Below are 72,089 nucleotides of genomic sequence, written 5' to 3'. Positions count from 1 at the left end.
AACATTTCCTATCTAAACATTCACTATCTAAATTTGACTCTGTCTCCCTATCTAAACATTTCTCTATCTCCCTATCTCAGGGGTCTTCAAACTTGGCCCTCCAGCTGCTGTGGAACTACACATCCCAGCATGCACTGCCACCTTTTTGATGTAACAGCATGCTAAAACTATGTGCAGTGCATGCTGGGATGTGTAGTTCCACAGCATCTGGAGGGCCAAGTTTGAAGACCCTTGCCCTATCTAAACATTCCCTATCTAAACATTTTTCTGTCTTTCTATCTTCACTTTTCTCTTTGTTCCTATCTAAACATTTCTCTAGCTAATCATTTCACTCTCCCTTTCTATTCATTTTTCTATCTCTTCATCTTTACACTTCTTTCTCCCTCTAACTTTTTCTTTTTATATACAGTTCTCTATTTCATCATCTTTACATTTCTCTTTCTTTCTATGCATTTCATTATCTCTTTATCTTTATATGTGCTTGTCTCTTTATATTTACATTCTTTCTCTCTTTCTATGCATTTCTCTCTTTACATTTCCTCACCCATTTCTCTCTTTCTATGCATTTCTCTATCTCATCATTTTGATATTTTCTCTTTTAATCCATTTCTCTCTCTTTACCGTTACATTAATCTCTATTTTTATACAATTCTCTATCTCTTCATCTTTAACTGTCTATTCTTTCTCCGCCTTTCTTTATACATTTCTCTATCTTTCTATCTATACATTTCTCTGTTCGTCTTTACATTTCTCTCTCTTTATACATTTCTCTCTTTAGATTTCTCCCTCTTTCTATGTATTTCTCATCCTATATCTCCTTATATATGCATTTCTCTCTCTTCTTTACATTTCTCTTTCTTTCTGTGCATTTCTCTCTCTTCATCTTTACATTTCTTTCTCTATATATATGTCTCTATCTTTACATTTCTCTATCTCCTCGGCTTTACATTTCTCTCATTTTTCTTTGCATTTCTCTATCTCATCTTGATATTTCTCTCTTTTTATCCATTTCTCTCTCTTCATCTTCACATTAATCTCTATTTTTATACAATTCTCTATCTCTTCATCTTTAACTTTCTCTTTCTTTCTCTATACATTTCTTTATCTTTCTATCGATACATTTCTCTGTTCGTCTTTACTTTTCTCTCTTTAGATTTCTCGCTCTTTCTATGCATTTCTCTATCTATACATTTCTTTATCTCCTTATATAAGCATTTCTGTATCTCCATATGTAAACATTCCCTATCTAAACATTCCCTATCTAAACATTTCTCTATCTCCCTATCTAAACATTTCCTATCTACACATTTCTCTATATCCCTATCTAAACATTCCCTATCTAAACATTCCCTATCTAACCATTTATATTTCTCCCTATCTAAACATTCCCTATCTAAACATTTCTCTATCTCCCTATCTAAACATTCCCTATCTAAAGATTTCTATAGCTAATCATTTCTCTCTCCCTTTCTATTCATTTTTCTATCTCTTCATCTTTACACTTCTTTCTCCCTCTTTAACTTTTTCTCTCTTTATATATAGTTCTCTATCTCTTCATGTTTACATTTCTCTTCCTTTCTATGCATGTCCTTATCTCTTCATCTTTATATGTGTTTGTCTCTTTATATTGACATTCTCTCTCTTTCTGTGCATTTCTCTCTTTACTTTTCTTCTCATTTCTCTCTATGCATTTCTCTATCTCATCATCTTGATATTTCTCTCTTTTTATCGATTTCTCTCTCTTCATCTTTACATTAATCTCTATTTTTATACAATTCTTTATCTCTTTAGCTTTAACTTTCTCTGCCTTTATTTATACATTTCTCTATCTATTTATAGATTTCTCTGTTCGTCATTACATTTCTCTTTCTCTTTATACATTTCTCTCTTTAGATTTCTCGCTCTTTATGTATTTCTCTTTCTATATCTCCTTATATATGCATTTCTCTATCTCTTCTTCTTTACATTTCTCTTTTTCTGTGCATTTCTCTCTTCATGTTTACATTAATCTCTATTTTTATACAATTCTCTATCTCTTCATCTTTAACTTTCTCTTCTTTCTCTTCCTTTCTTTATACATTTCTCTTCCTTGCTTTTTATACATTTCTTTGTTCGTCTTTCCATTTCTCTTTCTCTTTATACATTTCTCTCTTTAGATTTCTCGCTTTTTCTATGTATTTATCTATACATTTCTATATCTCCTTATACATGCATTTCTCTATCTCTTTACATTTCTCTTTCTTTGTTTATTTCTCTCTCTTCATCTCTACATTTCTTTTTCTATATACATGTCTCTATTTACACTTCTCTATCTCTTCAGCTTTATATTTCTTTAATTCTCTTTGCATTTCTCTATCTCTTCAGCTTTACATTTCTCTCATTGTCTTTGCATTTCTGTATCTCTTCTCCTTTACATTTCTTTCTTTCTATGCATGTACTTATCTCTTCATCTTTATATGTGTTTTACTCTTTATATTTACATATCTCTATCTTTAAAGTTCTCTCTCTCTTTCTATGCATTTCCTTATCTCGTTGTCTTTGCATTTCTTATCTCTTCATATACATTTCTCTATCTTTACATTTCTCTGTTTCTTTCTATGCATTTCTCTTTACATTTCTTCACATTTGTCTTTTTCTATGCATTTCTCTATCTCTTCATCTTCAACTTTCTCTTCTTTCTCTGCCTTTCATTATACATTTCTCTATCTTTCTATCTATACATTGCTCTGTTCGTCTTTACATTTCTCTCTTTAGATTTCTCGCTCTTTCTATGTATTTCGCTATCTATACATTTCTATATCTCCTTATATATGCCTTTCTCTATCTAGATATCTAAACATTCCCTATCTAAACATTTTCTGTCTTTCTATCTTCACTTTTCTCTTTGTTCCTATCTAAACATTTCTGTAACTAATCATTTCTCTCTCCCTTTCTATTCATTTTTCTATCTCTTCATCTTTACACTTCTTTCTCTCTTTTTTTCTCTCTTTCCATACAGTTCTCTATCTCCTCATCTTTACATTTCTTTAATTCTCCTTGCATTTCTCTATCTCTTCAGCTTTACATTTCTCTCATTGTCGTTCCATTTCTCTCTCTCTGCTTCTTTACATTTCTCTTTCTTTCTGTGCATTCCTCTTTCTTCATCTTTACATTTCTTTCTCTATTTATATACATGTCTCTATCTTTACAGTTCTCTATCTCTTCATCTTTACATTTCTCTCTCTTTCTATGCATTCCTTATCTCATCGTCTTTGCATTTCTTTATCTCTTCATATACATTTCTCTATCTTTACTTTTCTCTTATCTGTTCATCTTTAAATTTTTCTTTCTTTCTATGCATTTCTCTCTTTCCATTTTTTCACATTTCTCTCTTTCTATGCATTTCTCTATCTCATCTTGATTTTTCTCTCTTTTTATCCATTTCTTTCTGTTCATCTCTACATTAATCTCTATTTCTACTTCAGGGTCCATAGGGGGTCCACAGGGTTGACCTTGGGGTTATAGCTGGAACAGGATCCATGGGCACCACACAGTTAAGCTTTTAGCTCCCAGGATGCACTTGGGTCCTCCTCTATACCCCGCCCCCGAGCCACAGGCACCTCAGTGTAAGCTGGTGCCCGGCCGGACTCGGTCACCGCGCAGGGGGGCTGCAGGAGCAGCCCCCAGAAGCTTTTTATTTTCTAATTGATTTTATTTATTTTAGTTTCTCTTTTTACTACAGACGTCAGCGAAGGGCTGTCTGTACAGACGCCCACGCTGCCGCTCTGATCCCCGACTGGCGCCGCGACGCCAGTACTGATCTGGGGATCGCGGCGGGAGGACAGAGTCCGTTCTAGCCGGACTCTGTCTACCTCCCAGGACTGCTGCCGGAGTCGCCGGGGATTCAGGTAAGCCGCGCGTCGCTGGCTAGCAGCGGCGCGCGGAATACCTTAAATGCAGTCCTTTAGCCTCCGGTCCTGGGGACAGACCGGAGGCTGCTGGCAGTGGCGGCGGGCCCCCCCCATAACCCGTGGGACCACCAGACCACCAGGGATAACCGGCAAGCGGGAAGCCAGTATCCCTGGGGTTAATGGCCAGCCAGGGGAGGAAGCCTTCCCTGTTCAGCGGCTCCTCAGCTCAGCGCGCTTTTCAGCCTGCATGTCTAGCGTCCCTGAGCTGCAGTTCACTCGGCCACTCCTCCTCTGAGGTCTCCAGCGGCCATTTTCCCAGTGGCAGCGCAGATCTCAGGGAGCACGCGGACCGGTCCCCCTGTGTACCTCTCCCCTGATTAAGGACAGCGTACACAGCACTATAGCCCTCCCAGACACTGAATCTGGGCAGGTTGATTGTAGTGTAAAGGTGCAGTGAGTATATCTTCCTGCATGGTATGTGACTTTTGCTAGTGCTGCCTGTCTGTGCTTATTTTCCGCTTACTGTCAGCTTATACCTATCCCTTTACTTCTCCTACAAGCCCTACAGGTGTGTGGGGGAGGGGCGTTTCTACTGACCTCACTTATATAGATCACGTATTTGTGAGGTCCGTCACATACAGTTGTGTGCTACTCAGTGCCATATTGTGGGCTGTTGTTCAGCACACCGGTGAGTGCGTTTTACTTCTACCCTGGTGCCAGATATATAATATATTCTGTCATGTCAGACGAGGAGGTTGAGCGCTCAGTGGCTCCGGTGTTGGCCTCCTGCGGACGCTGTTCTGCAGGAGTAGATAGGGAGGATTTGTCACAGGATGGCCTGGGTAGTCGATGCCAGGTGGCTCCTGGCCCATCCAGACCTTCTCTGGCGCAGGAACCACCGTGGGCGATGTTTTCTCAAGTGCTGGTGTCTATTGCGGACCGTCTGTCGGTCCCGACTGCTCTCCCTACTAGGGCGGTGCCCCAGCCGACCATCCCCCATTCCCCGGGTGTCCCGCAGTTATTGCGGAGTCCTCATGGGTCTCAATCAGTTGGTCCCTATGCGGGGTTGCCTATGTATATACAGGCTTCCCCTGTGCCGCAGCAGCCTGTGGTACCTTTTCAGGCCCCTATGGCGACGCCTCCACCATGGGTGGATGTGCTCTCCAACTCCGTGCAAAATTTGGCGGCCGCTTCCTCGGCTTTTCAGTCAATGTTGCAGACTGACATGCCTTCTAGGATTTCTAAACGCCCACTCATGACACGGGCTGATCAGGTATCGGACTCAGAGGGTTCCTCAGATGATGGGGAGGTCCCTGATGACACTGACTCGGACGCCTCGGTCCAGGAAATGGATACCAAGTCGTCCATTAATGTGCGAGCACTAGTTAGGGCGGTGCGAGCTATTCTTCTTATAGAGGATGAGGCACCGGTTCCTAAGTCGAAGTTTCCTAGTTTCAAAAAGACTAAGGTGGCTTCTGCGGTGTTTCCCCTGTCGGATCAGTTGACGGATCATATGGCGGTAGCTTGGCAGGCGCCCAGTAAGAGATTCCTTCCTCAGAAGCGGTTGGCTTCTAATTACCCCTTCCCTGAGGCACATTGTAAAAAATGGGAAACTCCACCGGCGGTGGATTCCCATGTCACCCGTTTAACTCGGGGCGCCACCTTACCATTACCGTCGATATCCTCGCTGAAGGATCCCACGGACAGGAAAGTTGAGACTTGCTTAAAGTCTATTTACTCCCTCTCCGGGGCGGTGGCCCGACCGTCCATGGCCATCTCCTGGGTGGCCAAGGCCATTGAGGGGTGGGCCAATGCATTGGAAGATACCTTCCCAGATGATGCTCCGGATGTCCAGCGGGCGTTGTTGGGACAAATGAGGGACGCTGCTTCTTACATTGGTGAAGCTTCGTTAGATGCTAGTCTGCTGACCTCGCGGGTATCGGCTGCAGCGGTGTCTGGCCGCCGATCCTTGTGGTTGCGGTCCTGGAGAGCGGACTCTGATTCAAAGAAGGGTCTGGAGGCCTTACCTTTCAATGGTGAATTACTATTTGGTCCGGACTTGGACAAAATAGTGGACACCCTGGCTAAATCCAAGTCGGCCTTCCTCCCTTCGGCGGCACTGCCTGCTAAGGTTCGGAGTTCGGCTTTTCGTTCCTTTCGGGTTCAGGGTAAGGCGAAAGGTCAGTCCTTCCCGAGACAGTCTGTGAGTAAGACTGCCTCTAAACCCAAGAAGCAAGTCTGGAGTGCTCGGCGCCCTTCTTCCAAGCAGGAAGATAAACCTGCGGCCTGATGGGACGGGCCTCCCTCTGGGGGACCTCAGAGTGGGAGGCAGACTTCTTCTATTTGCCCAGTGCTGGCACAATACCACCACGGATGCCTGGGTTCGAGAAGTGGTCTCCCAGGGGTACGCCCTGTCTTTTCGGCACAGACCACCCCACCAGTTTTTCTGCACAAGTCCTTCTCAGGACAGGACCAAGGCGTTACAGGTTCAGGAGGCTATAGAGTCCTTGCTGAAAGCAGGGGTCATTGTTCCCGTTCCTCTATCACAACGATGGATGGGGTATTATTCGTCTCTGTTTCTGGTGCAGAAACCCAATGGTTCTCATCGCCCTATCCTCAACTTGAAGTCTCTGAACAGATTCCTCAGAGTTCCCAAGTTCAGGATGGAAACGTTACGTTCCATCATTCTGGCGATGGAACCGGGGGATTACATGGTGTCCCTGGACATCCAGGACGCCTACCTCCATGTTCCGATAGCATCTTCACACCAGCGGTATCTGAGGTTCGCTATCCTTCAACACCACTATCAGTTCCGGGCGCTACCCTTTGGTCTCTCCACGGCACCGAGGGTGTTCACGAAGATTATGGCAGTCATGGCCGCACATCTTCGGAACCAGAATGTGCGGCTGCTGCCGTATCTGGATGACCTCCTGTTGCTGGCGAGCTTCCCAGAGGTACTGCTTCAACATCTCCACCTGACGATCGCTTGCCTGCAAGCACACGGGTGGTTGATAAATTGGAAAAAGTCCTCCCTGATTCCATCTCAGCGGATGGTTCATTTGGGAGCCCTGCTGGATTCGCGTCAGCAAAGGATCTTCCTGACTCCGGAGAAGGTCGCCTCCCTACAGCTGCGGATACAGAGTTGCCTGAGCCGTTGCCGCCTGTCGGTCCATTCGGCTATGAGAGTTCTGGGGTACATGGTGTCGACATTCGACATGGTGGAATTTGCCCAGTTCCATTCCCGGCCCCTGCAGGGGCTGATTCTATCAGAATGGAACGGGTTACCTCACCGGATCCGCTCTCAGATGCTGGTGTTGTCTCCGGACGTTCGGCAATCTTTGGCTTGGTGGTTTCAGACAGCTCATCTGGTCGAGGGGCGCCCATTTTGGATCCCGGACTGGGTCCTGCTCACGACGGATGCCAGTCTCCGGGGTTGGGGGGCAGTGACCGGCTCTTTGTCGCTTCAGGGTCGTTGGTCAGCGGAAGAAGCACTTCTCCCCATCAACATCCTGGAACTGCGGGCAGTATACAGGGCCCGGCAGTCGTCCGGCCCCGCTCTTCACGGAAGGGCGGTACAGGTGCAGTCCGACAACGCCACCACGGTGGCGTATATCAACCACCAAGGCGGAACTCGCAGTCAGGCAGCGATGTCGGAGGTGTCTCGTATCCTGACTTGGGCGGAGGGTCACATTCCGGCGATCTCGGCGGTCTTCATCCCCGGAGTGCTCAATTGGGAGGCGGACTTCCTCAGCCGTCACGACGTGCATCCCGGGGAATGGTCGCTTCACCCAGAGGTGTTTCAGCTACTCGTGGACAGGTGGGGACTGCCGGAGCTGGACTTGATGGCCTCCCGTCACAATCACAAGTTGCCCGTTTACGGGTCAAGGACAAGAGACGCAGGCGCAAGTCTGGTGGACGCGCTGTCGGTGAAATGGACGTTTCACCTGGCGTATCTGTTTCCTCCGCTATCCCTGCTTCCTCGGGTTCTGCGGAAATTCAAGCAGGACGGCGGCATGCTCGTGCTGGTAGCTCCGGCGTGGCCCAGACGTCCTTGGTTCTCCGATCTCAGGAGCCTCTCCATCGACGCTCCGTACCTTCTTCCTCAGCGTCGGGACCTGTTGTCTCAGGGGCCCTGCCTTTACCCGGATCTGGGTCGGCTGTCTTTGACGGCGTGGCTCTTGAGACAGCCGTCTTGAGGTCTCGGGGCTTCTCCGGTTCGGTTATTGGTACCATGCTCCGGGCACGCAAGCCTGCTTCAGCACGGATTTATCACAGAGTGTGGCACACTTACTTTCAGTGGTGTGAGTCCAGACATTATGATCCTCAGGTGTTCCGAGTTTCTAGGATCTTGGAATTTCTTCAGTCAGGATTGGATCTCGGCTTACGCCTTGCATCTCTGAAGGTTCATGTGTCCGCCTTGTCCGTGTGGTTTCAACGGCGGATTGCAATACTACCAGAAGTTCACACCTTTTTCCAGGGTGTTCTCAGGATCCAGCCTCCCTTTGTGCCTCCTGTGGCTCCTTGGGACTTGGCGGTGGTGCTACGGGTCCTGCAGGGTCCTCCGTTTGAGCCTCTTGAGGCGGTGGAGCTCAAGTGGCTGACATTTAAGACGGTTTTTCTCCTGGCAATTGCTTCGGCCAGGAGGGTGTCTGAATTGGGGGCGCTTTCCTGTCGCCCTCCTTTCCTGATTTTTCACCAGGACAGAGCGGTGCTCCGCACTCGTCCTGAGTTTTTGCCCAAAGTGGTCTCGAAGTTCCACATTAATCAGGAACTTGTTGTGCCAGCTTTTCAGTCCCCTGGTCTTTCAGCTGGTGAGACTTCCTTAGATGTGGTCCGGGCGCTTAGAATTTATGTAGACCGGACGGCTTCGGTTAGGAAGTCTGATTCCTTGTTTATCCTCTTTGGTTTTCACAAGAGGGGTTGGCCTGCCAACAAACAAACATTGGCTTCGTTCCGTTATTTGTGAGGCTTATGCACAAGAGGGTTTACCTGTGCCAGCCTCTGTTAAGGCTCATTCCACTCGTTCTGTGGGTCCCTCTTGGGCTGCTAGACGTGGCGCTTCTGCTGTTCAGCTGTGTAAGGCGGCTACTTGGTCTTCTATTCAAACGTTTTTGAGGTTCTATGCGTTTGACACCTTCGCCTCTCAGGATGCTTCCTTTGGGCGCCGGGTGCTCCTTTCAGCACAGGAGCGTCCCCGCCCTTAGTTGAACTGCTTTGGGACATCCCCAAGGTCAACCCTGTGGACCCCCTATGGACCCTGAAGTAGAAAACAAGAGATATGGTAAGAACTTACCTTTGTTATCTCTGTTTCTCCGAAGTCCATAGGGTCCACAGGGCGCCCGCCCTGACGCACCTGGCTTCAAATAGGCTGTGTGGCTGGTCACCGGTTTTCCGTCTCCTATTGCTGTGAGTATGGTTTCTTGTGTGTTCCAGTCTTCCTTCTCTCTGTTCCATATTCTCCTCCGGCCTAGGCTGCTTACCAACTGAGGTGCCTGTGGCTCGGGGGCGGGGTATAGAGGAGGACCCTAGTGCATCCTGGGAGCTAAAAGCTTAACTGTGTGGTGCCCATGGATCCTGTTCCAGCTATAACCCCAAGGTCAACCCTGTGGACCCTATGGACTTCGTAGAAACAGAGATAACAAAGGTAAGTTCTTACCATATCTCTTGTTTTTTATACAATTCTCTATCTCTTCATCTTTAACTTTCTCTTCTTTCTCTGCCTTTATTTATACATTTCTCTATCTTTCTATCTACACATTTCTCTGTTCATCTTTACATTTATCTCTCTCTTTATACATTTCTCTCTTTAGATTTCTCCCTATTTCTATGTATTTCTCGTCCTATATCTCCTTATATATGCATTTCTCTATCTCTTCTTCTTTACATTTCTCTTTCTTTCTGTGCATTTCTCTCTCTTCATCTTTACATTTTTCTATCTCTTCGGCTTTACATTTCTCTCATTTTCTTTGCATTTCTCTATCTCATCCTCTTGATATTTCTCTCTTTTTATCCATTTCTCTCTCTTCATCTTTACATTAATCTCTATTTTTATACAATTCTCTATCTCTTCATCTTTAACTTTGTCTTCTTTATCTTTCTTTCTCTATACATTTCTCTGTTCGTCTTTACTTTTCTCTCTTTAGATTTCTCGCTCTTTCTATGCATTTCTCTATCTATACATTTCTTTATCTCCTTATATAAGCATTTCTGTATCTCCATATGTAAACATTCCCTATCTAAACATTCCCTATCTAAACATTTATATTTCTCCCTATCTAAACATTCCCTATCTAAACATTCCCTATCTAAACATTTATCTTTCTCCCTATCTAAACATTCCCTATCTAAACATTCCCTATCTAAACATTTATATTTCTCCCTATCTAAACATTCCCTATCTAAATATTTCTCTAGCTAATCATTTCTCTCTCCCTTTCTATTCATTTTTCTATCTCTTCATCTTTACACTTCTGTCTCCTTTTTTTTCTCTCTTTATATATAGTTCTCTTTCTCTTCATCTTTACATTTCTCTTCCTTTCTATGCATGTCCTTATCTCTTCATCTTTATATGTGTTTGTCTCTTTATATTTACATTCTCTTTCTTTCTATACATTTCTCTCTTTACATTTCTTCACATTTCTCTCTATGCATTTCTCTATCTCATCATCTTGATATTTCTCTGTTATCGATTTCTCTCTCTTCATCTTTACATTAATCTCTATTTTTATACAATTCTTTATCTCTTTAGCTTTAACTTTCTCTGCCTTTATTTATACATTTCTCTATCTATTTATAGATTTCTCTGTTCGTCTTTACATTTCTCTTTCTCTATACATTTCTCTCTTTAGATTTCTCGCTCTTTCTATGTATTTCTCTTTCTATATCTCCTTATATATGCATTTCTCTATCTCTTCTTTACATTTCTCTTTTTCTGTGCGTTTCTCTCTCTTCATGTTTACATTAATCTCTATTTTTATACAATTCTCTATCTCTTCATCTTTAACTTTCTCTTCTTTCTCTTCCTTTCTTTATACATTTCTCTATCTTTCTTTCTATATATTTCTCTGTTCGTCTTTCCATTTCTCTTTCTCTCTTTCTATACAGTTCTCTATCTCCTCATCTTTACATTTCTTTAATTCTACTTGCATTTCTATATCTCTTCAGCTTTAAATTTTCTCATTGTCTTTGCATTTCTCTCTCTCTTCTTTACATTTCTCTTTCTTTCTGTGCATTCCTCTCTATTCGTCTTTCCATTTCTCTTTCTCTTTATACATTTTTTTCTCTCTTTTTAAATTTTTCTCTCTCTTTCTATACAGTTCTCTATCTCTTCATCTTTACATTTCTCTGTTTTTCTATGCATGACCTTATCTCTTCATCTTTAAATGTGTTTATCTCTTAATATTTGCATGTCTCTCTCTTTAAATTTCTCTCTCTCTTTCTATGCATTCCTTATCTCATCGTCTTTGCATTTCTTTATCTCTTTATATACATTTCTCTATCTTTACTTTTCTCTTATCTGGTCATCTTTACATTTCTCTTTCTCTTTCTATGCATTTCTCTCTTTACATTTGTTCACATTTCTCTCTTTCAATGCATTTCTCTATCTCATCATCTTGATATATCTCTCTCTTTTTATCCATTTCTCTCTCTTCATCTTTATATTAATCTCTTCATCTTTAACTTTCTCTGCCTTTATTTATACATTTCTCTTTCTCTTTTTTTACATTTCTCTCTTTTCTCTCCCTATCTAATCATTTCTCTGTCTCCCTATCTAAACATTTCATGTCTCCCTAACTAAACATTCCCTATCTAAACATTTCTCTATCTAAATATTTCCTATCTAGACATTTCTCTATCTCCCTTTCTAAACATTTCCTATCTAAACATTTCCTACCTAAACATTTCCTATCTACACATTTCTCTATCTGCCTATGTAAACATTTCCTATCTAAATATTCCCAATCTAAACATTTCCTATCTACACATTTTTCTGTCTTTCTATCTACACATTCCTCTATCTCCCTATCTAAACATTTCCTATCTAAACATTCCCTATCTAATCATTTCTCTGTCTCCCTATCTAAACATTCCATATGTAATTATTTCTCTGTCTCCCTATCTAAACATTTCATGTCTCCCTATCTAAACATTCCCTAACTAAACATTCCCTATCTAAATATTTCTCTATCTCCCTATCTAAACATTCCCTAACTGAACATTCCCTATCTAAACATTTCCTATCTAAACATTTCTCTATCTCCCTATGTAAACATTTCCTATCTAAATATTTCCTATCTAAACATTTTTCTGTCTTTCTATCTACACATTTCTCTGTGTTCCTATCTAAACATTTATCTAGCTAATCATTTCTCTCTCCCTTTCTATTATTTTTCTATCTCTTCATCTTTACACTTCTTGCTCCATCTTTAACTTTTTATCTCTATTTATATACAGTTCTCTATCTCTTCATCTTTACATTTCTCTTCCTTTCTATGCATGTCATTATCTCTTATATTTACATTCTCTCTCTTTCTATGCATTTCTCTCTTTACATTTCTCTCTTTCTGTGCATTTCTCTATCTCATCATCTTGATATTTTCTCTGTGTTTATCCATTTCTTTCTCTTTATCATTAATCTCTATTTTTATAGAATCCTCTATCTCTTCATCTTCAACTTTCTCTTCTTTCTTTGCCTCTCTTTATACATTTCTCTATCTTTGTATATACATTTCTCTGTTTGTCTTTACGTTTCTATCTTTAGATTTCTCTATGTATTTTTCTATCTATACATTTCTGTATCTCCTTATCTAAACATTCCCTATCTAAACATTTCTCTTCACATTTCTCTCTTTCAATGCATTTCTCTATCTCATCATCTTGATATTTCTCTCTCTTTTTATCCTTTTCTCTCTCTTCATCTTTACATTAATCTCTATTTTTATACAATTCTCTATCTCTTCATCTTTAACTTTCTCTTCTTTCTCTATACATTTCTCTATCTTTCTATCAATACATTTCTCTGTTCGTCTTTACATTTCTCTCTCTCTTTATACATTTCTCTCTTTAGATTTCTCGCTCTTTCTATGTATTTATCTATACATTTCATTATCTCCTTATATATGCATTTCTTTATCTCCATATATATATATACATTCCCTATCTAAATATTCCCTATCTAAACATTCTCTATCTCCCTATCTAAACTTTTCATATCTAAACATTCCCTATCTAAACATTTTTCTATCTTTCTATCTACACATTTCTCTTTCTTTCTTTCTATACATTTTTCTGTTCGCCTTTACATCTCTCTCTTTAGATTTCTAGCTCTTTCTATGTATTTCTCTATCTTTACATTTCTATCTCTCCTTATAAATGCATTTCTGTATCTCCATATCTAAACATGTCCTATCTTTATACATTTCTCTATCTTTACATTTTTGTCTCTCTTGATATACAGTTCTGTATCTTTTCATCTTTACATTTCTCTCATTCTCTTTCCATTTCTCTATCTCTTAATCTTTACACTTTTATTTTTCTCTCTCTCTCTCTCTACATTGTCTTCATTTTTCCATTTATCTCTCTTTCTATGCATTTCTCTATCTTTTCATCTTTACATTTTTTTCTTTTTATACATTTCTCTATCTCTTTACCTTTAATTTCTTATTCTTTTTCTATTCATTTCTCTATCTTTTTATCGTTGCATTACTCTCTATCTCTGTGCATTTCTCTCTTCATGCATTTCTTTATCGCTTCATCTTTACATTTCTTTCTTTCTATACATTTCTCTATCTTTACATTTCTTCACATTTCTCTCTCATTCTATGCATTTCTCTATCTCTTTATCTTTAACTTTCTCTATGCATTTATTTATATATTTCTCTATCTGTACATTTCTCTATTTATTCAACTTTACATTTCTCTTTTTAAATATTTCTCTTTAGATTTCTCACTCTTTCTATGTATTTCTCTATCTACACATTTTTCTATCTTCCTACCTATAAGTTTCTCTCTCCCTATCTAAACATTTCTCTGTCGTGTTATTTCTCTATCTCACTATCTAAACATTTATCTAAATATTTCTCTTGTCTAAATTTTAATTTTATATGCCATACTTGTATATTTGTGTGCATTTCTATACCTTTCTCTTGCTCTGCCTATACATTTTTCTCTCTCTCTAGCTATAAATTTCTCTCTAGCTATTCTCTAGCTTTATATTTCTCTTTCTCTAGCTATACTTTTCTCTATGTATACATTTTACTATCTTTCTATCTGTACATGTCATTTTAATTTTATATGCCATACTTGTATATTTGTGTGCATTTCTATACCTTTCTCTTGCTCTGCCTATACATTTTTCTCTCTCTCTAGCTATAAATTTCTCTCTAGCTATTCTCTAGCTTTATATTTCTCTTTCTCTAGCTATACTTTTCTCTATGTATACATTTTACTATCTTTCTATCTGTACATGTCATTTTCTTTGTATCCATACATTTTTCTGTTAAAACAATTCTATATCTCTTTATCTATAAATTTCTCTGTCTTACTTTGTCTTTAATCTGCTCAGGGACTTCCACCTCCGCAAGGATCTGACCAGCTCTTACAGGAGTTTTCCACTAAAAAAGATAGTGATTGAGCTCTATTGAAAAAGACTCAATTCACAAACTGGCATAAACAGTCTGAGGAAGCGGGTAGCGTGCCCGTGAAACATGTTTCTAAAGTTTACGCGTACCCTGTCTTGATGAATTGTATGTGATATGATTACTGTTTTTCCGTGTACTTTATGAAAAAAATCCTAATAAATATAAATCAGAGACACAAATAAGAGTTTTAGTTTTTAGAATCTGCACCTTGCTTCTCTGTTTTGTGTCTGGCAAGCTACCATAAGGAACTTCTGCCATTCATCAGGTTACTTTCCATATGTTTTCTGTTATGCAGGACTTTGCTTGTTTTTGCCTTGTTTCTATTCTGATCTCTGGGTATTAGCTGCATTTCCAAAGTGTATCTGCATTTCCCTGCCACTGTATCCTATCTCAATAAACACCCTTTTGAGTATAGGAGTATATTCTGTTACTTGTTGCTCAACTGCACCCAGGGGGTTCATAACAGGGAGTTGGCACTTAAAATGTTAACTTGGGTATAAAGCTCCTCCCCATCAACCATTCCTCTAGTTCAATTCACAAGACAATTTAGAAGACAAACAATTCCATGAGTACAAGGGAGCATCCAGTGTCACCTAGATGGACTTGGAGTAATGAATTTAATGTAACTTATCAAAAATCCTGTTTTCTCCTTCTTCCAATCGTAGGGACACTGCCTCTATAGGGGCCATTTCAAAGCTCAACCTAGGGGAGAGTATGCTCAGACCTGGCTGATTGCAAATTTTTTTGACCAAATCTAGCGTCTTTGGAAACAAAAGTGAAAGCAATAAAAAATTGTTAAAGGGGGAGTCAGAGGAACCAAGTGGCTGCCCGACACAGCTGCACAGCAGTGGCCTCATGCCACGCCACCCAAGTAGCCCCAGCAGGTGGTGTTCAGTGAGATTAAATCTGCACTGAAACCATATGCCCAGACCTAAGCCTGCTGAATGGTGGATGTCACAGGCCTGTTAAGACGTTATCCAATCTCTTTTCTTTACATCATTTAAAGAACACACTGTCCATTTTACAAATACTAACAGTGTTATCGAAATAATTTATCAGCTCTGTAACCACATACAAAAAAATTAGCCTACCCTGCTCAGAAAAAGAACCAATGTAGGAATGCTAATTTCTTGATTTAAAGTATACACAACATTAGGATGAAATTACCAGTGTGTAAAATTGCTCTATCATAAACACAAGAAATTCGACCTGCTGGACAGATCCCCTGATTCTGAAAGAGATTGAGATGATGCAATAGCTAGAAGGAAGAACACTAACTGGTGAATAAGATGGTTAAAATCATCCTCTTTCTACTCTGTTCTAGAACCAAATAGGGAATCAGAAAGTAGGTGTGGGTGACAAAGATTGGTGCTAACCAAAGAATCTATAGATGGTCTGGTTATAAACATAGCACTCTTATCTTTGTCAATATCCTTAATTTTCATGAATAACAGTGAGGTTCCTTCAAAATTTAGGGTTTTCTGATGCATAGACTTCAGCCTGACTTGATATTTTATATGCCCTACTAAGCTGTGTAGAAATAAGTATACTACTGGGCAGGGAGCCAGACCTAGAGAAAGGGCACTCTTGCATGCACCTGAAAAGGGGGCATGGCCACGAATAAAGGGGCATGTCTTTAGGATGCACCCCTTTACATCACTCTTGGGGCATACCCGGCACTTAAGGACATGCCGGGCTACCCCCAAGCTCTCGCTTCTCTGTGAATAGATGTCGGGTGCATGCGCCCAGCATCCAGTCACCAGCGGTGACTGCTGTACTGCTATTTTTCCCACCCGTGGGACACTGGGGCAGAAGGGGCAGGGCGCATTCTTCCCTTTTGAAATCAGGCAGGGCGTGGACGCGATAGAACAGCCTAGTGGGAACTCTACCAGGGCAGCAGGCTATTGGGCGCTTCAATGGAGATGGCCAATGCCCTGGGGGATCTGGTTTAGCAAGGGGAGGTAGGCTCTCCCTGTTAGCCTCTCCTCCGCTCCTTTGGCATGCTTCCTCACAGAAGCCTGCCATTGGGATACTCCTCTCTCCTCTCACACTGAGAGGCCATTTTAGCCTATGCTTGCTTTCGCTTGTCTCCAGAGTAGCTAAGGTCTTCTATTTTCCTTCTCCTCTACGGTCAGGTTATACTTTTAGCTCCTTCCTACCCATTGGGGTCTGGATTTTTGAGCAATTATTGCCTGTTTCTACTTCAGGGTCCATAGGGGGTCCTCAGGGTTGACCTTGGGTATAGGTTGGGAAGCAAATCCGGGCACCACGCAGTTAAAGCTTTTAGCTCCCAGGATGCACTTGGGTCCACTCTCCCTATAACCCCACCCCCAAGCCAGAGGCACCTCAGTTTAAGTTGGTGCCCGGCCGGAGTCGGGTCACCGTTTAGTGCAGTGGGGAGCTGATTAGCAGCCCCATAGCTTTATTTTTTCTAAAGGACAAAGTTTTTTTTATTTTTACTTTGGATTCTTCAGAGCGGCAGCGGCAGACTGTCCATAGGACGTCTAAGCTGCCGCTCCGTCACCCCGCTGGCGCTGAGACGCCAGTACAGATCTGGGGATCTCAGCGGGACCCCAGAGTCTGTACTAGCCGGACTCTGCGGGCGCCCAGGACTGCTGCCGGATCCACGGGGAGCAGGTAAGTCCTGTGCCTCCGGTCTCTGGGGACAGACTGGAGGCGCCGGCAGTGGCGGCGGGCCCCCCATATCCCGTGTGTCCACTAGACCACCAGGGACTTAGTGTTTGGTGCAGGGAGCCGGCGTCCCGGGGGTTAATAGCCGGCCAGGGGAGGCAGCCTTCCCTGTTACAGCAGTTCCTCCCCTCAGCTCAGCGCGCCTTTCAGTATCTATAGTCTGGCGTCGCTGAGCTGCTTCCTCCGCGGGCCACGCTTCTTCTGAGGTCTCCAGCGACCATTTCTTTGTGGTGCAGCAGAAATCTCCGGAGATGGCAGTTGGCCCAGTACCCCTGCGTACCTCACCATCAGGTCAGTGTACACAGCGCTGTAGCCTTCCCAGACACTGAATCTGGGCAAGTTGCATGCAGTGTAATAGTGCAGTATATTATATGACATGTTTATGTATATATGTGTATATCTGCATTGTATGTGACTTATGCTAGCGCTGACTGTACTTTATTCTCTCACCTGTCAGTGTGTATCTATCCCTTTTCCTTATCTGCCCTAATACAGCTGTACTTGGGGTGGTTCTGAGACCTCACATTTATATACTTGTTAATATTTGTGAGGTTTGTCACATACTGTTGCGTGCTGCACGTTGCCATATTTTGAGTGGAACTGTGTGTTGCATACGCTGAAAATGGGTCCCTGCAGCTAATTTTTAGTATCAGTCAGGACCAGTATAGCGCTGCTTGATCGCAAGGCTTGGTCAGATATGTCTGACCAGGAGATAGAGCGTTATACTGCACCCATTTTTACTATCCTGCAAGCCATGTGCTGCAGGTGTTAGTGCGGAGGATTTAACTCTTAAAGGGTTCTGTATGTGGCGTCATCGGGTGCCAGCCCCTTTCACGACCCCCTTGGGCGGTTTGTTTTCTCGGGATCCTCTTAATTGCGGATCGCCGGGCGGGCCCCATTGTTGTACCTCACTTGGGGTTACTTCACCATACTGCCCTTTTTCATCTCAGGGTATCTCGCAGTTTCTTGCACTCTTCCCCTGTGACACAGACTATCGCTCCCTGCTGGGGTTTTTCGAGTATATGAATTCTCCCTGGTGTCACAATAGTCTGTCATGCCCCTTGCAGGGATTACCACAACAGCCACCCTGGGTGGATGTCGTTTTTCTACGAAACGCAAATTGGCGTGGTTGACGCCCTGTGGTTACTTCCCAGTTGGCTCTGCCGTGAACTGGATACTGTTTTGGGCTCTTTCCCTCTTACACGGGGGGAAGCCTATTTCAAGTATTATTATCCCTGCTTTAGGGCTGGTGGCAGGTCCATTCTGGTTAGAGTGAATGTTGACCTGCACCTGTATCATACACCCTCAGTATTACGTGCCTTCTGGTTTCCTGTTGCTGACTAGCGGGGGGATCACATGGCGGGACTCTGGCTGTTGCCAGATATGAGGTATTACAACAGTGTTTGGCCTCCTGTCCCAAATTCCCTGAGGGTCATCACGAGCCCCTCCTGGGGTGGATGGGCGTGTTACTCGTCGGATTACAGACGTTACTACGCATCCCATTCCTGCGTGGTCGGATTCTTCTGATCCGTAGGTGGTAACTGTGCCTGAAATCAGTATATTCGCTTTCAGGGGTTGTTACCCATCCTACCATGGCTATAGCATGGTTAGTTAATACTATTGCATACTGAGCTGATGCATTTGTAATGTTTTTTCCCCTCCAACACGTCTGGGGTTCAAATGTATTTGGTCGCTCACGTAATATATGCAGTTGTCATAGGTGGACATGCCTATATTGGATACCAGTCTCCTAACTTTCAGAGTACCGGCTGCGACGGTATCCTCCGTAATACCCTATGGCTGCGCTCTGGGAATGCAGAGGTGCAGATACCATCTATAGGGTAGATCTTGTTGGGTCCTGACCTTGACAGTGGCAGTACAAATTTCCCACCTTCAGCTATGCCCACTACAGGGCCTCAGACTAAGTCTATTAAGTCTTTTTGTCATCTGGGTCAGCCTAAAGGTCTGTTTCTTCAACCGAGCAGGCCTGGACTGCTAGCCGATCCTGCTTCTGAACCTACGGATATATCGTCAGCCTACCACTGGGAGATGGCGATTTTCTCAGTTCGCCCGGTACTAGTGTCTAGTTGCCGCGGCTACGTGGGTAGGAGGGTACGCCCTCTCTTTGCTCAGGCGGCCTATTTCCATGCGATGGTACGCAGGCCCTTATTCGGACCCGAACAGGGCCTTATGAATCCAGAAAGCTATACAGTTGTTGCGGTAAGCGGAGCTAATTGGGCCATCCCCACTTTCTCAGCGAGGGACTGGTTGTTCTGCTTTCTTTCTGGTGCGGTGGCTGAATGGTCCTCTTTGGCCTATTCTCTGTCTCAATTCCCTGAACCAGTTCCTAAAGCTACCTGGGCTCAGGAGGCAATCCCTATGCTCCATCATACTATGTTTGGAACCTGGGGACTTTATGGTATCACTGGATATACAGGACGCGTGCCTACGGGTACTTACAGAGACCTTGCCTCAACATGGACTGAGGTTTGCTGTATCACAGCACTTACGGTTTTTCGGGCTCTGCCTGTTGGGACTGTTCTCAGCCCAACAGGGGTTTACCAGCGTTTTGGATTTTCTGACAGTTCTTCTGTTCAGTATATCCCAATGCTCCTGTACCTGGATGGCCTCCTGCTCTTAGCAGGATCACCGGGGTACTTTACAGCCGGGTCAGGTTGACTGTGGCTTCTTCAGGGTGCAGACGTTTAATCAATGGGGAAAAAGTCCTCCCTGCATACCTCTCTGGGTATTCTTCACCTAGGAGCCCTGCTGGATTCTCAGAATCTGAGAATTCTTCTGGCGTAAGATGGCATCTCCACTCTTCCATTAGGAGTACATGGATGTCTGCGCAGTCGACATATGTCTTTACACTCTGGGATGCATGGTCCACTATTCAGTGTCTGCCTTTGGAAGGGTGGAATGGGCTTAGTTCCATTCCAGGCCTTTCCATAATTGGCTTGTCTCCAGATGGAACAAGTTTTTTCTGTCTGATCACTGTTTTCGGGTGACTATGACCATCTCGTCCAGGATATTCTTTGCTAAGGACAGTGTCTGGTTCGCATCCATTTCAGTGCAGTTGGATGTCTGTCGATTCCACCCTGTCAATAAACTTGTTGGAACTTTAGCCTGTCTTGGGCCTTCACTCTGGCATAGCCCTTGTTTCCCGGTGAACCTGAAAAAGTTGAGTCCGACAGGGTCAGAACAGTGGCTTCCTTTTTAGCAATACTGTTCGTTGGGTGGCAATGTCAGGTATGTCAGACATTCGGACATTGTCTGAGGGTCTCCTCCCGACCATCTCGACAGTGTTCATTTCAGGTGCTCTCCATTGGGAAGCGGGAGTCCTCAGCCGTCACGACGTGCATCCCGGGGACTAGTCTCCTCCCCAAGAGAGGTTTCATCTCCTGGTGAGCAGGGGGGGGGCCCTCCTGAGGTGACACTCATGGCCTTCTGACTCTATCACACTATGGTGTTACAGTCCAACTCTGGGGATTCTGAAGCAACCTTCAGTGACTCTTTGTCGGTGAAGTGGTTCTTCCAATTTGCGTACCTGTGTTCTCCAGTCTCCATTCTTCCTCGAGGGAAGTGTTTCAATCGAGACGGAGATGCTTTCCTGCTGGTGGCTCCTGTTTGCCCCAGATGTCAGGGGTACTTGGTTTTTCGGAGTCTCTCCATTGATACTCCATTCCTGATGCTTCACTGCCCAGACCTGTTGTCTCAGGGTCCTGGGGTTTGCCTTGGACCAGGGTCGTTTGTCTTTGACTGCGTTTCTACAGTGGTCTTATGGCTTCCCTGGCTTTGTCATCGTTGGAATGATTAGAGCACATAGATCAGCTTTTGCTGGGACCTACCACAAACTGTGGCAGCCATAATTCTTATGGTATTATACCTGTCGATACGATCCTCTGGTGTCCAGGATTTCCAGATATTCTGGGCATTCCTTCCGGCTGGCTTGGGTTTCACCCTCGGCCTGGCCTTCCTGACAGTGCGGATCTCTACACTGTCAGTATGATTAAGATATGGAATTGCTCCGCTCTGGTATCCAGTTCATCCTTTGGAGTGTTTTCTGGATTATGCCTCCATTTGTCCTTTCTAGGGACTCCTTGGGAGTTAGTAGTGGTTCTTCGTTAACTCCGGGGAAAGTTAATGGAACCGCTGGTTGTTATAGCCATTACATGGTCTATTGCTTTTGCTTTCTCTCTTTCTCTCAGGGAGTTTATATCAACCAGGTGAGTGTCGGAATTGGGAGCGTTCTCATGTGGCTCCCTCTTCTGGAGGGCATCTTGTCAGGGTGTGAGTTGCTCTCACCCTGTGTTTCTTCTTAGTGATTTTTAGGTTCCATATTATTCTGGAACTTATGGTGCGGCCATTCAGTCCCCAGTCCTCTCGGCTGGTGTGGCCTCATTGACTGTGGTCCGGCCTCTGTGGATTTATGTGATCCGTTCAAGTTCCTGACGGAAATCGGACTCCTTATTGGTGGTCTGAGATTTCTGGTTTTAACAGGAAAGGATGGCCGGCCTATGGCCAAATGTTGGCTGGACGGCCTCGTATGTCTTCTTCAGGGGCCTACCCATGGGTAGGCATTTCTGTTGTTGATGCTTGTTTTTTCTCGGGCCATGTAACCCTCGTGGGTGGCTTGCTGTGGCGCCTTGGCTGTTTTGCCTTGCTAGGTGGCCACGTGGTCTTCTGTCCACACCTTTTTTAGGTTCTAGGCATTGGTTTCCTTTGCCTCTCAGGATGCTTCCTTTTTGCTGGCGGATTCTCCTCTCAGCACAGGAGCGTCCCCTCCCTTGGTTGAACTGCTTTGGGACATCCCCAAGGTCAACCCTGTGAACTCCCTATGGACCCTGAAGTAGAAAACAAGAGATATGGTAAGACCTTACCTTTGTTATCTGTTTCTACGAAGTCCATAGGGTCCACAGGGCGCCCGCCCTGACGCACCTGGCTTCAAATGGGCTGTGTGGCTGGTCACCGGTTTTCCGTCTCCCATTTCTGTGAGTATGTTTATCGAGTGTTCCAGTTTTCTCTCTCTTTTTCTCTCCTCCTCCGGCCTTTGGCTACTTACAAACTGAGGTGCCTCTGGCTTGGGGGTGGGGTTATAGGGAGAGTGGACCCAAGTGCATCCTGGGAGCTAAAAGCTTTAACTGCGTGGTGCCCGGATTTGGTTCCCAACCTATACCCAAGGTCAACCCTGTGGACCCTATGGACTTCGTAGAAACAGAGATAACAAAGGTAAGTTCTTACCATATCTCTTGTTTTTTTCTGGGTAGAGCGAACGTGCCTTCTGGGGACCTTGTTGGATTCCAGGGTCCAGCAGGTTTTTTTTCCACAGAGAAGCGTGAGGGACAGGATTCGCAGGTTTTTGCATCATCACCTGGTGTCAATACACTCTTGCATGCAGACCATGGTCCCCATTTTCGTCATGGTGGAGTATGCTCCATTTCACTCCTGGCCTCTTCAAATGGAAGTTCTGTCCTGGTGGAACAGACGCCTGGCGATCATTCTCTCTCGAAGTTTGGCTCTCCCTCTTGTGGTGGCTCCAGAGTTCCCACTTAGACAAAGGTTGCCAGTTTTGGATTCAGGAATGGGTCCTCCTCACCACCGATGCAAGTCTGTGTGGTTGGGGGTGGTAACTTGTCAGCAGACCTTTCAGGGTTGGTGGATGACTCAGGAGAGCTAGTTGCCGATCAACTTTCTGGAGCTTCTTGCGGTCTTCAAGGCTGTTTGCTTAATTATGCCGCACAGTCCGACAACATGACAGCCATCGCCTACATCAACCATCAGAGTGGCACTTAAAGTCGAGACGCCATGAAGGAGGTGAGTCGCATTCTCAGCTAGGCAGTGCATCTTCTTCTAGCTCGTCAGCAGTTTTCAATCCCGGGGTCCAGACTTGGGCATCCTGAGGGCCCTTCAGATCTATGTGGATAGGACCCAGGATTTTCATAGGATAGATTCCTTTTTGTCCTCTGCGACTTTCACAAACGGGGCTGGCAAGCTACAAAACAGACTTTGACCAGATGGCTCCATTTGACTATACATCATGCTTACGCTGTGGCAGACCTTCCTGCTGCGCCTGTGGTGTTGGCTCATTCCACTAGATCAGCTCACCAGGGCACCTTGGCTGAACAGCTTTGTAGGGCAGCCATGTGTTCTGCCACCCATAGATTCCTCAAGTTCTATTCATTGACACATTTAGCAAGGATGCAGCCTTTGGGCCAAGGGTCCCTAGCGCACCTCAGGAGCATCCATTCCCTTAAGGGGATAGTTTGGGGACATCCCACGGTTTAAGCCTGTGTCCCCTATGGCATGACGAAGAAAAAGATTTATGTTCTTACCTGGTTAAATCCTTTTCTTTGGAATCCATAGGGAACACAGGGTGCCCACCCTGATGCACCTGGCTTACAGGGTTTTTACTCTGTTTCCAGTTCACCTTTTAGCATTTCTGGGTTTTTGCACCTACTGTATGTGTGTGTCAGTCTTCTCCTCTTTCTCACTCCTGCCTTGCGCTTGCTAACTTAACTGGCTTGCCTGGGGCTTGGGGCAGGGTACAAAGGAGAAGGAGCTGGGGGAAAAAGCTTAACTAGTTGGTGCCTGGACTCCTACTACTCCAGTTTATAACCCATGTTCTAAGCCTGTGTCCCGAATGGATTTCGAAGAAAAGGATTTAACCAGGTAAGGACATAATACTCCTTTTTTTCTCTTTTAGTGTTCTGCTGGGCAGACTATATGCTACAGGAGTCTGTCTACTACATGTGCTGCCTCGGCAGCTACTACACTTTAATAGGCTGCCTCACTGAGGATTTTTCTCTACCATAGGCAAAGTGTCAGCGCGCCATATCCCAGACTTTACTCACGGTTCTGGCGGCGCTGGTATCCTATGAGGGAGAGAACGGGAGGTCCCAGTCACCCACTCCTACAGAGTCCGGCAAGCTCTCGCTCTCTGCAGCTGCTCGGGGCACGCTGTGGTGTGGTCCTCGCGGTTTGTCCCTCCAATTCTGGATAGTGGCTGCTGCTCCCATAGGGCCGTTCGGGACGCACAGCAGTAGTTTTAAAGGATCAGGCGTACCATGAGTTACGTCACATGGGTGCCAAATTCAAGCCTTTTCCTATATAAGGAGGTTCCTGAGGACACTAATGTGCCAGAGTATAGGCTCCCAAACCATACTCCAGCGTTCCCAGTGATTACTGTTGCTATTTCCCGACCTTGGCTTTGTTTGTGACCTGATTCCTCTCCTCCCTGGTACTCTGCTTGGTATTCTAGTTTTGACTTTGGCTATACTCCAGGACTTGCATACGTCTACTCTTCCAGGACTTGCATACGTCTGCTCCCTGGTACCATCTTGTTCATTTGGTTATGACCTGGATTGTTGACTACACGGTATGCCTCATCATACTCCACACCAATTCAGAGTACACCAGCACTGTATTAGGGAATCAAGTTTGAGGATGGTGACCTGCATGTCGGACGCAGCTATGTCCAAACCTCCTAGTGGGGGTCCCTGGTGAATACCGCCGGCATGTTAGATTCCATTCCTCAGTACTGGGTGTCGCCAATCCCAAAATACGGGCACAAAGCCAGCTGGATACCAGACTTTGGAGGAGTTGGATAGCAGCACCTTCCGCTCTATTGGGCGTGCTCCTGCCTGCAAGAACTGTCTGCCATCACAGTGTTTCTGCCTCTGAAGCCGCCATCATGTGAGGATAAGCGGTGCCTCAGGTCCCCCATCTCTACAGTGTGGCATAAGTCCGTTAGCCACCTCAAGACTGTCACCCTAGTTCTAGCATCAGGATCAGGCTTGTCCTCCTAGCCTTCCATACCTAGCAGGGGCTGTGGGATGATATTATTGTTGTGGGTGGACTGCATGCAGGCTTGTCTGGGTGAGCGCCAGTCTGTGACAGCCAAGCTGTTAGAGTCATTATAACATTGTTATTGTTGAGTCTGTATTGTTGCTGTTAGTGCATTTCTCATATCTGTGTTTATTGCTGCACTATTACATACTCCTGGCACCAAAGAGGGAGGGTTAGAGTAGGGAGAGGAGGAGGGTTAGCATACTGACCAACAAATGTCGCTATGTTAACCCTGTCAGGATCTCGACTGTTGGTATTTCACACCAATTCAATTCCCTGTGTGGGTATTGTTTTGAATATGGCTTCTTATTTTTCCCTTTCGCTATATGTCTAGGAAGGGTAGTACTGTAGGTTCACTTCCAAAGGAAGGCGGAGCTACTCAAAAGGTTTGTGCGTTGTCAAAATTTCTTAATGTACGGTCTGATTGAGGGATGATCTATGAGTCATGCATTGCGGAGATTTTGGTTAGCACAGTGCCTGCTAGTGGCTCCCCACCTGTGGATACTCTGGCTTGGGTGTCCATGTTGGAGGGGCCATGTCCAAATTGTCTCAACAACTGGCTGCATCTCGACAGTGGATGGGCACCCTATTTGCCATATCTGCAGGTGCGCCCTTGGATCCCATGCTAGTCGGAAGGGTATCTATTTCTGGTTTTTCCCTTTCCAGTTCTCAATGCTTTCCATTTAACAATCTATTGAACCTCCCTGGGCCTTGGGTTTGGTATGCTCGATACAGGGTTTAGCACACAGTTTCTCCTGCTTGGAGAAACTACTGCTTGGAGAAACTACTGGATACTTCTTCCAGACACTCTGGAATAACTCCTAAAGAGAGTAGTCATCAGAACACAGAGGGCCTGATTCAGAACCACTCGTAAGCGGCAGCTCGTTCGCTCTGAGCGATGTTTGCCCAACTGCGCATGCGTACGGATCGTTATACGCATGCGCGAACCAGTCAGTGCGGCCGAAATTAATGTGCTCGCAAAATAGCGAATGCCTGCTAATTTGAGTGACAGAAAGAGGCGTATGTGGGTGGTAACAGGGGAAGGTGTTTGAAAACGGGGAGTGGAGACCCGTTCGCAGGCGTGCTTAAAGGTCAAAACGGGCGTTTTATGGGTGTGCATATTTAAAACAGCAGCGTCATTGACCACGTCACTGGGTTTTTTTTTAAGCCAGAACTGCTCGCAAAATTGTGGTAGCAAAAACCAACCACAAGAATAGCGAGCAGTTCATACCCTGTTCGATGTACTCGATTAATCTAATAAATAGCGGACATGACGTAGGATGCGAGCGGCCAGGGGGCGTAGTTTCCCAAAAAACGACCGCAAGTTTTGTACGCTCGTTCAGACCTAGAGGCGTGAACAGACCGCAAACATCGAACGGTTCATTTGAATAGCCACCCCTATTTTCTGGACGAGCGAGCGCTAATTGCGTCTGGCTCTGAATCAGGCCCAGACTTCCAACTGTACTTCAGTCAGCAGAGGACTCCATTTTTGAGAATTGAATGATGAGAAATTTGACGATTCTGATCTCGAAGTCTCCTCTGTAACAGAGGAATATTATGCTGACACACAGGGCATGTCTCATTGGCAGCTCATATTTTAGAGGGGTGGTTAGGTGTCTATGTACCAATGTCTTATACTGAGCTATTTTAGAATTGCCCTGTACTGCCAACCACATTGTTTAAAATATCTAGGAAATCAATTTTTTCCTGTTTCTTACTGGTGGGGGGATAATGTGCAATCTGTTATATCAATGTAGTTTGTTGATATCCATATTGTAAAGAAGTTTTTTTAATTAGAGAATATGGTATTGAATACTGATAGCATACACTAAAACAACTAAAATTACCTAAGAGCCTGGATAGAGTGGGGGTAAGGCATTGAACTGGGATCTTTATGATGTAATAGATCATTTGGTGGAGAAAGAATATATCTATATATAGAAATGGAGTATTTTTTATTAGATATGTATTATTTAACTAAAGGTGCCAACACACATACCGACTATAATCTCGTTCCGACGATGTGTCCGATTTCCCTTGAAACTCTCCCGGCAGCTCTGCACACGATATGCTGTCCAATCTTCATCCAATCTTCATCCGATCTCCTGCAACCAGACTTTTCACAGTGCATTTGAGTCTAGATCGTCAGATCTGCCCTACAGCACGCCAGATCTGAAGATGCGATGTGCGTCCTGCTGGGGCTCGCATCGCATTGTGATCGTGAGTAGGGACTCAACGATTTGGTCAATTTTTACCCGATCTGTTGTTCCGATGTGTCAGAATCGGCCAGATCGGGGAAAAAATCGCTATGTGTGAGGGCAGCTTTAGAGTCTAGAGGAGGTGGATCAGGAGGTGGAATCCTAACAGGTGTAATTAATTAAGCACTAATAAGAAGGAACTCGTTTGGATATAAAAAGGGTCCATATGGAGAAGTACATCACTCTTTGAAAAAAGCCCCCAAATAGCGGTGCAAAACGCGTCAGATGGGGCATTGGACCATATTTGTTACCCTCAGATACCTGCTATCATCTCAGGAGACCCATAGAGACTTACACCACACAGCAAATTGGATGCTCTTACAACACTGAGGTTGAGGCGGGGATGCAGACACGATCTACAGGATTCTTCACATTTGCAAGGTAGTCGCAGCTACCCTGTTCCCCCCGTTGGAGAAGTTGCCTCCATCTACTACATTCACGACCAGCTTGAACGGTTACCACTAGCAACATACACAATTGTTGCCTGTTATCTCCCAGAAGATAATTGATTTCTCTCACTAGATCTCTACTTTGTTTCTCCTGAATGTTTGATTACATGTGATTCCGTCTGGAAACTTATCCATCGATTGGCCTTTACATGTTTTTAATGTGATATTTATTTATATATTATATATATATATATATATATATATATATATATATATGTGTTAGTGTATAATTTTATATATTAAATTTATTTATTGATTATACTTCATCTGGTTACAATACATCATTCAATTGTATTAATCTCATATTAGCGCTGTATCATACTATCTTTGTAGCATCTTTTCTGTTGAGTGTGACTACACTCATTTATTACAGCTGCTGTGGAAATAGTGCCCATTAAAGCACCTGTTGTGAAGATTTCTTCACACAATCTCATCTTCAGGTATGCCCCGGATCCTCAAGTTATGATGGCGGCCTTTGTTGTCGGGATCCTCAAGGTGGCGTTTAATGTCCCTCAGTTTACTAGCTTGCACCTCAAACTGCTTTTGGATTGCAGACAAAAATTCTGTAGACTCCTTCAGAGCTGAAACCTGGGTCTCTATTTGAGAAAGTTCCAAATTAAATTCTAAAATTTGTGCTTTCATAGAATCCTGAAATTGTTCCAGGTCTTGAAAATCCTGCTTTGTCAGCAAGATTTTAAGCTGCCAGAGTATCTCACCAAATTCTCCATTTCATTGTGGGAGGAGAAAAGGAAGCATGAGATGAGCACTATGAGGAGGAAGCCACAGTCTCTGATGGAGCTTGGCTCTGTGGAGAAAGTAGGTCTTCAGAGGGAGGTGTATTGGAGCTTTTGAGGAATGGAAGTAATGTAGAACTAGACAAGCAGGCTCACAAACTCTCTTGGAATCTTTTCTAACAAGGCACTTATCGTCCTTCCCCATTTATAGATTGTTTCAGCATAGAACACACTGTGAGAGTAGGGCCAGATTAACAGGATGGAGCTGTTGCTCCAGGCCCCCCATAAAAATAGACCACAGTAACAGCTGTGTAGCTGCTGTAGATAGGAATTTGTTTTCTTCAACAGCCTGCTCCGAGGCCTCACCCTCACTGGACGTGAGCCGTGGCCCCCTCCCGGCCGTAGCACCAGTGGAACAAACTCCACTGCTGGCATAAATTGGATACACATGAATGTTTCACTAGCCCTCCTTGCGCCGCATACACATTGACGTGGCATCTTCTCTGTGCAGCGTGACGTCAGGATGTGTGATGTCACAAAGGTGCCACCCCACCACCAACGCGCCCTGAAGGAAGCAGCTCCATGAAGGCAGTCTGGCAGGGTGACTGATCCTCCTGAAGTGTCAGTCCTGCTGGCTGCTGATAAGTGGTATGCAATAATGCACTGCAGGCTGAGGCACTGATGTTCAGAAGGGATACATCTCCCATCAGTTTGCTGTCTGATTTATTCAATTCCAGGGGCCATAGTGTGTGGTTGTAATGTCCTGTGTAGTTTGTGGTGGTCGTTTAAGGTCTTTGTATTATATGGCACTCATTGCAATGTTCTCAATAGTGTATGGTGGTCACTTGGCTGATTGGTGTGTTATATGGTGGACACTGATGTTCTCTATTATATTGCAGTCACTGCGATGCTCTCTGTATAAAATCAGTCACTGCAATGCTTTCTGTATTATATGGCACTTACTGTGATGCGCTCTGTAATATACGGTGGTCACTGTAATGCTCACTGTATTTTATGGTGGTCACTAATGCTCACTGTATTTTATGGTGGTAACCTCAACACACTCTGGACCTCATTCAGAGCTGCTCGCAAAATGTGAGTGCTCGCTCTGAATGAGGGTGGCCGCATCTCTAAATGGTCACGATGGTCAAGACAATCGCGACCATTGGGGCTTGCGACGAGACCCTTGTGGTAGGGTCTCGTCTGCCGCAAGCCCCAGTGAACTTTCAGCTCTATTAGAGCCGGAAGCTCACCACTGACATTACGAGTGATGTCAGTGGGGCCGCCCCCAAATGTCGGGAACGCCTCCGTTTGGCAAGCCGCCCCGCCTACAAAACGGTGAGAGCTGTCGATCACCATTGACAGCCGCCCCTTTTGTAGTAAGCCCCGGAGCGAGAGAATTTCTCTCTCGCTCCGGGGCTTGCGCACACGCAGTGCAGTCGCTGCGCATGCGCAGGGCCTCTACATCGACCCGCTTGCGAGCGCATCGGCGCTTGCGAGCGGGTCTGAATGAGACCCTCTGTATTATATAATGCTCTCTGTGTTAAATGGCAATCACTGCGATATGTGTTATATGCAGGACACTGTAATTCTCGCATTATATTGTGGTTACTGTCACTGTGCTGGGTTAAGTTTTAAGACAGTTGAGCCTACTTGGTCCATTGAAAAGTGCAGAAACCCCATAAACAGAATAAATGCAGCAGGCGTTAGCACATTAATGTATATATACACACAGGAAAGTAGCGACTGTGGTTCCAGTGGAGCACATACTCCAGGCGCCTGCTTCGGCCAGGGCGCCAGAGATCAGCCATCCAACGAATGGCAGAGCACCTGCTGAGCTGAGCCTGAAACACATAAAGAGATCAGTGCCTCCAAACAGGGGTTGCTCCACCCTCACCACCAGGGGTGCCGAGAGGGGGGGGGAGCGGGTACAGATTACCCGGGCTTCCTGAGGGGCCCGGTGGGGGCCCGGGTCCGGCGCCACTCCCCCCCCTCACAGCAGCCCAGCACACAGCGTGTGCTGATCTGCAGTTGGAGACTGCTCATGGCCACAGCAGTCTCCTATGCCTGTGCGGGGGAGCGATCACACTGATCGCGCCCCCCCTAGCTTTGCGCCGGGCTGAGGGGGCTCAGAGCGCAAATTTTTTTTCTTCCTTGGCGAGGGGGTGTGGCCACGCCTCCCACAGTTAGGCCACGCCCCCTATTACCGGGGCCCGCCACAGCTATTGGCGGGCCTGCTCATCACGCCGCTGTATGGATGCACTTATGTGGTTCAGGATCAGCTCATCAGCAGGTGATTCCCTCCTCCCCCCCCCCAGTCTAATGTCTGATCTCCGATGCCCTGCAATAGTAGGGAGGGAGGGAAAAGATCTGAGTAAAAGGTGGAATACCTGTGTGTGTGAAGGGAGGGGAGCTTTATTAAGTGGTAGAGCTGTGTGTGTATAAGTGTGTGCGGAGGTTGATCTGTGTGAGGAGGGGAGATCTTTGTGAGGGGGAGAACTGTGTGTGTGAAGGGCGGATCTGAGAGAGATTTCAACGCTTGTCATTAGTGCCTTGCCGGGATTAGACAGTTGGGAAGCTGGCGGTCGTGATTTTGTCCGTCGGCTTCCAGACTGCTTCCCAATGTTTTAGCTAATATAATAATAATGATAATAATACTAATATACACAAAAATTCTAGTCAGTGACTTTTGCTATAAGCATACCTGTGTTAACACTGCTATCTGATGAAGGTTTCCCAAAGGCACTAGAAGCCTATTTAACTAGTACTGTAGCGGTACTTGCATAGAATGTTTTGAGATTTTTATTTTATCATCAGAAATATTTTTTTATTTTATCAAGCAGTGATATTCTTGTTATCACTCGATACTAATCTTATATTGTGCTCCTTCCAATCAGCTTCTGTCAGTTTTCAAACACATGACAGGAGCTGATTGGTTGGAGCACCATTTAAGATTAGTAACGAGTGATAACAAAAATATCACTCCTTGATCAATCTGGGCATAAGGGGGTCTATGTACTAAGCCTTGGAGGGAAATGTATTAAGTCTTGGAGAGTGATAAAATGGAGACAGATAAAGTACCAACCAATCAGCTCCTAACTGTCACTTGCCAGGCAGTGTTTGAAAAATGACAGTTAACAGCTGATTGGTTGGTACTTTATTTCTCTCCAAGGCTTAGTACGTACATCTCCCCCTTGGAGAGAGATAAAGTGGGTGGAGATAAAGTACCAACCTATCAGCTCCTAACTGTCACTTTACAGATGGTGTTTGAAAAATGACAGTTAAGGGTTGATTAGTTGGTATTTAATCTCCATCCAATTTATTTCCTTGGGGCAGATGTACTAAGCTCTGGAAAGTGATAAATTGGAGAGTGATAAACTACCAACCAATCAGCTCCTACCTGTCATTTTTAAAACAGCCAGTAAAGTGACAGTTAGGAGCTGAGTGGCTGGCCGTTTATCACTCTCCAATTATCACTTTCCAGAGCTTAGTACATCTCCCTCCCCATAAGGCTTAGTGAATAGACCCCATAGACTCCTTAATTTTTTTTATAATATTTAAAAAAAAACAAAAAAAACAGTAGAACTGAGAGCCCAAACCAGCTCCTGCATGCATATCTGCAAAGCAGTAAGTTAACCCAAACAATCCCTGGTCCAGTATTACCACGACAGTTGTTTTTTTTTTTTTCTTAAATAGTCACAGCTAGGAAAGCAGTTAATTTATTAATTGACTGTTGTGGCTATGGATGTGGGATAAACACACTATAGCTGCATACACACACAACGATTTTGTTACCGCCGATTTTATGAACGATTCTGTCAGATTTTTTAAAGTGTAATGAAACGATTTTTTTTTAACTACAAACGATTTTTGCATATTCCATTAATGAAAATCGTTGAGTTGACAAGTCTGACTGAACTACAACTACAAACTAAAAACGTGAACGTGTATGAATGATAATCGTTCATCGTTTTGACTCAGAAAGTGAATGATTTTTTCCAAACGATTATCGTTGAACGATATCATTTAACGATAATCGTTCAAATAATCATGTGTGTATGCAGCTTTAGAAATATTCAAATAAAATCAGTGAATTGTGGATTTTTTCTTTTTCTTTTTTTTATTATTCTAAACTATTCTGGCACTCAAGGAAAAGGAAGAAACAGTTCTCAAAAATGAAAAAAAAAAAAAAAATTCTTGCATGTATAATTATGGGTGCAGGGTGTGGGCCCCCTGAACCCAGGGGCCCGTGCACCCATTACAGATAACGGCAATGGCATCAGGGAGGCAAATATGAGACTTTACATCACAGGTTCTCAAACTTGGTCCTCAGGACCCCAAACAGTGCATGTTTTGCATAATTACTAGTAAATAGTTAGCTGCACCTGTAGATCTTTTAAAATGTGTCAGTGAGTAATGAATACACCTGTGCACCTGCTGGGTGACCTGCAAAAAGTGAACTGTGTGGGGTCCTGAGGACCGAGTTTGAGAACCTCTGCTACACAATAGGCACAGGTGAACTAGTGAAAGTGTAATTTTGGCATTTTGACCACTAGATGGCAGTGTAGCGCTACATACCTGCAGAAGGGAACCATCCAACCAGAGTCCAAAGCCCGAACTGCCATCCACAGAGGGTCAGGAGATACAGGACAGAGCGCAGCCGCAGGGGAAGCGCCGATACGCCGCACCAGCCGGCCAGGTGACACCGCTGTAGGTGTCCACGCGACATGCCAGCCCAACGGACGGCCACGCGCGGAGGAGGGCGCCGCAGCCAGTCCCGGGACGGAGCTGCACAGCGCGAGACCCCGGCAGAGTTCCGGTCACGGAGGCAGGCAGCTCGCGCACCTTCCCTTCTCCAAGGTTGTGGGAGCAGAGTAGAGGGAACAATTCTACGCTACGTCACCACTGACTTGCTGGTGCTTGTAGTGCCATTGCCTGTCAGTACATGCTGGCACCTGCCCTTTACACCTCCCTGACACGGGTGACTGCTCTAACACCCTGCCTGTCAGAACCGCACCTTTTATTTACTATTGTGAACCCCAAACGTTGTTAGAAGAAACCTTGACCATTATAAAATCACAGGTCAGATACCAAAAAATTATAAACTACACATAAAATAGAAAAAAAAAATATATATTTATCTATCTCAAACCTGGCTGACCGCAACCATATATGTTTTGAGTTCCCTAATTTTAACTTTGAATTCAAGGTTTATTTTTTTTTTCTGTATTGCATATTTTAAATGTAAAAATGTTTTTTATATTATTATCTGGCTACAGTTGTAGTTCCCTGTAAAAGCAGCATTAATGCTGTAACTAATCTATACTACCTGAGATTACAGTATAATACACACAGCTGCCCTTATGGACTTCATAAAAATTCTGAAGTTATTTGGGTAGAAGCATTAAAAACTAAAGATTATTTAAATAAACACCCCAGCTATACCTAATTTGCTGGGCATTATCTGATCTCTGGAGCAGGGCAAAGCAGATGGCACTGGGCTATACACACAAAATGCATGGCTCGGTGATGCCATCAAGGACTCTGTGACGACATCCTAATGTGCAGGCCAAGTGACCAGCCTAGCAGCTAAGTAGCTGAGGTGCAGTGGTTACCAAATGTTAGGCCTCGCTTTCATTTCACTTCCTGTAGATAGAAATTCACAAGTTAAGAATTTAAGTTAAGGCCCATATTCAATTAGAGGCGAAAAGTCAGAATTCGCGATAAAGCTGGCAGAGGGCGCTGTGAAGCCGCCGGGCCACAATTAAGGTACCGGCACCACTGAGTGGAAAGAGAGATGATGAACGCTGGGTTCATCTCTTTACTCACAGTCGATCCGGATCCGCAAATTCATATCCGCCTGGTTACAGGACTATGGTTGCCAGTGCCTTGTAAATTTCCAGCACTGCCTCCTCTGGCTGCACAACGTGGCATGATGATGTCATGCCGGCGCCGCACACCTGCCCACCAGATCCTCTGCTGTGCTTGTCTACTTGACTGTGGTCCTGTGTGCTCCAGCTTCAATGCTGTGCCTGACTGCCTGCCTGTGCCAGTGATGATGAGCTGCTGCTCATCCCACCATGTACGGGAGTACTGTGCATGCTCTCAAACAAGTGACGAAACAGTGGTGTGAGACATGGCCACGCCCCTGCCACAAGGCCATGGCACCTTTGCGAACGGCGGGCGCTGTGTCCTGAGTTAAATGTGTGGCTCGTAGGTACGGCTTTTCCCATGAGACAACACCCCTTTCCTTTATCAGGCTCGTGGCTTCAGTATGCAGTCCACAAAGGGGCGCCAAAATCTATGCTTACCAATAAACTTAGGCTCGGACCGTCCCTGGTCGCAACATTACTTGGGTCAGTGCCGGGTTCAACCCTGGTAGCAACCAGGGTCAGTGCTGGGTTCCCGGGACACACATCGCGGGTTGACCCTTTCACACCAAGCCAGGAGCTGGTTGTCCCGGCAAAGTCTGGTGTGAAAGCGGTATAACTTATTTTTCAGCTAATTTATACAGTATAATGTGGCCCATCCTAAGTAAAGTTCAGATTTGATTTCATCCCATTACATATGCTGCCGTGGAGGAGTAATAGGCTACAGGAGATTACTACCTGCTAATCTGGTTTCCAGGACTTCTCCATGGCAACATGCTACCCTCCCTAAATACTGATTAATATTATATTGTGCCAAAAGACACAGGAAGGAATGAAGCAGTGGTCTTTTATACCCTATAGGTGTGGGATTTTTTCCATGTCCTGTCTCTGTAGGGGGGGTGGGTTGACTCCATTGTGTATGCTGCTGTGGAGGAGCCAAGAAAACCAGATCTCTTTTCTCTCAGTTATGTCTGTACAAGGAAACTCCAACACAACCGTATAAGAGAGTTCGCTATAAGGAGAAATATAGGTAGTTTCAGTGACAGCCCGCCAAAGGCTGTCATCACATGCAATAATAAATTGTGTTGGGTGCAAGGGAATATCTGCTATCCTAGGTTTCTAGTACCCTAACCTAATGACGTCATAGGCAATTGGTCCAATAATCAGTGTCTCACTCTCTCCTCTGGCTACACCTGACCGCCCCTGATGCCTCTCCGGGTATCCCTGCTCTCCCCATCCCCTGCCCCGGCCATATATCCGGCTACTGATATCCATCTAATACTCTAAACTCTGTCCTCCCTGGCAGGTTCTATGCTGCACCCCTCCGGGCTACAGGAAGGCAGCAGATGATGAGATGTCCGCGGACACGTCCAGCACTGAGCAGGTGGAGGCAGCCGCCCGCATCATCCTCATCAATCAGCTGCAGTCCTACAAATTCAGGGACCACTGAGTGAGGTGAGTGAGACAGCCCGGGCGGCTGCATCCTGTGCGGGCAGGGAGAGGAGCTGTGAGGGACCGGCAGCAGAAGCACTGGGACACCACAGGGATTGCCTGTCCTATAAGGGGGAGCTGATGCTGTTGCTGGTTCCACACTAGTCTGCAAAATCACACTTCTAACTTCCTGCACTCACTGAGCACATGGTATACTCCTGTCATCTGATTTGAACACAGGGGAAACTTTAAACAGAAAATAATCAACCTGCGCTGTGTCAGCTAGAAAACATAAATTGTAAATAAATACTCTAAAAGTGCCTCATAATAAAGGCAACATTTATTACATATAACAATATCACAATAAGGTAAATGTGGCCATGTAAACTGTATATCTCCATATAAACAAATATCTAGAACTGGAAAATAGAAAGTTATTATTTCTGCTGTTTTTCTCCCTACTTCTTTTGGATTCCAGGATTCATAGGGTGCAAATTGTAAAAAAACATGCGAATATAGCGCTACACTCGCATTTTTTTACAACTCGCACATGTAATAGGATGCGAGAACATGCAAACTCGCTTGTTTCTCGTATTCCCGCAACTTGCAATGGCCAAAAGCGCATCCAGATGTTTTCCCATGGAAAACATACAACTCGGTCAATGTAATAGAGTGCAAGTTTTAAACCCTCACAAAATTACTTACCGAAAACTCGCAAAGTAATAGACCTGCTTCAGGCTAGCGAGTATAGCCTGAGCAGATGCAAGCAAGACGGGAGCATGCACAGATCAGTGATATCTATTCATGCTTCTGTCTGTAAAAGCTATTAACGGGTGTATCTGCCCCTTGGCCAGGGGTGCCGCTCCAGCAGTGCCACCCACTGTCAGTAAGGGAGAAACACATACTGTAGTAGTTACTATGTGCAGACTGTACATAGCAATAGTTGTCATTGCAATAGGAGCAACATTCCTGCATGTCATTTGAGGAAGTCTGAGCCTCGGTGGATACCGTACTATGGATCAGTCCATGCCAAATTTGGGGGTCCAGCAGGATATCCAGTGTCTCACCACCTATCCCGTCTAGCAGCCTTGCTCCTGCCTCATTATTCGGCGAGAACAGTGATCAGGGAGTTGTCAGTGTGTGGCGAGGGAATAAGACAGATTGCACAGGTGGCACCCTGTGCGTGTGGTGTCGGTTTCTCCCAGTGCGGCCAGAGCGGGTGCTAGTTTTCGGCATCACAGGTAATAGGAGCGGAGGTACCAATGTCGTTGAAAGCTGATAATCCCCTACAGAGCTCCTCAGCACCGTGTCTGACAGGTACTGGCCACCTGTTCTCTCCCCTCCCAGACTCCATCCCTAGCCTCTGCAGTGCTTTGTAGCTGGGGACAACTTCCCATGTGCCCCCCAGGGGAGCTGGCACCTCCTCAGTACCCCCATGCTTGTCTGTGACTCGAGTGTGTGACAGACAGCCATGGACTGGAACGGAGTCTGCCATGTCCCCTGTAGATGCTACCATATACAGTCCCTTATTTTGCCAGGGGTGTTCTGGCCCCTCGATACACCCGACTATTAAATAGTTAAAATAGAAAAGCACAACCAGCACCGCCTTTCTGTGAGCCAGTCCTGGTTGTGTAAATACAGGGGGAGGGGGAGGGGGGGGGAAGACGGAAGACGTAAGGGTCCCCTGTATTTTCAACAAGCAGCACCAGACACTAATAGTCTGTCCCAGACTATTGCTCATGTAATATAAATACTTGTGCAGCTCTTGTTTGAAATATATTAGACCAGTAGAAAAGTTTGTGACAAAAACAGGCTTCCGTGCACAGGCCCTCATAGCATACATAGATGATCAGTGGGCGAAGAAGGGAAACTTGGCATATCAGAGACCCCTTCGTCGCTATTGCGGCTGCTGTTACCCACAGCTTCCAGCTGTCACTTGCAGGAGGGTGATTTTTTTTTTTACTTATTCCATATCTATTTAAATGTATGTTTTCCTAATGTGCACTGTATATCTTATACGATCACATGAGCTTTTCCTATATATTTGTTGAATGATTGTGTATTTAGTTTTTATTTTCATTTGTATATGTATCTGGAGAGTGACAGTTGATGGAGATAAAATACTAACCAATCATCTATCATTTTTTTCAGAGACCTGTAACTGGTTGGGTACGGGATCCCGGCGGTTGGGATACAGACGCCTGCAGGTAAGTCCTCCACCCCCCCAGCATAACCCCTAAACCTAATACTTACCGTTGAGATTCCATCGCCGGCATCCCAACCGCCAGGATGGTAACTACATCTCCCTGTAACATGGCAGGTAGGAGCTGGTTCATAAAGTAGAGGGAAATCAAAAACTTGGCAATCTCCAAAGCTTTGTACTTCTCCACCCTGGGGTTACAAATCACAGGGAATATCTGCAACATGCAGAAGCACACTAACCACCAGGGGGTGATTCCCTGCAGTGCCACAACCCAACTAGCAGGGGTGGGCAATTATCGGCCCTCCAACTGTTGTTGAACTACATAATCCAGCGTGCCTTGTAACAGTTTTAGCATGGCCAAATAGCAAAACGGTGGCAGGGCATGCTGGGATGTGTAGTTCTAACACTGTTAGAACTATTACCCATCCCTAGAGTGTTTTATAACATCAGTATCTCCCCGATTGGTTGCTTTCCAAAGCACTGGGAAGAGCAAATAGTCAGCCAGGTTAGGAATTGGGGGGGTTTAAAGCTTCAGCTTTGTCAATTTTGTGAATTAAACTAATAATTGACCGACCATCTCCAATTAAATATTTGCTGAATGTTTAGATTAGCATTCCCTATACAGTAGCTGCAGTATTGATCACCTGTTAGGATCTCATTCAGATATGATTGATGCATATCCCACTAACCATCAGTTAATTGTCACATTGATGGATTACAAAAGGGTTTCTTCTGGGTTACATCATCCAGGCTTGGTGTGTTCTGTGGTATAATCAATTTTGCTGTACAATAGGGACTGTATAAATCAAGAAAGTTCTTTACTTTACAAGCATTGTAATATTTAAAAATAAAAATCACTATAATCAGACATGTTTTAGTCTTAAGTTTTGCTCATGTTTCACCTATGTAATTAATGTCAAGACTCATTTTCCATCATTTCATTGTTGCAGGTTATTGTAGTTGGGAAGTGGGAGGGAAAAAATAGGAACTGAATATTACTACACTGGGGAGATTCGTTAGAAGCCGCATATACACGCTCCATATCATTCAGTGTTGTCCCCTCACATGCTGGGCTCAATGTTGTTCCCGACTTTGAGCATACACACTGAATTATATCGTTCAGTGACATCACCGGCTGCATCCCCGAACTTGCAGGATCGGACGAGATCGGCCTGCAAGTACGGCCATGGAACAATATTGAACGATAATGATATTGTAATCATTCACAATATTGTTCCATGTATAAGTGGCTGTAGAGGCAGATCAGCTATACATCTCAATAAAACATAGAAAGCATTCCCAGCCATACTGTCTCCAGGCATTACAGTATAAATAACATGCAGTAGGTACATGAGACTTCCAATGTTCAGTAACACCCATGCAGACAACACTGAGATCAGATGAATTTTAATGGGAACAATTATATTGTTAGATTTCTAGATGGAAAATTAAATATAAACATTGATTGTTTCCATTTCTGTTTTTTAAAGGCCTTAAATAAAAAGCCAACCTGGATGTTATGTTTCCTTCTTCAGACTCCCCTGTTATTAAAGCACCAATTCATATAGACACATCACATTCTAGCTCTGTATTGCACTGAACACAAAGATCACAAATTGTGTAGAAAAGTTTTATTATTCGGCATTAATGACAAAACATGACAATTTTATACAACAGGACAAGTCACTCCCCAACACAATCTCTCTTTATGCTTGGATGTTGTTCTTTGCCGTGTATGCTGTGTAGTATAATAAAATACCGATCAATGCAGCCAGCACTTCTGTGGATACCCAAGGACCGTTCCATGCCCCCTGAAAATTAGTACAAAATACAAAGTTATCATATATTTATTACAAAAAAAAAAAAAGGCAAGTAATAAAATCTTATGAATTACATGTCAAACCTATAGAATGTGTTTAATATAAATGTGTCTGACAGTTCTGCATCAGTTTGGTAACCTAACATCACAATGCCATACTGTTCGGGGATTCTTCTCCAATTCACGGACAACATGTAAAGAAGTCTATAGATTGTCGGTAGGGCTGGTTTCTGCTTTGTATTTGTTATTATTACCCAGTCTCATTTTACTACTGTTGTGTTCCCAATTGGAAAGCATAACAGGATACGCTGGAACTATATAAATGAATCTCCCCTTGTAAGAGTGCAATTTAATTTTTTCTGTCAGACACTAATTAATGGGTGCCCGACGGGGCAATTCAGTTGTTTAGGCGCCCATTAATTATAACGTTTGTCGCACTCAAAAGCACAAGGTTTAGCTGCTTAAAGCGGCTAAACCCATCTTAAGTCCTGGATAGGGCACCTAAACTGCTGTTTGGTACCCAAAACACTGTCTCGCACATTTTTTGCTCATGACCTCAGGAAGCAGCATGCAGAAATGTAGACATTACCGGCTCTTGAGCCTGAACGGAGAAGCAATTTAATTGTTCTATTAGGCTCCTATTAGGTAGACACCCAAAACACTTGAATAGACATTTCTATATAGGAGGGGCATGCACTTAACACAAACTGCAAAGGGGCAGCAGTATATTGTATAATTTCATTATTTTCTCTCCTCCACCAATAGCTACTGCACCCTACCTTGTGACAAGCAGAGGTGTAGGTACATTCAGCCTCTTAAGGCCATATAGTTATAGTATTGCATGGAAATCTGTAATCCAGTAAACGGATTTTGTGTAACAGCAAGGTTATGCTGCCTTCCCAAGAACCTGTAACTACTCATTGTCTGGAAACACTGAACAGAAACCCTGTCGGCATCTATCTGCTATCAAGACTAAGGGATAGACTTATTAAAGCTTCTAAAACAGACAAGTGGGAATGTTACCCATAGCAACCAATCAGATCATGTATAAATTTTCTAAAATGCAATAGAGAATTTATAGCTGTTATCTGATTGGTTGCTATGGGCAATACCACAACTTTTGTTTTAGAAGCTTTAGTAAATCTACCCCTAATTGTGCAGGATTTCCTGGCCAAAGCCTCAAGGCCATGCACATATCACCACCAGACCTTGCCTGCAGGATGTTCTTCCAGTAAATAGGCAAGAAAGTATATATATATATATATATATATATATATATATATATATATATATATATATATATATATATATATATACACACACACACACACACATACACACCCCACCCTATATTTCACAGGTCAGAAGAGGTGACAGACAACATTGAGGTCCTGGCTTTGATTTTTTTTAAATAAAGAGTTATTAGAATATACTTTCCCCTGTGCTAGGCATAATTAAGAAAATAAAATTTAGGTTAGTCTCTTCACACCTAACATACAATTTGTATTTAGTCCGTTAATAGGTTTAAAAGCAGGAAGACTGATATGCATGTAACAATAGCCCTGCCCCCAAACAACTCAAAATACCATTAGTTTCAGTGGAACTAACTACAATTTAGTTGGTGTGGACAGTAGGTTTAAAGAGTTAGGCCTTCCATATTAAAAAGATTTATTACACATGGTACATCTACAGGAATCTCACCATTAAATATTTTAGTTTAAATACCGTAACGACTTCTCCATTAAGGTGCTACTTTTGAAAAGCTTACCCTGTGATCAACATTAACAGTGAAGAGAGGCTTGATGGCAGAAATATCTTCATTGTTCCTCTGGGCCTACAGATTAAAGTAATTATTAGAATATATTGTACACATTATTTACAACGTAAACAGAGCTTAGAACCCCTTTGCCGCTGACCTTTCTCAGTAGACTGTAGGACTCTTCATCAAAGAACTTTACTTCATAGGTCCCAGAGCGAGCATTCTTGTGTTCCAAGCTCCAGGAGACCTAACAAGAGATTATCATCATCATCATTTATATGGCGCCACAAGTGTTCCGCAGCGCCTTACAAAGTACAAAAACAAATTGTATACAAGTGACTTACAGAATACAATACAGGACATGGATAATATATATTGCTACATTAGCAACCATATCCCCCAGATAAGCAACAGAGCATAAGCAACCAAGTGTTAGGTGCCCTAGTGGTGAGTAAGAAGTAAATGACACTATAATAAGGAGAAGCACAAGAGGGTAGAGGGCCCTGCTCGTGAGAGCTTACATTCTAAAAAGGTGGGTGAAGACAAACTGGGTTGACACAGATGGGGACGAAGGTGCATGTAGCAAAAAGTTAGAATGATAGCTGGAAGGCTTTGATGAAGTAGTGGGTCTTGAGAGCCCGTTTGAAGGATTGCAAACAGGTGGAGAGTCTGATGGGGAGTGGGAGAGAGTTCCAGAGGTGGGGAGCAGTGTGGGCAAAGTCGGAGGCGGGAGTGGGAGGAAGTAATCAGCTGGCATGAAAGGCGGCGTGCATTAGTTGAGATGAGCGTGAAGGGAGATGAGATCAGAGATGTATATGGGAGAAGATTGGGTGAGGGCTTTGTGAGCGAGCGTGAGAACCTTAAATTGGGTTCTAAAAGGGAAGTGGAGCCAGTGGAGAGCTTGTAGGAGAGGGGAGGCAGATGTAGAGCGCTTGGAGAGGAAGATAAGCCGTGCAGCAGCATTAAGGATAGACTGGAGAGGAGAGAGATGGGATTTGGGGAGGCCAGATAGGAGGAGGTTACAACAGTCCAATCTGGAGATGACCAGTGAGTGTATGAGGGTTTTAGTAGCATCCTGGGTGAGATAGGGTCTGATCTTAGAAATATTTTTGAGATGGAAACGACAGGACTGTGAAAGGTTCTGGATATGTGGTTTGAAGGAGAGGGATGAGTCCAGGATAACTCCAAGACAGCGCACCTTGGGACTAGATGAGATAGTTATTCCATCAATTGATAAAGAAATAGTGGGAAGTGAGGTGATGTGGGAGGGTGGGAAGATGATCAGCTCTGTCTTAGACATATTAAGTTTAAGAAATCGCTGCGACATCCAGGAAGAGACAGTTGGAGATACGAGTCAGAAGAGAGGGGGAGAGATCAGGGGAGGAAAAGTAGATCTGAGTATCATCAGCATAGAGATGATAATGGAGGTCAAAAGAGCTGATGAGTTCAGCTAGAGAGGAAGTATAGAGGGAGAATAGGAGAGGACCAAGAACAGAACCTTGGGGAACACCTACTGTAAGAGGCTGTGGGGGGGGGGGGAAGAGGAGTCGTGAGAGGAAACTGAGAAAGATCGGTCAGAGAGGTAGGACGACAGCCAGGAGAGGGCTGTTTCACGTAGACCAAGGGAGTGAAGGATATTCAGCAGGAGAGGGTGGTCCACAGTGTCAAAAGCAGCAGAGAGATCAAGGAGAATGAGAAGAGAGTAGTGGCCTTGGGATTTGGCAGCAAGGAGGTCATTGCTGACTTTTGTGAGGGCAGTTTCAGTGGAGTGGAGAAAACGGAAGCCAGACTGAAAAAGGTCAAGGAGGGAGTGGGAGGAAAGAAAAGTGGTAAGGCGGTTGTAGACAATCCGCTCAAGGAGTTTGGAGGCAAAGGGGAGGAGAGAGATGGGTCGGTAGTTAGAAAGAAGGTTAGGATCAAGGGTAGGTTTTTTTAAGAATGGGGGAGACAAGGGCATGTTTGAATACAGAAGGAACAGTGCCTGATGAGAGGGAGAGGTTAATGAGGTGGGCAAGATAGGAGCAGGCAGAGAGAGAGAGGAAGCGGAGGAGGCGGGATCAAGGGGGGAGGTCCGGATGAGGGCCATGACTTCCTCTCCAGATACAGGGGAGAAGGATGTTAGAGTTGGCAAAGTTGATGGGGAGGGGTGATTTGGGAAAGGAGGAGGTGGAGAGCTGGGGGACTGGTTGGATATGATGTCCTGACGTATGGAATCAATTTTAGATGTAAAGTGGGTAGCAAAGTCAAGGGCAGTGAGCAAGGAGGGGAGACGAGGAGAGGGTGGGCGAAGGAGGGAGTTGAAAGTACTGAAGAGATGCTGGGGATTAGAGGACTGAGAGGAGATGAGGTTCTTAAAGTATGACTGTTTAGAGAGGGAGAGCGCAGCACTATCGGATGGGCATAAATTTGAAATGGAGAAAATCTGCCTTAGAGCGTGATCTTCTCCACCGTCGCTCGGCAGTTCGAGAACACCTTTGCAGGTATCTGGTGCATTTGGAATACCAGGGTTGAGGAGTAGATCTGCGAGTGTGAGTAGTGATCGCTGGGGCGACAGAGTCCAGAGCAGAAGTAAGGGAGGCGTTGTATAAGGGGGGGGGGGGGGAGGGGGGGAGAGGAGAGAGAGAGAGAGATATGAGTCAAGCAGGGAAGAAAAGGAACCTGTGTCGATAGCGTCAATGTTACGCTTAGTAATGGAGGCTTTTGGAGGTAGAGGAGGGGAAGGAGAGAAGGTGATGGTCAGAAAGAGGGAATGGGGAATTGAGGTGGTCAGAAATATCACAACGGTGTGTGAAGACCAGATCAAGCAAATGCCCACTCGCATGGGAGGGTGAGGAGGTCCATTGGGAGAGACCAAGTGACGATGTGAGGGAGAGGAGTTTGGAGGCAGAGGATTCTGTGGAGATATCAATTGGAATATTGAAGTCACCTAGGATAATGGAGGGAAGGTCTGAGGAGAGAAAGTGAGGGAGCCAGGAAGCAAAGTTGTCAAGGAACTTGGAGGGAGGGCCAGGGGGACGGTAAATGACAGCTACTTGGAGGTGTACTGGGTGGAAGAGGCGTATAGCATGGACTTCAAATGAAGAGAATGTGAGGGATGGTTCAGAGGGAATGGGTTGGTATGAGTAACCAGGGGATAGAAGGACCCCAACACCACCACCATTGCAACCCCCAGGTCGTGGGGTGTGGGAAAAGGTGAGGCCCCCAGAGGAGAGAGCTGCAGGAGAAGCGGTGTCAGAGGGTGAAATCCAGGTTTCAGTAATAGCTAGGAGATTCAGGGAGTTTGAGATGAAAAGGTCATGGGTTGGGACCAGTTTATTACAGACTGACCTGGCATTCTATAGGGCACAGGATAGAGGGACAGAGTTTGTTGGAGAGATTTGAATGAGATTATCAGGGTTGCTGTAGCGTGGGGGATCAGTAAACAAGATGATGTAGATTAGAGATGCATACAATTTGCAACACCTTGTAAGCTAATAACCCATTTTAGTTATCGGCATAAGAAATATAGTAATAAAAAATTGTAATATTCAGGGCAAACTAAATTTTGTATGGAATTTGTTTTTTGTCTTGGTCAATTCGAAAGGCCTTCCAGACACAATGCATACTTAATCTCACATATAAATGACAAAAGGTTGTACAAATCCACTAAGGCTGGAGAAACTAATGAAAAATAAATGGAGACAGTACAATGTTCCCCAATGAAATTCATGGCCGATCCGGCTTTTTCAGGCTGCCTAGCACCATCTTGCTGAAGGGGTCAGTCAGACAAAATCATAGTGTCGATGCGCTTCAGTTACTGAGACAGGCACAGTTACAGAGATCCCTCCCCTATCTTTAAAGAGACAGGGTACGGTTTGGGCAGCAGGAACTTGCAGAGAGGGCAGACGCGAATTGTGCCTCAGTGTGCACTGCTGGACAATTACATTGGTGTCCAGCCAGCAAGTGGCTGAATATCTGCAAGAGTCTTTATATAGGATATCAACATTTTTCATTATTGCAAAGTATTTCACTGTCCCAAGTGGCGGCTACTTCATGTCACCTCGCTGGCAAAATTTTCTGGGGAGAACACTGCAGTGGCAATTATTACTGCAGTTACGAAACAGCAGCCAACGAAGCGTTGGTCCTCTGTAATGTACAGCGAGTAAGATCAGTTTATTAATTAACAAGCCAAATAAAAGCTTTTAATCTCTTTGATAACGTAGAAAAAGGGCCTTACATTACACACAGGACCAGATTAAGGTCTATGGGGGCGCCGATCAATAAAAGTTGGAGATATATTCTCTCAACACACACACACATATATACCCAGACACTACCCTCATTCACCAATTACTTCCCTCCTCTGTCATTCACCAAGGACACCCAATCACCCTCTTACATTTATCACCAACGCACAGTCCAGACACAACACTCATCATTCACTATCAACACCGCTGCAGCACCCACCGTCATATACTATTACATCTGCTGCGCCCAGACAACCCCTATTCACTACCAACACCATAGCAGCACCCAGGCACCCCCCCCCCCCCTACCAGCACCCAGACACCGCCCTACTATAATACCAACACCAGGCATCCCCCTCCTGCACTCCCCCCCTCCTGCACTACCAGCACTCCCCCCTCCTGCACTACCAGCACCCAGGCACCCCCCCCCTCTCCCTCCTACAGTACCGGCTCCCAGACACCCCGCTACCACCAGACAGGCACCGGCACAAACCCCCCCCACCCCACCAAGACAACCACCCACCAAAACTACCAACAAAAAGACATCCTGTCCCCTCCAACCTCACTTACTGCCTATTGCTGAACAGGTATCTGGTCTTCCGGCTACAGCATGCTACTCGCTCCAGGTGCTCACTGCGCCCACCGACCAGAGCAGAGGAAGCAGGTCCTGGCCACCTTGTGTAACAGGCGGGTGGTGGAGCCGATAAAGGAGGTAGGGACATGCACTTCAGCTCAGCATGCCCGCAGCCCCATGTATCCCTGCAGCCTGCGCGCCCGCTCAGTTTGAAGAGGGGGTGGAGCCAAATGGCAGAACTTAATCGCGGGCCGCAGTAGGCGGCACAGTTAAGATTGTTTTAAAAATGGTTAATTAGGGGGGGGGGGGCCCAGGATGACTGCCCCAGCCTATAATCCGGCCCTGATTACACAATGGCATGGAAGAGGACTGGGATATCACTGTGTACATTCATTCAGTGTTAAAAAGTAGAAAAATCCTCCATTAAGATAATACAGCAATAATGTATAGAACATTGAAGCATGCCTTATGCCAGGGATGGGCAATAAGTGGCCCTCCAGCTGTTGAACTACAAATCCTTCAGTTCTTGCAACAGTTTTAGCATGGCCAAATAGCAAAACTGTCAGGGCATGCTGGGATGTGTAGTTTTAAAACAGCTGTGGGGCAGCTTATTGCCCACCCCTACCTTATGCTGAGCACACACTATACAATTATCTGTCCAATCTGTCTGGTTGGCATTAAAATCTGATAATGTATGGGAGCAAGTGGCTTTTGACCATTTGCTCACAAACACTGGAAAACAGACAAAAATGGTCGTTCAGACAACTTGGTTAAATCAAACGAATTTGCTCTTGGTAAAATAAGCAACCACTTAACATTATACAGCCATATTATAAAAGAAGGTTATAAAAAGCAACGCTTTGGTCGGTGACTAAGCCTACCAATAAAAGGGCAGCAATATACTACGGCACCTATGCCACCATATACCAACCTCTAGGCCCATAGGCCTGTTTATGTCTCTGTATGGAACATGGGAGTTTCATTATGAACATAGTGATATGGAAAGGAGAACATGGTTGTTCAAAAGTTTGATATGAAAGTTCAGAAAACATTCCTACCTGATATCTCCCAATGTCCTGACCTCTGGTGACTGGAAATTGCTTTCCATTTACATCTGCATAAAGGGCAACATTCTGAAAAGAGAATGGGGGAGAGGGACAGGAGCGTGGTCACTACAACAGCAGTTGGATAGAGCACACCAATAACTGGTAGAATAATTAGCTGGAACATTCTTTGCAGGCAGATATATATTTAGGTCTTCATTCTAGCACCTGTCACAACCCGTACAGTTCCACTTTTCTGCTCAGATGCTTCTAGCACACTGGTCTGTATATCAGAAGTTTGTTGCATCAGCTGAGTGTGCTAGAAACACCAGAGCAGAGACCCCCCCCAGGCAGGAAAGAGGAACTGCACAGGTTGTGACAGTTGCAGGGTGCTAGAATGAACACTAATATAGCATAAAGTAGGGACACAGTAATGCATGTTGATAGTCTATGCCTTTCCATGTTGTAGTAATTACTGTTCTACTACAGCTTTCCTGGGACACCCTACCGAGGACACGATTCACCAGAGCCCAAGGAGCCTCTCTGTGCAGTCTGTCTGCATCAAGCAGGGTTCTGCAAAGCTGCTGGGCGTCTTTAAGCAGGAAAGTCAATAGGAATCCAGAATGTGCGATATTACTGAAATTTCACCTACTGATTAGTTGCCCTGCTCACACCCACTTCTACAACCATTTAAATAAGTGAGCAGAAATATCCCAAATGGCCATATAGGAGTGCAGCTTTAGATAAAAATAATCTCGCTTAGTAAAACATAAGTTACGGTATAATAAAGATGCTGGTTATTTATTAAGATGACATCAAGGTCAATAGAAAATAACCAACCCCCCCCCCCCCCCCCCACTCATTAATTTTTGCAAACATAAAAGCAAATGTTTGTACAACTCACTTCAGTGGTCAAGGCCTACAGGGACAGACCTGCCAATGGTTCGAAGTAGCAGTTTTCTCTTGCATGGGATACACTATGGGGAGGTCATTATCTGGACCCCACCATAAATCCATTGCCATGCAACTAAAGAGAGTATAAGGAATGAGTTTGCTCGGCTGTGCCCTGCTAACTTACCTGTGCCCCATTTGTGCACGTCAGGGAGATCTCCACAATGAAAACCACTTCAGAGGAGATGACGGCATCTGAGGTAGTGTAGTAGGATGGGACAATGACGGGATCAGTGCAGGTCTCAGCTGAAAAGGAAACCCAGATTGGACATGTCAAATTCAGCCATTAAATGCTAAAAGTAGACAAAACCAGAACCCTTCATACGTCTTTCGGGATCACCAGGAGGTAGCAGAAAACTGCACCAAATACAATAGCCTAAGTGCTGGTGATGCTAACAGACAGCTGATGACACAAGATAGGACTGCAGGGTGGGGAGGTGGGGGGAATAGAAAGAGGTGAATTTAAGTACTGTAAGCATAAAGGTGGTATTTGTAGGCTGATAAGCTCACTGAGGGAAGATATATAGAGGGGGGCAAGGACTGATCCTTGGGGAATGCTGACTGGGAGGAGAGGGGAGAGGTTGGGGCACGTGGCACAGTCGGTAAAGCAAAAAGGTGAATCAGGGAGGCCGATGTAGTAGGGAGGTGACTTTGGAGAGGGCAGTTTCAATTGAATGGAGAGATTGAAAGCCAGATTAAAGTGGGCCATGGAGGCAGTGGGAGGAGAGGAAGATAGTGAGGGGGTTGTAGATAACATTCAAGAAGCTTGGAGGGCAAAGGGTACAAGAGAGATAGGAGAATAGCTGGTGGGAGATAGGGACATAGATGTGTATTTCCAGTTATTTATATAGTGCACACATTCGGTATCTTACCATTCACATGTGTCCCTGCCCCAGTTTACAGTATTCCCTACCACATGCTCACACACATGCACACTAGGGTCAATTTTGTGGGGAGCCAATTAACCTACCAGTATATTTTTGGAGTGTGGGAGGAAACCTGAGCACCTGGAGGAAACCCACGGAAGCACAAGGAGAATATACAAACTCCACACAGTTCGGGCTGTGGTGGGAATCAAACCCATGACCTCAGTGCTGTGAGGTAGTAACGCTAACCATTACACCATCTGTGGTCAAAGAAGGGTTTTATAAGAATGGGGGGAACCAGAGATTGTGTGAAGGATGAAGGGATGGGGGCCACTGATAATACATATAGCTTTGCAGCAAAAAATAAAAACAAGTTAATAACATAAGTGCCAAAACATTGCAACAATATAATACATATTGATATTGTACACAAGTACACACAGCAGAGGTACTGGCACTGCAGACTATCCAAGATTTCCTAACGCAGGAGATGCTTATCAACATAGAACATTAACTTCTCAGCTTCCTTACAGACCATTTTATTGGACTAAAAACATTTATGGTGGGGTCCAGAAAACAGTGTATGTGCAGCTCACTTCAGTGGTCAGGCCTAGGACAGGGAGACCTGCCAATGGTTCGGAGCAGCGCTTCTCTCTAGCACGGGTTACACTATGAGGGGATCACTGACATACCCCACCATAAATCCATTCCCATGCTTCAGCGAGTATCAGGGGCTGGTCCTGGGATTCGAACCGGGCTCCTCAGCAGCATTGAGCTTACTCAAGAGTCAGAGCCTCTAACCACTGAGCCACCGCCTACCACAGCTCACAGCCAGAATAATGGGAGATCTGACCCAGAAGGACTCCCCGTGCTACTGCCGGTCACTCTATTACCGGGTGCAGCACGGCAGGGTTAGGGGATCTGTATACCGCTCCCTGCACAGTATATAAGGGGCATATAGATCTATATAATAACCTATACTCACCAGTACAACCCGCCAAGACCAGCAGCACGGCTACCAGCACACGCACCGCTCCTGCCATAGCTCCGGATAAGACACGACACCAAAACCGACCGGCCGCTGCTGGGGCTTCTAAGGAAGAGAGGGAGGAGTCACACTGGGCCACCTCAGCTTGAAACGCAATGCACAGTGGGATACATTTTATATCGCGACATATTTAGTGTGGGCACCACCCAGGCAACTGGGGTCTGGAATGTTTTAAACCAGTTGTCGCGCATAAAATATTGCTTTAAACCTCAAGGCAAAGACACATTTAGAAATCACGGTTACAGGTTTCAAATGAACTGACGCGTTATTGCCTTTCTTGCCCTCTTTGGCGCGGTGGGCGGAAGAAATAATTCAATCCTTTTAAAATATCCTCCGGCGCATGCGTAATGTAATGTTTAGCGGCGCATGCGCAGTAGTGGTCACCTGCTACTTGGACGGGCTGGTCTTCCTGTATGCATGCGCAGATTGTGCAGCTATCTATCGGACTCGGGTTGCTGCCTGCGACATATTCCCTCCTCCAACATGGCCGCCCGCACGGTGTCCGCAGGTTACCGAGTTCTATTGTCCACTCTGCCTGTGAGGGCCGGCATCAGACAACAGGTAGTGCTGGGGCTTGTCACTGGCTGCCATTGCCATGGGCTGTAAAGTAAAACTGTAAAAACACTTTTCATGCCATTACGGTATTATTTATAACATGATCCTTCAATGTCAGAACAACATTGATCCAATATAGCCAGGGCTTTCAATACACTCTCCTGTTTATTATGTGTTATTGCATATTGACATAGTGCTGCCATATTGCGCAGCAATGTACAGAGAATATGTAAATCACTAGTGGTGTGGACCTTGTGTATGCCGGGTCACCCCATCCACACCGCTGACCCCGCTATACATACCCCATGCCCATCACGCCTAGTCTGTCTCGTCTTACGTCACTGCGGTGGGAGCTGTCTAGGCACGCTCCCACTGCGCAAGACGGAGATAGGTCAGGTTGTGGTGCATTATATTATAGATCAGGGGTGGCCAACCAGTCAGAGGCAAAAAATATCTGTAGTCAAGTTAAAGAGCTGATAGCATGCGCGCATCGAAGGCGTGCGTGCAAAAAAATGGGGCATGGTCTAGCTGTCAAAAGGCCCCATTTCTGTGCGCATGGCTTTGGTATGACATTTGCAGGTACATGCACTTGTGCCACACCCCAGTTTTTAGCCCCCAGCGCATTGTAAATACACAACTGATATAATATTCCAAATATAATATATATTTTTTTTACTTTGCTATCATTTTTGATTAGTGGGACTTTTGACAGCCTTGTTTTCAGTCATTTTTGAATGCCCCTGATGTAATACCTATTATGCAGTGCTTCCTGTAGTAGTGCCCATTGTGCAATGCCCCCTGTAGTAGTGCCCATTATGCAGTATTTCCTGTAGTAGTGCCCATTATACTGTAGTAGTGCCCCTTATGCAATGCCCACTGTAGTTGTGACCCTTATGAGGTGCCTCCTGTAATTGTGCCCCATATGCAGTTAGTGTTCACTCTAGGTCCGGCGCCGGGCCTAGAGAAAGGGCACATCTGTGCGCACACCCGATATGGGGGGTGTGGTCAAGGAAAAGGGGGAGTGTTTTTAAGATGCGTCCCCCTTTCGTCACTATAGGGGGTGTGCCCGGCACTTACGGACATGTCAGGCTGCCCCCATGCGCTGCTGTCAGTGTGAATGGATGCCGGGCGCATCTTTATCCTAATTATCATAGTCTTTAGCTAAACTGGTGAATGAATATATATGGGCAACAGGCAATAAAAATGCAAAGTGTAATTTTTTTTGCACTTATAATTCTTCCCCGTGAAAACAATAAACATAAACCTAGGGGACTCCGTCATCACCGTTCTCCAGCATGCAGCGCTCTTGTGTGTTCTGTTTAGGACTATGCCTAAGTAGAGATAAACATGAGACCTTCTTTGAGCTCCAACTTAGATTTCTGAGCCCTAAAAAAATGACAGTATCTTGTACTCAGATGAAACCAGGCTAAGTTCCTGGAGAGACTACAGTAGTAAGGACGAGCTACTATTTGTATTCTGTGTGGGACCCATTTTTTACAGAAGACTGTTGCCTGGGACAATGCTGATTCGTTCCATCCAGCCGTTAGGAGAGTGCCACAATTATTATCAGTGTGTCTGCTGTACTATCCAGCCGCCAGTAAAAGTTATCTGACGGTATACACCAGTCCACAGTAAGATCGCCAAAGAGGACGCGCTATCTGGTCTCTTGGTGTGCTCAGCACAGCTGCTAACAAGCCGAGCTAATAGTCACTGGTCACATTTTTACTGTTCTGCTATTGGAAGACTTTGATTTTGTCCACCTTTACCACATATATTCATCTCCTACTGTCTAATACTTGACTGGATTGGAGAACGGTGTCTACTTGCGCTAAATCAAATGAGGCGTCTTGTGTCATACAGATTACAGTTCTATCCCCTTGGATCCAAATTGGTACAATACTGACTGTATCTTAGAGCAAGAGGCTTAAATATAACAGTTAATGAATGTATCTTACTAATGTTATTGTTATTTTTATTGATGTTTTATAATTTTTCATGTGTTATAACTGAAAATAAAAAAATATTGTGATTTATATATAGATCTTCTATGTGGCATGTTTTCCTATAATCCGTGGTCTCAGCGCATCACAGGTTGCTCTGTTTGTTTATTTGTATTTGGAGATTACCTTTTGTTTTCCTCCTTTGATGAATGCAGGACTGACTCCGGTATTACATACTGATTACAAGAGCCTGGTACTAACCAGTTTTAGAAAACATTCATAATAAGGTGGTCTCTGAGTATACGCAAATGGAACAGGGCTTCATATGGATAAATATCGCAATCATTTTTTAACAAGATGATCGGACAGCCACAGGTGTACCCTCCTTTTATGGGGCATTTACAGAGCAACCAGTTACTGTCATTGTTCAAGCACATTTTAGAAAGCAAGACACAAAAGCACTTTTATCTCTGCAGCAGTATTTATAAATGTCCCTAATACTATTATCAAAATAATGTTGCAGTTTAACAGGTTACCTTCTAAATGAGGATCACAATTGTTCCCATTTGCTTCACTTTTAGGCTTTGCCGGCTGCCTGGGCTCAGCATAGGGACTATTCATCGGTAAGTGTCTGTATCTGATAGTAGTTACTTTATTTACACACCCCTTCAAAGACCCAAGTACCATCCTATAGCTACTGGTGCCCAGTGTAAACATGCTTGGTATAATAAAGAACCAGCATAAATCTGCCACACATACTGCAGAACCATCCTAATGATAAGTCGGGATGTAGTTAGGCTATCCTGCCCACCACTATCCCGACAGCTACATCCCGCCATGTGACTAAAGGTAGGCGTCAAAATCCCGATGCCTATCATTAGCCCCACCACTAAATCCCGACACCTGGCTTACAGAAAGGTAAGCCTGGTGTCTTGGTATGTAGCCGTGGGGGAGGGTTAGCGTTAGGGTCCCTCGGGGGGGCTTAGGGTTAGGCACCCTCCAGGGAGGGTTAAGGCAGGGAAAGGGGGTGGTTAGGGTTAGGCACCCCAGGGACGGTTAGGGGGGGAGGGAGAGGGGAGGGTTAGACTACTTACCTGATGCAGTTGGGAGTCCGACCCATCAGGCTGCCGCTGTCGGTATTTGTTCCGGCAGCTAAATAGCCACCAGCATTACATACCGATTTCGATAAATCAATTAAAGTGAACAGTAGCTCTCTTGGTAATAGCAGTCAGAGGATGATATTGTCCTGTGTGTCTGGTTAACTTATAACTGTAGTAACGGGCCCTATTATTGGCCAAAAGTGATCTGACTGCACGGGCCAAGCACCAAAAGTTTGCATTTAAATGCAAAGTTAATACATCAGTTTGAATGTATTTCACACATAGGAGCCCACTGTTGTGTGTCTCAATGGCAGATCCCTTTTCATACAGTAAAATAATCATTGCCAAATACAAATTGTGCCAGTTGTGCTGAATATCTGACCACACTTTCAGTGATAAAATAAGTACAAGTAGATAATAAAAATGTCTTTTCAGTTCTTCTAAGTGTTTAACTATTGCTTTCTCTGTCTTTTAACAGCAACAAATCATAGTAAGTATGTACACTTTATAGCTATTATACTTTTCTTGTGTGTGCTTTTTATGTATGATACATTACTAATCTGAATTTATTTTTACACCATTTATGACATAGTTGCCTTTGGTAGGAATGTTTCCCAAAATCCGGCATAGTTTTCTCCACCCCTAAACAACCTAATCTATTCTCTTGGCTAGGGCTAATGACAAAATAGCAATTTGCTGTGATAATTATGGTTTCAGGTATTGAATCGATACACAGATTAAGCTACTAAAATCGTAGTTCAGGTGCATTTGGTGCGCATGGCGACTACAAGTCTTGGTGCTGGGTAGCTTATGTACTAACCCAGAGGTTCCCAAACTCCGCCATTACAGTCCAGGTTTTATTCAATATATTACCTTTTTATTGATTTACATCTCTGAAAATATACAACAAAACAGACAATAAAGTAATAAAAACAGGAAGGGGGGAAAAAAATGGCAGTACATCAAAACATAAAAACAAGCTTATCAGTAAAGTACTGTAGATGTACAATGTAATCAACTACAGATAAACAATTTGTTGCAAAACAGATATGAAACAGCTGACATACATGGAGAACTCCCTTCATTGTGTATCTAACACAGGGTAGTAGTGCTTTGATTACATTTGGATTCTGCGTAAGTTACTCCAACCGAACCATATCATTAATGGATTGGAGTATGAGACTCCTGCTATCTCAAAGTCCCAATGAGCTTGTATTTTGTCCTCTATAGTATCCAATTTTGGTATTATGTCTGAACGCCAATGATACGCAATAAGGGACTTAGTGGCAATTAAAATATGCCCAGTCACATATTTCTTCTCAGAGGATAAATTGCCATGTTAGACATTGAATAGTGCAGAGGATCCGGAGCTACAGTAATCCCAGTCACCTTGGAGATTGACCTAAACACCTGACGCCACAATATATTCAGTTTTGGACATGCCCAGAAGACATGATAAATATCTCCAATTTGATTGGTAAGGAAGAGAAGGCCAGATTTAATGGAGCCTGTTGGGAGTTAAATACATCCTGTGGATAAGTTATAAAACATTTCCACATGGGAAATACATTTAGAAATACAAAAACATGATCTAAAGGTAGAGCCCCAGTCATCTTCCGTAAGAGATCTAGAAAGATCCGATTTCCATTTTAAGAGAGCTGGAAAAGTTACAGGTTTGGAGGCACCTACCAATAAACTATACCACCAAGAGATAGTTTTCTTGTATCCCCCTGAGGATAGTCTCTTATACCCCTTTTACACTGACTTAAAAATCCCGGGTTGATGCACGTGAACGCACACAACCCGGGATTTTTGTCGGTGTAAACGGATTGACCCGGGAATCTCATCCGGCTAGCTTGCAGGGTTGAGCACGGGTCGTTCCCGCGTCACCCTACAGTGTAAACGGTGCGACTCGGGTCACGATGACCTGGGTTGTGCCGCATGCTGCCCAATTGGCCGGTTTCAGTGGCACTTGGAGACGACATCCTCTCCAAGCGTCCACTGCCGGGCCAACCAGAACGAAGCAGCGCACCCCTCCCGCCCTCCCTGCCTCCGGACCGCTGCGGAGAGAGGTAAGAGGGTCGCGGAGGGGGAGGGAGGGGAAGAAGTACTGCTCACCTGCGCCGGAGAGTTGGGTCAGTGCTGACCCGGCTCCCGTGTGAACGGTGCAGGTCGGCGCCATGGTGTAAAAGGGGATCTGATCTGGGTTGGAAATGTGTTCCAAATCCCGGGTCAGACCTGGGAAATTGGTGTAAAAGCGGTATCAAATATATATTTTGGGGTAGCTTGCAATGGCTGAGGGCCCAACTGTAAACTGTGCAGCCAGTGACGTAACTGAAGATATTTATAGAAATCCCTTTATAAGACTGAGAACAATTCTTGAATGCGGGAGGAGAGAAGTACACCATTATGCCACGTACACACTAGACGATAAGTTGGGCGATTTCAACTATATCGTTATCGTTCATTGCGTCCAATATCGTCCAGTGTGTATGCGGTGAACGACCAACGATGAGCTCTCCGGCGGGTCATTGAAGATGTCATTCATTGCCTGAGCATGCAGACCAACCTGACGATATCATCAGATTGTGCATGTTCGGGGATGAGGGAGGGTGCCGGCACTGAACGATATCGTTAACGACATTGAGCCCAGCACTGCAGGGGAAACACTAGACCATATCGCTCATGGAGCATATCGTCTAGTGTGTACGCGGCTTTAAACATTACAGATACTATGCTATACTATTCAAAGTAAGGTTAGTAGTGGGAAGTCGAAAATCATTTAATATAGCTTTATGCCATGCACACACAGAGGCAATTACTGCCATTGAGGAAGAGGGCAACTGGCTTTTACAAATGTGCGGTAACCACAGTAAATCAGATAATGAAAAAGGATGAGACCTGCTCAGTTCCAAAATTAACCATGGTTTAGGGACATCTACCTCAAACCAATCCCCAAGCTGACATAAAACACACACTCACTGGAAACTCAAGACCCCCCCTCTGTCTTCAGGCAGGGACATAATATGTATAGACAATCTAGGTTTTTTTGACTTCCAAACATATTTTTTAAAATGCTATAAATTTAGATAACACCGACAATGGGAGCAATTTAGGAATTGTTTGAAAATAGGTACATTAACGTGAATATCAGAACCATTGTTAAAGCAGCAATACGGCCCAACCATGAAACCTCTTGTAACATCCAATCAGCTGTTAAGAGTGAACATTTAGTCAAGAGGGGAAGGTAGTCACATGCCACAATATCAGCCAGTCCAGTTTTGAAGGATATCAGTGCTTGAGTCCAGATGGTTAAATCAAATTGACTGAGGTACTAATTAAGTCACCTGTGCTAAAGCATGGTTATCCTTAAAACCTGGACTGTAATGGAGTAGTTTGAGAATCTCTGTGCTAACCAGTGCTAATTACTTGCCCTGAGACATAATGCCTTCTGACGTGTCTGGTTGTAGCCCCCACCTGCGAAGTATGGAGGAAGACATACCGTGACCATGATCCCCGGAGATGGCATTGGACCAGAACTTATGCTGCACGTTAAAGAGATTTTCAGGTGAGTGGCTGTTATCCCGGCAGAATGTTGTAGATGTGTGGCCCCTTGCCTTGTTACTGTAGCATTGAACCTAATGTTGTTTCAGACATGCCTGTGTGCCTGTGGATTTTGAGGTGGTGAATGTCGATTCCTCTTGTACAGATGAAGCAAATATCCAGAATGCCATCACTGCCATCCGGAGGAACAGGGTGGCACTGAAAGGTATTGCTCTGCTTTAAATCTCCTTCACACGTTGCCCCAGTGCTGAAGATCTAAATCTGTGTAATTGTTTTACCACCAGGTAACATCGAGACAAACCATAACATGCCTCCGTCTCACAGATCTCGGAATAATTTGCTCCGGTACGTGACAAAATAAACGTGTGTAGCCTGTTACACAGGATATTATTTGTACTATTTAAAAATAACAAAAAATGTTGTTCTATATATCACTAAGTTTGTGGGGAAAAGGGGAAAGTAAACTTAAGTATCTCATTATTGAGCCATGACTTCAAAATGAACCACAGAGGCCACTCTTTTTCAGTTGGGTCAATAAATGTATTTTCTAAAACCGGAATCTTTCCCCCCCCCCCCCCCCGCACCCACAACTGTCTGTAATTCATCACCCTGCCCATACCTGCAATATTTTCTCTTCCACCCCCCCACTTCTTACACTATCAGGGCCGTAACTAGGGTGGTGCGGCCGCACAGAGAGCAGGATGCCCTGGGAGCGGGCCTGGCCGCCGTTATCTATTTGCTGGGCTCCCGCTGCGATGTGTATTAGCAGTGGTGCGCCTGGCTGTCCTGACTGCTGTGAGCCTATGAGCTGTGTGTGTGTGTTTTTTAAGACTTTATATAGACAGTTGGTTGTAGGATGAATTGTCCAGTGAATGAATGGTTCAGGGAATTTTTATATTGGTGTAATGTGGAAAGGGGACAATGGGCCTGATTCAGAGCCGGTCGTAAGCGGCCGCTCAGTCGTTCCGAGCGATGTTTGCCCAACTGCGCATGCGTACGGGTCGTTATACGCATGCGCGAACCAGTCAGTGCGGTCGAAATTCATGTGCTCGCAAAATAGCGAATGCCTGATAATTTGAGTGACAGGAGTAGGCGTATGTGGGTGGTAACGGGAAGGTGCTCGAAAACGGGGAGTGGAGATCCGAACGCAGGCGTGCTTAAAGGTCAAAACGGGCGTTTTATGGGTGTGCATAATTAAAACAGCAGCGTCATTGACCACGTCACTGGGTTATTTTATAGCCAGAACTGCTCGCAAAATTGTGGTAGCAAAAACCAACCCCAAGAATAGCGAGCAGTTCATACCCTGGTCGATGTACTCGATTAATCTAATAAATAGCGGACATGACGTAGGATGCGAGCGGCCAGGGGGCGTATTTTTTAAAAAAACGACCGCAAGTTTTGTTCGCTCGTTCAGACCTAGAGGAGTGAACAGACCGCAAAGAGCGAACGGTTCATTTGAATAGCCACCCCTTGTTTTAGAACGAACGACCGCAAATAGCGAGTGGCTCTGAATGAGGGCCTATGTATGTTGAATGGGGATGGTGGAATATGGACGGTGTATGTAGAATGGGGACAAGGGGACAGTGTATGTAGAAGATACCCCATAAAAGCAATTCTAAAGCTGCATACACACACAACGATTTTGTTACCAACGATTTTATGAACGATTTTTTGTCAGATTATCTGTCAGACTTTTTAAAGTGTAATGAATGATTTTTTTGAACTACATTTTTGCATATTCCCTTAATGAAAATCGTTCAGTTGACAAGTCTGACTAAACTACAAACGTGAACGCGCATGAACGATTATCGTTCATCGTTTGACTCAGAAAGTGAACGTTTTTTTCAAACGATTATCGTTAAACGATATCGTTTAACGATAATCGTTCAAAAAAATCGTTGTGTGTGTGTATGCAGCTCAATGGTGCATACACACGTAAAGATTTTCTGTCCAGGCACCCAACTAGTAGATTGGTTGGGAAAAAAAATATGGTAACTGATGATCAGCAATTTGTTCCCAAACACCGGAAAATGGACAAAAACTGTTGTTTGAACAAACAGTTTAGATCAAACATTTAACAAACTTGTCTGACCGACCATTTTCATCTGTTTTCTGGCATTTAGGAGCAAATTGCTGATCATCAGTTACTCCCATACATTACCAGATTTTCATTCCAACCAATCAACTAGTTGGATGGTTGGACAGAAAATCTTTACGCGTGTACCCAGCTTTAGATCTGTATCATCATTCTTTCTATCTATACTTTTAAACTATTTTTTTTTTGGTTTAAAGATTGAAGTAATAGTTAGAACTGTACAACCAAAAACCAGGAGAAGTGCAGATATTACCAGAGAATGAAAGCACAAAGCCATGAAATGAACACACAAGTCCAGTGAATGAATAAAACATATCTAAATATAGAAAAAGAGAGATAGTTGTATGGAGCACCAATCACATTTATATCAACTCATAAAATATAACTTTTATTAATTCTTAAATAAAAACTTATTCCACAAAATGTGGTGAAATATTTTTATTACTGTTTTAAATCTTATATATAAGAGACCTATAATGAGGTTTGTGTATTCAATACCCCAGAGATTGAAAATTATATGTTGCAGTAATTTCATGTATGATAACATTACTATCTATTACAGCACAGATACTCAGAAGTTATTTTCTGTGGCTAAAGCCATCCTTACTTTATTTAGTACCTGGTTACAGTGTGTAATTAGTTTATTACATAAAATATTGATATGACAAATCTCTGTATTGAACTGCTGAAATAATGTGCACTATATTTCCTATACCGTGTAATAATTTGTATATTGTGTATCATATACATTATCTGTGTCTATTATCTTACTTCTGGATACAAATGTGATCTCTTATCAATAAAGTAGATTATTATTATTATTATCCTTTATTTATATGGCGCCACAAGTGTTCCGCAGCGCCTTACATAGTACATAGAACTAATAAGTGAACAAGAAACAAGTAACTTACAGTACATTACAGTGCAGGACAGGGACACAACTTATATACATTGCTGAAATAGTGATTAAAGCACTCACAATAAGCTGCTGGGAGTTGGCGGTCCCGTGTTAGGTGCCCTAATGGGGAGTAGAGAGTAGAAGAAAATGTAAAGAGAAGCACATGAGGGAAGAGGGAAGAGATTGTATTTTTGACTCAATTTCTCACTCCTGGAATGATTGTCGCTCACTAATGGAGAGTCTATTGCAAATGTGACTAATAGTCAATTATATAAATTATGTGGTTACAATTATTTATTGTGCTTATTTATTAACAGTGTAACGTTTAATATTAACCACTGATTTGCCACATTCCAAAACTTAGTTGCTCCCATCAGGAGATTTGTATGGGCACAAATTAATTTATTGTCACTGTGGATATATTAGGTAATTATTCCTTGATTCAATTTGTATATTATTCTTTACAAGTCATCAGAATAATCCTGGATAGTGATCATGCATTTGCTTTGATAATTATTTATAGAACCACCAGTCATTCCATTGTGACTGAATAACTCCACTTAAATACGCCCGTGTTAAACCCTGCTAGTTACCTGGGTTGGATTGCCGTGTCACTCGACCCAGCGATCCAACTCTCTCCCCTTTTACACCAGGGAGCTGCCTGGGTTAACCCTTCAAAAACCCGGGTTTTAGCTCCGGTGTAAAATGGGTATAAGCTTCCTCATGGTGTGAACCAGATGCCTGGGTTCACTGAAGTTTTATTCAGTAAACTCCTCCCATTCACATATGGTAGCCAATCTTAATTAATTACTATATTAGAGATAGTGCCATTCAGGAAAAAGAAAAGAAACGGAAACGTGTAAAAAGCATTGCGATCAGCAGAATAATTGAAATACATTGATCTTTACTAAAACCAAACACAAATAGATATTGCTTGATATTATTAACATTAATTGTATTTAATCCATATGTGTACACATATATAAATTATTATTCACACACATATATCCAAAAAACCCTTAAAATAAAAATAGTTAATTGTGTACTTATGTATAATGGGCCTGATTCAGAGCCGGTCGCTATTTGCGGTCGTTCGTTCTGAAAAAAGGGGTGGCTATTCAAATGAACCGTTCGCTCTTTGTGGTCTGTTCACGCCTCTAGGTCTGAACGAGCGAACAAAACTTGCAGTCGTTTTTTGGGAAACTACGCCCCCTGGCCGCTCGCATCATACGTCATGTCCGCTATTTATTTGATTAATCGAGTACATCGAAAGGCATCTGAACTGCTCGCAGTGCCTGTGGTTGGTTTTTCCTACCGCAATCTTGCGAGCAGTTCTGACTATAAAATAACCCAGTGACGTGGTCAATGACGCTGCTGTATTAATTATGCACACCCATAAAACGCCCGTTTTGACCTCTAAGCACGCCTGCGTTCTGATTTCCACTCCCCGTTTTCAAGCACCTTCCCCTGTTACCACCCACATACGCCTTCTCCTGTCACTCAAAATAGCAGGCATTCGCTATATTGCGAACAAACGATTTCTGGCCGCACTGACTGGCTCGCACATGCGTATTACAATCCGTACGCATGCGCAGTTGTGCAAACATCGCTCGGAGCGAACGAACAGCCGCTAACGAGCGGCTCTGAATCAGGACCAATGTCTCATAGTATCACAGACACAGATGATGTATATGATACACAATATACATTTTATTCCACAGTATAGGAAATAAAGTGCACATTATTCGAACAGTTCAATACAGAGATTTGTCATATCAATATTTTATGTAATTAACTGTAACCAGATACTAAATAAAGTAAGGATGGCTTTAGCCACAGAAAATACCTTTTGAGTATCTGTGCAGTAATAGATAGTAATGTTATCATACATGAAATTACTGCAACATATAATTTTCAATCTCTGGGGTATTGAATACACAAACCTCATTACGGGTCTCTTATATATAAGATTTAAAACAGTAATAAAAATATTTCACCACATTTTTTGGAATAAGTTTTTATTTAAGAATACAAGTTATATTTTATGAGTTCATATAAATGTGATTGGTGCTCCATACAACTATCTCTCTTTTTCAATATTAGATGCTAAACCATAGTGGGTAGCACCCCCTACTATTTGTAATATTAAATAATAGAAGTAAATATTTCTGGAGGGTTTATCACAGACTGGGGCGGTTGCTTTCTTTATCTACATTTTGAATTAATAAAACATAGTCAACAGATCTAATCTAGGATCGTATGCAGTAAATTAATAATTTAATGTATTTAAACCTGACTTTTTTTCACTCACTGGCTGATCACCCTATATACACAGAGGTGCTGCCTAGATACAGTTGTGCATAGCTTGGACACAATGATATGAGAGCTGTGTGATTTCCAATTTGAACAAAAATAAATAACTCTGCTAATGATTCAACTAAAGAACAGATGGCCTGATTCATTACAGATCTCTATTGTGATCACTGCTGCGAAAATATGCAAATGACTGCAATCGTAATGCCAGCATAGAGACGCCCACTGCCGCTATCTCACATCCGTAATACCATGCAGTCCCGCGTATACATCAGGAACATTGAGTAACATCGGCCCCTCATGCACAATTACAGCAGGTCTGACGTTACTCAGAAAGTGCTAACTTCGTTACACGCAGTGTGTACTCAAGCTGCGTATGTTGTTGCAGTGGCTAATTCATGTACGCCCAAGTAATGGCGTTCAAACAGACAGGCACGCCTGCGTTTCTACTACCACTCTCCCGTCACCACCCCCAAACGCTGACCTGACGTTACTCACTCTGCGATGGCTTTGTATCTGCGCGAGTGATCGCAGAGCAATCGCAATGCTAACTCACGCATGCGCACTGCGATGCATACGCATGCACGGTACGCAACAATCAGCCATCTGCATACGCTATCGCAGTAGCGATCCTTGCTGCATCAGGCCCAGAAAGAGGAAGAAAGGTATTTAGTAAAATGCATATGTACAAACCAATAGACTAAAGACACCTGAAACCTTATCAGACACTCTCTGTAGTCCCCTGAACATAGTTTGAAATGAATTGTGTGATTTCTCTTCTATATCTCCAGCACAAGCCTAGACCTTTACGCTAATGTCATCCACTGTCAGAGTCTGCCGGGGGTGCAGACGCGCCATAAGGACATTGACATCCTGATAGTGCGTGAGAACACGGAGGGGGAGTACAGCAGCCTGGAACATGAGGTCAGCCACCTTGTCCATTCTTCTTCTATGTGGCTTAATACATGGTACATCAGAAATACAGTTGTCGTTGCCCACTTAATATTACATTTCTTAGCGAGTCACGTGATATTTTGGAGATTTTGGTGACTATGGGGTCTATTTACTAAGCCCTGGAGAGAGAGAAAGTGCCAACCAATCAGATCCTAATTGTCATTTTTCAAACACAGCCTGTAAAGTGATACTTAAGAGCTGATTTGTTGGTACTTTATCGCTCTCCTAGGCTTAGTACATAGACCTCTATATTCTCGTTTTTTTGTTTTTTTTATAAGCTTTGAGCACGCTCTTAGTTTTTTAATGTGACTTCAGTTTGGAATGCAGTTCCATTTCCTTTCCCTTTTTAATATTTGGAGGGTGTTTTGGCAACCACTGGTAATTAGCACCTTTATGGTATGTAGTGCTTTGGGCGCCTTCCACAACTATCTGAGAGTTTGCAGCCAAGTAAACAGCTATTCTGAATGCTGTAAGAATGATCCGATTACATATAAAATTTCAAATAGGGAGCTTTTATTTTAAATGCCATTACACATCCTAATAAACTCTTCTGAAAGTGTTATTGCACTTACAAGGTGTCTCCTGTTCAATACTAATTCTCTCCATACCCCATAGTTATTACAGTTTGTTATTCCAGGATTGACTTGGTCCCCATCCTTACAGAACCGCCCTGTCTAGCTCTGACTACATCTATACTATAGTGTTCTATAACCCATGGCATATAATATGGAGGTAGAGAGATTCAGATCTGTCATTTTGTCAGGCTCTGGGAAGGGCAAAAGTCCTTTGCCGTCCCCTGGTTGATTACATTGAGGACACAGGTCGGGTGCCGGCACAGGAGGTGCCGCTTCGGCCCTTCCCCCTGCGCCGGGTAATGGACAACCCTGTCCACACCTCCCAACAGGACATAGACTACTCTCCTGGATGGCCAGGTGAGTCCAGGTGAGAAGTGTATGTCCCGGAGGGAGGGGGAATGGGGTAGTCCATGACCCGGCAGAGGGGGAAGAGGGGCATCCCGTATTCCGGCACCTGCGCACGCCTATGATTGAGGCCAACTCTGAATTGCTAAGGATGTGACCACAGTTCATTCTATATTAAAAATGAACTACCACTGATTGCCTCTGCTTCGCAGGATATGTCTCAGAGACTGATAATTGCTTGCAGACTTGCTGGGATCATCCCTCTGTAATAACCTTGAGACAAGCAGTGATTATGGCCTATTGATGCCAAGTGAATATTATTAACACCACACTGGCCATCCCATTTCCTAATGGCTCGACCATAGGGTTGGATCCACCAGGCCCCAACCTTTTTATTTTTTGACCATGTTTCGCAGGGGATTTTTTGGGTGGGGGAGCATAGACCAGGATACCGAAAAATAAGACCGACCTGCAATAAACTTTAACGGCGTTGTATACGTTTTATTGTATCATTGTCCCTTTTATTTATTATGGCAAAAGTCAGTTCTATAATGATAAAGTAAATGGTTTTGTCTCTTGCTTTGCAGAGTGTGTCTGGCGTGGTGGAAAGTCTGAAGATCATCACCCGAGTTAACTCCCTGCGCATTGCAGATTATGCCTTTAGGCTGGCACGAGACACAGGAAGAAAGAAGATCACAGCTGTGCACAAAGCCAACATCATGTATGATAGCGTAATACATTGATAGTACCCGTGGCATATTTGTGACTTTGCTTTAAATTACCATATCGCTGCTCTGACCTTCATTGTCCTTATTGGGGAAACTAGCTGGTTGCTAAAGACCAAGTAGCTTTAGAATTAAATAATGCTGAGCATTCAGTGCTGTGAGATCCGTTTGTTGGATGATTGGGGAGATGAACAGAACATCTTACGGTATCTATTGTTTCTGCAGGAAGCTGGGGGATGGGCTCTTTCTTCAGTGCTGCAAGGAGGTAGCTTCTGGGTACCCAGACATCACCTTTGAGAGTATGATTGTTGATAACACCACAATGCAGGTAAGCGGATCTGCTTGGCTTCTTTATAATATGATGGCTGAGGGCAAAATTTGGCGCAATCACAAATCTGCTTTTGTTTTGTACCATTTTACATGACACAGCAATTTGTAGATGGTGAGTCTAGCTGCCCTTTAGGCCATGCAGTGAGTTTATAACAACTGGGGACCATTCTGATAAATAAACTGTAGAGTTTCCCAAACTCCGCCATTACAGTCCAGGTTTTAAGGATGCTTGAGCACAGGCAAATTAATTAGTACCTCAGTCAATTTGATGTAATCATCTGGACTCAAACATGGATATCCTTAAAACCTGGACAGTAATGATGAAGTTTGGAAACTCTGACTTACTGTATATATTTCCCTTGAATAAACAAGCAAAAGTACTCTCGGGTATAGGGGCCCTCTGGCTATGTCTGAGTATGAGTTAAAACCTTTTTTATTTATATAGTCTAATAACATCTATTTGTGGACTCAATATATACATACTGTAATTCACAAACATAAACTTCAATATAATGGTCACATTTAAAATTGAATGAAATTAGTGAATAAACACAAAAGGAGGAGTTTACCTAAATCAAGAAAACTCATATTATGCCAGCAAAATATTCAAAGAAAAATATTGAATTAATATACTAATACTCCCAAATAGAAGGACAGCAAATGTATTATACCGGGTACACACTAGACGTTCTATCGTCCGATCCAGCGGATTGGACGACATATCTATCAAATCGGCGAGTGTGTACCCGCTATGTCACTGATGATGCGCACTCCCGTGCGTCGTCAGTGACATCGCCCGACGGGCGATTATTGTCAGCAGGGGCCATGCTGCCAAATGCAGTATGGCCCCTGCTGTCGCCCCCGGCATCAACAAGTGTGTACACACTTGCTGATGCCGGGACCCCCGCCGGGTCCTGTCGCCTATATCGTTAAGTGTGTACCCAGCTTTACTTGTCATAATACAGGGTCCTTGGATCAGGGTAGGTGTTGCATTAAATGTAATGGCCTAATTATTTTAAAGTCTTATTAGATCTAAAGATAGGAGATACACCCTGGTTGTCACCTAATGGATCATACAGAACGACACATACATGTATTCCAAAAAATGCATCATATAAAGTATCAACTATATGTGTATCAATCAAATCAGCCAATCTTATATATCTGAGGCAATCGTTTTAGAAAGACCAGCCAATGAAGATACAGTGCCTTATGTAAAATTACACTTCCACAACAATGTTTATATACGGTAAATAGAATAGTGGATAGAAGTAGATAAATAAGCCCTCTAGTGTAATGTGGGGTGGGCAGCTGCTGCGCAATGTGTGCTGGAATATCCAGCAGTGAACAGTGCATGAGAGGACCCTTCACTCACATCTATGGATTGAAAAAGATAGAGAAGTAAATGCTATTGTATGTACATCCAGCGTTAATCCTGTTAAATCAATGAAAGATCACATAGTGGGTATAAGGCTCAATCAGAGCACCTCTACATGGGAAAGTGTGTGAGAAAAATATACAGAAAGGTAAGTTGATATATGATCACTGTATATGTACAGGGAAAGCAATGCTGCTTCCTACTATTATGCAGAGTAGCCGTGAATAGCAGGTGAGCGATGTTCCTTGCTTACAGTGTTCAGAAATATAGAAAAGAAATATACCCAGGAACTGGGTTTGGCTTCTGTGTGGATCCTGTTGAAAATTCAGAGCAGGGTCTCACATACAGATATCTTTGTTCCTATGGTGGGAATATAGAAAGTTTTAATTTACCTGTAAAGAGAGAGAAGGATATTCTGTGAATTCTTAAACCATGCTGACAATGTTGTCCCGCTTGTGAACAGCAGGAACCTCTTCCAAGACGTGGTATGTCTCGCCCATGGCTTTCTCCTTTGCATATTACCTGTATATATTCCCCGTCCGTTGAGCAACCTCTCTTTTATTGCAGCTTGTGTCCTATCCTCAGCAGTTTGAGGTGATGGTGATGCCCAATCTTTATGGGAACATAGTAAACAATGTCTGTGCTGGACTGGTCGGTGGCCCGGGACTTGTGCCTGGAGCCAATTACGGCGACGTTTACGCTGTGTTTGAAACGGTAAGGTGCTTAGTGATCTTGTTGGAGTTATGTCTTCACAAGTATTATTAAGATGATAGCTATGGTGATTATTTCATTAACACATTAGATTATGTAAAGGACAAGTTGCTCATGTGTGAATTTGGATTTTATAACATGTATAAATATAATGTTCACTTTGTCCGAAAAGGACTAAAAGCACTTTACAACTGCGGAAAGGAGAACCATATTAAAAAGGAGGCAGCCGTCTTGGGCGAACTTCAGTGGTTACATGGGGTGGATACAGATTATGAAGTACAAAATAAATACTATATAAATAATATAGAATAGATAAAGCGGCATGCAAGATATGAGAATCCAATACTACATGCACACTTCCAGGAAAGGCAAGGGAAGTGTGGTGGCCTGTGTAGAGCAAGGGTCCTGATGGTATGGAATATGGGCCGTGTTGGTCCATGTTCCACACCAGCTAGGACCCTGCTTTAGGGTGGTGTGGAGGTCTTTATGGGTAAGGGGCTTGCTGGATTGGAGCATGGGTCTTGGCGGGCAGGGAGGTGTGGAAGCCTATATTGGGGGTGAAATAGAGTTCCATATGTAGGTAGGGGAAGCCCAGATTAGAATGGGGCAGAGTGGCGGAGCTCCTGGGCATCATGAGTTGGTCTCTCCGGTGTGCCCCTGTGCAGACAAAACTACATGTACAGGCAGCCCATGAACTCATTGGTGATGTTGAGCAGCCAGATGGGAACTAGGTCCGGAGCCGCAACCTCAATTCGCTGGAACTGCTGCCAGTTTGCATGGCTCAGTGACCGATTGGTGGCTTTCCCACCAGGCCATTCAGTGGCAGGATACACTGCCCACCACCAGCCAGGATCAGCTGGCCTTGGAAGCCTCAACGGACTCCGTAGTGGTTACATGGTCTAGATGTGGCAGCAGCCTTTACCTTCATGAGGCAAATCGGCACACTGGTAGTCACGCACACTGCCTCTGAATTGGACAGTAGGGCTGAGGCTAGTCTGGAACCTGACACAGCAGCATAGCAGGGTGAAAAACATGCATACACATTAATTCGGTCCATCTGTAATTTGGTGGAACCGGGAGAGGTTCACTCTTCACCACCAGTGGGCATGAGGCGTTGGAGACCCAGTCCTGTGGTCATGAAACACAATTTGTTATGAGTGGTATCCCTTAAATTTAGCCTAGCACTTAATAAAATGGGCACTGTAAAGATGGCTAATCCACTCTAAACTCTGATTTCCACTGTAAATACAGCTCCGCTGCAAGATCAACTCTGGTCCACTTATTTCAAGAGTTTTTCTTTTTACAGGCTACCAGGAACACAGGGAAAAGCATAGCCAACAAGAACATCGCAAACCCCACTGCTATGCTGTTGGCCAGCTGCATGATGTTAGACCATCTGAAGTATGAACCTTCATTCACTGATTATCCCTCTCACTCCTTGCATGCTATACCATGTGGAAGACCCTGCTCTCTGTCCCTCTGTTCAGCATTTGTTACTGTAACTAAGCTGCTCTTGTACTAACATCCTTCTGTTTTGGCAGGTTGCACAATTACGCAGCCTCCATTCGTAAAGCTATACTGGGCAGCATGAACGAACACCGGGTAAGTGCAGCGGCTCAGTTCGATGTGCGGCACCTGGATTTCATGGCTCTGTCATGTCCCTCTCTGGTCACCTACTGATTCACACTGGCGGTGACGCTGCTCCCATCTCAGACTGTTCCGTGGTCATCAGAGTGCGCTTGTAAATACACGCAATTGTTACATATACAGAGTTACTCATTTCAGTAATGGGATAACTGGTTTCCCTGGTACCTGGTCTCTGTACACCCATAATAGTGACTAATGTATTTTGTACAAACCAATGACTTAAGTAGTGTACATATAGTTCAGCCGCCATGAAAACCATTAGGGAAATCCGAAGACCCAAGTTTCCAGGCTGCTTCCCTGCCCCAGTACACTTATATGTGCTATGTGTGGTAGGACATCATACTGGGACTTAGCACTGTGCAATACGGCAATCCCACAAATCATTGGAGTATTATAGATCACGTCTCATCCTCTCAGCCTGGTTCTCTATAGAGAATTGCACTGAAAGATAAAGCTGTGATTATAGAGGGTATAGATAGATAGATTATAATAATAATAATTTTTTATTTTTTTGAAGCAATTAAAGTGCACATCAGGGAACCTCCATGTCTGGGAGGTCTCTGCTTTCAGTCTCTTGCACTCAGTTTAGATTTAGTAGCCAAAGCTGTGACATTATAATGGGCAGATGTCTGTGTTGTTTTCTTGTTTATTGATAAAGCGGCACCATCCATCCTATTGTTCAGTACAAGGGTCTACAACTTACCATGTCTTGACTCGTTAAACAATTATATTGTTTCATTATGACCCTCTCTCCCTCACAGATGCACACACCAGACATTGGGGGACAGGGAACCACCTCAGAAGTTGTGCAGTCCATTTGCCGGCAGATCATTATAAAGGATGGCCGAGCAGTCACTGTCTGAGAGGTGAGGTCAACGGAGGACATCTCAACAGGGGCACGTAAGTACCCTAACCCCCCCTCCCTCCCCGCACACTAAACCTAACCCTCCACGGGGTGTGCCTAACCCTAACCTCCCCTTCCTCTAGCCTAACCCTAAGTCTTCCCGGGGGTGCCTATACCTAACCCTCCCCCGCGGCTACAACCTAACTGTGCCCGGCTTACCTCAATCGGGATGCCTGCCGTCGGAATTTCGGCTTGGGGCTAAAGATTGATGTCGGCATTTCGACGCCTACCTTTAGTCTTGGGTTGGGATTCTGACGGCCGGCAGTCCGGGCGGCGGTAAATTAACCGCATCCCATATGGAAGCATACCGGTCACTTACACACAGCAAAGACAGCCATTGTGTGGGTTTAACCAATATGAGAATACAGGCCTATCAATTTACCTCTAACTAATGACATCACTGGGGCTTTAGGTGTATCCTTTTAGTGATGTCACATAGGAATTTGCAGATACTGAATATTGGTTTATCTCACAAGTAAACTGTGCGAAGGGGATGGGTCGCTCCACTTTTTATAATGCACATTCATGGCCTAAAGCTCCCCTATCATTCCTGCAGGATGCTGTCTGTACATGTACAAGTGGACTCGGCCTCACACTCCCTCTTACGCCAACCATTACTACTGGATCATCATCCAACACCCTCTTTTGCTTTTTCATGTTGCTGGCAATGAAGGCGTTTCTACGCTGCTCATTACAGATAGATGGTGACGTGCTGGAGGTCTTCAGTATTGATGAGGATTATAAACCAATGTGCTATGTTTGAATTTGGAGGTGCAGTAATCTATTTATGCTCTTGGGTCAGCTGTATGCTTTACATGAACTCTGTTTTGTTTTGTATGTTTGGTTTATTCTTGTATTGTCGTCTTTATCACGGTTCAAAATAAAGTGCTTCACAAACTGGTCCATATGATGCTCATTGGGTGTGATGGTAAGACAGCTAGAAAATGTCACCTCTGTTATATGTAATATTATACAAACATAGGGGGCCATTCAATATGATGTGCTGTGAATAGCGGCAGGAAGGAATTCCCGGAGTTATTCAGTTGTCCCCATCGCTCCCTGCACTTAGTCGGGAGATGTCAGTTATCGCCCCTGTTTAATTGCGCTAACCAGTATTCTCCGACTAAAGTGCCAGCTGCGATGATGTTGGCGTCACGCTAAGCCCAAAAACAGCATCGTGGCCGGCAATTAAGTTGAGTTTCTGCTCGCACCTCAGGAGGATGCAGGCAGAATACTGTAGTCGCTTTGAATTAAATCGCCCCCATAGTGTTTTCTGTTGGTCTCTTACGGTGTCTAAGCGGACAATTTTCCTTATTGTTTAGCTAGATCTGCGTCAGTCTGGCAATACTTGTGCGGTTCTACATATTGGTGGGATCCTATAAGGCACAGCTAGTGCACTGACTGTACCGCATACACAGTTAGATGTGGTCATGTAACAGAACCTAAATGGCTGTCATACTCCATACATGGGCACCGTCTTCCTGAATTATACAGTGATGGAGAACAGAAGTTTCCAACCTCACAAATCCTGTCACACAATGGGAAATGTAATTTAACACAAGCCCCTGGGATAGTGGTGATACTTCATAATAGAGGTACCCACCCACAAAGCAATACAGTGTACTGTATGTCAATGAAAATACACAGCAGAACCTTTATCTGTAAATACCATTATTTGGCTGATACTTGCAGGACACTCATATAGAGGTGCAGTACTGTAAGACTCACTTGGGAGAGGAAGTTCCATGCCACCCGCTG

At 44.2% G+C, this 72,089-nt stretch overlaps 2 protein-coding genes and 2 non-coding genes across 4 annotated transcripts; 1 reads left to right on the top strand and 3 right to left on the bottom strand.

Moving 5' to 3' along the window:
* Positions 1–39,627: 39,627 nt before the first annotated feature.
* Positions 39,628–50,342, bottom strand: SSR4 (signal sequence receptor subunit 4). The gene is made up of 6 exons (XM_088471128.1): positions 50,235–50,342; positions 48,511–48,629; positions 47,448–47,522; positions 41,747–41,836; positions 41,599–41,664; positions 39,628–39,822 (listed from the first exon to the last, which is right to left on the bottom strand). Exons 1-6 carry the CDS (start codon positions 50,290–50,292, stop codon positions 39,718–39,720), a joined length of 513 nt encoding a protein of 170 aa, XP_088327254.1. The 5' UTR covers positions 50,293–50,342; the 3' UTR covers positions 39,628–39,717.
* Positions 48,322–48,457, bottom strand: LOC148525197 (small nucleolar RNA SNORA42/SNORA80 family). Its single transcript, XR_015878304.1, has one exon. It is a non-coding gene; the product is annotated as a small nucleolar RNA SNORA42/SNORA80 family (small nucleolar RNA).
* LOC148525196 (small nucleolar RNA SNORA42/SNORA80 family) lies at positions 49,831–49,965 on the bottom strand. The gene has a single exon (XR_015878305.1). It is a non-coding gene; the product is annotated as a small nucleolar RNA SNORA42/SNORA80 family (small nucleolar RNA).
* Positions 50,343–50,679: 337 nt separating the features above from the next.
* Positions 50,680–71,232, top strand: IDH3G (isocitrate dehydrogenase (NAD(+)) 3 non-catalytic subunit gamma). Its single transcript, XM_088471127.1, has 14 exons — positions 50,680–50,858; positions 53,374–53,415; positions 54,371–54,382; positions 57,363–57,460; positions 57,546–57,661; positions 57,741–57,801; positions 63,554–63,686; positions 65,224–65,357; positions 65,587–65,689; positions 67,637–67,783; positions 69,087–69,181; positions 69,322–69,382; positions 70,189–70,327; positions 70,888–71,232. Exons 1-13 carry the CDS (start codon positions 50,715–50,717, stop codon positions 70,288–70,290), a joined length of 1,248 nt encoding a protein of 415 aa, XP_088327253.1. The 5' UTR covers positions 50,680–50,714; the 3' UTR covers positions 70,291–70,327; positions 70,888–71,232.
* The last annotated feature ends 857 nt before the right edge of the window (positions 71,233–72,089 follow it).

The sequence above is a fragment of the Taudactylus pleione genome, unplaced genomic scaffold (assembly GCF_031769625.1).
Source record: "Taudactylus pleione unplaced genomic scaffold, aTauple2 ptg000110l, whole genome shotgun sequence".
In the NCBI taxonomy this organism is placed as follows: Eukaryota; Metazoa; Chordata; class Amphibia; order Anura; family Myobatrachidae; genus Taudactylus; species Taudactylus pleione.
Note: the sequence above shows the minus strand (reverse complement) of the source record. Positions and strands in the feature narration are given on the sequence as shown.

What these genes read in the sequence shown, in the direction of transcription:
- SSR4 (XM_088471128.1), bottom strand. Translation starts at nt 50,292, where the DNA reads ATGGCAGGAGCGGTGCGTGTGCTGGTAGCCGTGCTGCTGGTCTTGGCG. An exon ending in AGGACATTGGGAGATATCAG is followed by an intron (nt 41,837 to 47,447) that starts GTAGGAATGTTT and finishes ATCTCTTGTTAG; the next exon opens with GTCTCCTGGAGCTTGGAACA. An exon ending in CTGTTAATGTTGATCACAGG is followed by an intron (nt 39,823 to 41,598) that starts GTAAGCTTTTCA and finishes ACTAATTTTCAG; the next exon opens with GGGGCATGGAACGGTCCTTG.
- IDH3G (XM_088471127.1), top strand. Translation starts at nt 50,715, where the DNA reads ATGCGCAGATTGTGCAGCTATCTATCGGACTCGGGTTGCTGCCTGCGA. An exon ending in TCTCGGAATAATTTGCTCCG is followed by an intron (nt 57,802 to 63,553) that starts GTACGTGACAAA and finishes CTATATCTCCAG; the next exon opens with CACAAGCCTAGACCTTTACG. An exon ending in TTGATAACACCACAATGCAG is followed by an intron (nt 65,690 to 67,636) that starts GTAAGCGGATCT and finishes CTTTTATTGCAG; the next exon opens with CTTGTGTCCTATCCTCAGCA.